This window comes from Papaver somniferum, chromosome 2, assembly GCF_003573695.1.
Source record: "Papaver somniferum cultivar HN1 chromosome 2, ASM357369v1, whole genome shotgun sequence".
NCBI classification, from domain to species: Eukaryota; Viridiplantae; Streptophyta; class Magnoliopsida; order Ranunculales; family Papaveraceae; genus Papaver; species Papaver somniferum.
This window is the reverse complement of record NC_039359.1, coordinates 64,931,038-64,995,422: the sequence shown is the minus strand read 5'-3', so window position 1 is coordinate 64,995,422 and position 64,385 is coordinate 64,931,038. Positions and strand designations below refer to the sequence as shown.

The following is a 64,385-nucleotide window of genomic DNA, read 5'->3' as shown; positions in this document are numbered from 1 at the left end:
TATGTGAATTCTTATCCTAGCTAATACACAAAAATAAATTTGTACGAGCATTAAACTCGTCATTAATAAAAGTCATCCTTGTTGTCGTTGACTGACTCTTCATCAATGCTCAATTTCTTGATTTCTTCTTCAACCTTCTCAAGGGATTCATTGTGAAAGATTTATTTATTAACTAGCTCATGCACTTGATCATTCATGATCACAAAATCAGCAATCACCTTTTCAAGCTCTTTCTTCAACTAGACTTGATTCCTTTTGGAAGTAACAAGTTGGTTCGTTTAAACCGCGAAATCTCTAAGAAGATCAAAAAATTGATCAACAACGATCATCCTATTTCTTTTATGTCTTCATCTTCATATACAAAATAATAAGTCACATTAGAAGATTCTTTTTCTTGACTTAAGTTTTCGAGTTGCTTTTCTGTTTGACAGTGATAATTTCCATCTTATCAATAAGAAAATCATGTGAAGAAACTCTGAATTTAGGTTGAGCAATTGATCACTAAGATACTTATATGTAAAAGGAATGCGTTTAACTTCTAAAATCCTTGAGATTTCATTACATATACTAGTCATTCCAAGTGATTACTAAAATATTTACCAACTGTATCAAGATTAATCTTCTGTTATGACTATGAAGAATATTAGTTTGAGATTTCAAGAAGAGAAGACAAATTATCATAAAGGCCCCACAAAAAAAAATCATTTTCACATGAAACATGTGATACCAAATTAGAAATTGAAATAACATTTATTCAGTTAAAATAGCTCTATATTATGTATTAGTTCACTAACCAATAAATAAATAACAGAATGCACATTAAAAAAAATATGACAAAAATGGACATCTTTGGCGTAGACCACGACCACAATAAACAAAAGAAAAGGTACCATGACCTTTATGTTACGTATTGGTTCACTAACCAAGAAATAAACCTAAGAACACACAATAAAAAGATATGGAAAAAATGGACAACCTTGTCGAACATTAGAAAAGTTACCATGTAGAATGCCATTTTAACAAGACAGAAAAAATAAGTTAAAGATATACATTGCATAACAGATATATGTTGAACCATTATAATACAAAAACAATTGGTGTTAAATCGTACGTTCTGATTTTGTAAATCAATAATAAGTGTTTTATTTTCACCAAATCTGATGCCTTTTACAGGGTATATTATAAATCAAACCTTGCTTGGATGTTCGATTCACAGCTTCCTGTTTGCCTCATCCATATTTGCTTTTCCCTCTTTAATATCCTTTTCCATTTTAATCGCTACATAAATTAAATTCTTCAGTGTATGACTTTTAATTTCATCCTTAACTTCTTAAACATAATTCATCACTGTATTACACATGTTTTCACCTAATTCATGTATCAAACTCTTCACACCATCTTCAACAGATCCTGTGACCGAATTTACTTGTTCATATATCCATCGTAAGATATTAAACACCGTGATAATAAGTGCGCTGTGAATATTATTATTATCAGTTCGGTAAACGCTATGAAGGAATGAAAGGGAATAAAGAAACATATTGTGGAGAAAACTTTTGTGATGATTAATGTGCTTAGAATTTTGTTTTGGCGAGTATTGACTTGATTATAAATCTCTCTGAGAAGGCAAACAAGTTTTCATAATTGTAGTTTTTGTTTCTCCATGAGTTCATCCCATTCTTTTCTTAATCTTTCACTGCGACTTTCCTCTACCTCCTTCAAAATCAATTTCAAAGAACATCTAGATATCTTAGAAGTAAAAATTCAACCTAAAATTTAATTGACAAACTATTAACGCATAGTAACTAGAGTTAGTATTATGTAAACCAATTGCAAGAAAAATAATAAATATATGTAAAAGACAAAGATGCAACAAGAATTCCATAATACAAAAGGAAGTATTGGTAGCATTGTTCAATATGCATAAGTTATGATATGCGAAAATCAAAAGAATTATCAGCAAAAAATCAAAAGTTAATTCAACATTCAAATATAATTAAATATTAACTGCCAATATGTGTTTTCTATGTGTATATTGTAATTTTTTCTATATATCTCACCGTAAATTTAAGTAGAATATAAAATTAGAAAAATATAGTTAAATTGCAAACGCATATTAAGAATATAGAAGATTTGTTATTGTTGGTGGCAAAAAAAAATTGATTTCAAAGCATTAGAGTTTGTTCATGTTTATAATTGAGTGTTTCGATTTTGTCTGCAATATATTGAATAATAACTGTGGTGTTATTGTGGCTTGGAGAAATGAGCTAAAGCTCGTTAGTCTTGAACCCTAGTTCCTCTAGATTCATGATTTAGATCCCCAACCATGTGAAATGCATAAATGGTGGGTTTGCAAAAAAATTCTGTGGACCTTTAGTTACTGGGCTAATATGATATGCAGAAATAGTGGGAAAGCTTAAAATGGGTCCAACCAACCACTTGTTGGGGTTCTGGATGCCTAACTTCATACATTAAATCCTTTTGTCTTGTCAGAAATTTCTTAGTTTTGTGAAATTGTATAAGAAACTGCATACGTTAATAGAACAGAACGAATCAGGAGGGCAGGGCTCCATCTGTATTAACAACGTTTCATCTTAGACCCAAGTGAAATTCCAACCTAAAACTACTAAATTAGATCGATTTGAGTCCCCAATTCGACATAATTAGGGAAAAAAATAAACACATGCTTCGTAGCATTTTCTTCCGCAAACTTTTAGTATACTCTGAACAAATCATGGCATGAAACTATATTAAGCTAAAAGCCAAACTTTTGGTATAGTTTGAATAAATCATGGCATGAAACTACAGTAATCTACCATTTGTAGCTGTAAAACACTTTGGATATCAACTGAGTTACCAATTTGGTTAAAATTATGACCTAAATTCTACCCAAGTGAAATTTCAACCTAAAATCACTAAATTAGATCGAGTTGAGTTCCCAATTCGAGATAAATAGGGCAAAAATTAGAGAAAAAATTCCGAGTATTAGGGTAAACAAAAATTCAAATGTCAGGGAAAACAAAAGATAACCTGTAGTGTCTTGAGTAGCGTTGAATGAAGCCTTTGCTTAATTTTTTTTAAACTGCAAATTGCAACCTAAAACAAACCACTAAATTAGATCAATTTGAGTCCCAAATTCAAACCAGGAAATGAGGTTTGAATCTGTGACTACATGGTTGAGATAATTAGAATAATTAGGTCACGATTTTGCAAAAAAAAAAAAATCAAATTAGAGGGGAAAAGATGATGTGCATCGGAGGTTTTCGTCGATACTGCTGCGCAGAGAGAAGGATGAGAGAAGAGATTAGAGAAGAATCTATAGGGAAAAAAAAGAAATAAATCCGAGTTACAGTTATACCCTTTTGTTTTAAGGGATTTACGCAATTTGTTAGAGATGGATGATTTAAGTAAGGGTTAGATGGTAATCTAGGGGGTCTCCTATCAAAAATCCCTCTTTTCATTATATAGTATATATAATATTTTGATTTTATTTTTCTTTGAAACTCAATATCTTTATAATCAAAACTCACATCCAATTGATGTTCAATGTGTTTATGTGTAAAATGCACTATTTCGAATTTCATTGTTTTGATTCAAACTAAAAATTGAAATTCAGTGTCTTTATGTCAGATAGGCGAGTTACTAGACCCATGCTTATGCATATGATGGTATGGTAATTTGTAGATCGTAATAATTGCATCCAAGACTCATCTTATAAATCAGCGAAACCCTAAAACAAATTAGAGAAAGATAATTTTATCTCTGTAGAAAGAAGAAAACCAAACACGGAGACTAAGAAAGAAGAATCCAATGAAGGCTAACAAGAAAATGATGCAATGAGACAATGGAGGCTAAAAACATAAAAAAACAAATAACAATCATGATAAAAATCGATCTAACTAGCAGAATGAAGGATTTCCAATTTCTTTGTTTTGGTTTACTTTTTTTTAATATACCAATGTCTTTATATTCAACACTTATATCCAATTGAAGTTCAATATCATCCAATTGAAGTTCAGTGTTTTTATGTTTATAACTAAGTATGTTAACTTTGTTTGTTTCAATTCATTTTTTTTTAGATTTTTAGTATCTAAAACATGTTTGGATCCATTATGCAAGGAAAGAAAGAGAAGTGATGATTTGTCAGAGATCGAATAACATTTACCTACTAAAGGAAGGGTAAATGTGTAGATACTTATGCATATACCCCGCGATAATTTTCTTGAATGTTCTATTCATTACTGGAAGTCAAGTCTGTTTAATAATATTTTTATGAAATTAATTTCCCCATATAATTTATACTTATAAATCCCATAACAACATTAGACTTTGTATTAGGTGCAACAGCATCATCATCGATGCAGCCTGACTTTTTTGGGAGTCCCTACTACATCAAGTAGGTGGGATATCAAATAATAAATCAGATAATAATATATATGAAACAACGTCTAATAAGTGATATAATTTATCGAACAAGTCTTAGACAAGAATATTTTCCATAAGATGCTTTCATATCTGTTAGATAACAATTTTTTTAGTACAATCCAACATATACCTTTTAAAAATTTAACCCCCGAACTACCAAGACTATCTATTTTTCCGCAGAGAAAGTTCCTTCCAGTGAATTTAAAGAATACTTTTTATTTCACGATCCTTCAAAAATACCTCTAATGATTTTAATTCTGTTGTTGGGGTCCAGTTTTCGGTTTTTGGTTTTGTGGTCTAGTTTTCGGTTCACATCCAATAATATATTAAGTTTCATGCTTCAAGAACATGCTAAATGCATGCATTTGTCTGGCTTGTGCCAGGTGCATCATCCAGGCTCATGCCATACTTGACTTGCATCGTTCCAGTGATGCAAATGTGCATGCAAGCTCCTCTAAGTTGCATAACGATTTAGCTTCCTTATTTGGCAATGCCCAATGTGCAATTAGTGCATGTATACGTCGAATTGTTCAATATAAATATGTCAACAATCATATTTCACATCGCACTACCGAGCCAGATGATATGAGTTACCATTATGTCGTAATCAGCTTACAAACAGATGATATGGGAAACAAGATGCTGAACCAAAACTGCTACAACTCATTGTGGTTTCCACCTTGAAGGAATCAAGCGCTGACCGTAGTTCATCCATTATCGTTAAAAGCAACTAAAGCCAACTAGTGTTGCAAGTCCAAATTCCAAGCATATCCTAGTTCACATATGACAAAGGGTCTTTTGTAAATGATGCGCAACAATGCGCATAATTGACCTTTCCTTTGTCTTGCACCATGATGGTGCATTCTTAGATTTGCAATGCGGCAACGTTGATGCCTAAGCATCATGAAGCTCTTTCGAGTAAGCAACTTGCCTTAATGATGCTTTCTATCATATATGCTTCACCTGCTGAGATATGAAGCTTAATGATGCATTACTTCCTAATGAACCTTCAATAAATAACATCTATATATATATGTCTGTCTTATTGATATTTTTACAACTTAAGGTTGGGAGCACTTTGACATGCCTGCTTCACTATTCATGGAGGATGTGTCATGCACGCTGAGTAATGCGGCATAGTGGTGCATTATGCAATTATGGCATGATAACCAACTTTATTATTGCGACATGATGGTGAAATACTGCTCTCGGCCAGCCACTCACTGACATGACGCGCATGATGGTGCAATATTGGCTCATGGCCAATATAACAAGCGTAACGCACCATGATGGTGCAATATTGTCTCTAGACCAATATTCCTTTTCGCACGCAACGTATGCTTGATATGAACCTTCATATCATGCCATGACACACCTTTGAGCATATGCCATGACACACCTTTGAGAAAATACGTAAGAACACAATTTCTACATCATTTTCACGTAAAAAGTTGTGCAAAGGTTATAAAATAAATAATTGTAAAACATATCGGATATTTTATGCATGTAAATAGATATCTCTTACATGCCTAAAACATCCAGCTAATTCAAAGGGTACATCTCATCAAAGAGATCCCAAGTGTTTCACACTTGTACTTTGATGATGATTGCCTCATATTTTTCAAAGCTTATTGTGAACAAGATGGCTTTGATTAAAGATTTTAGATATATCTCTGGTAAATGTTATCAATGTTAGAGCACTGCTCGGTCGAACTCGCAAGCGTTGTTATCTCAAGCTTGTTTGTCAAGTTTAGTTGCCAAAACTATAAGTCTTGATTTCTAGTCTACTTATAGCTAAGTCTCGGATTAGGATAGTAAGTGTAGTTGAGCTTTAGACTCCTCGGCGTTCATCGAATGAAGACGAAGAACTACTCAAGGGAACTTTTGGAACTTCATCAACAAAAGTTATGTGGAGACTTGAACTTATCTATCTTATGTAGATTTTATATAACCAAAATAAATGATTAAATGAAACCTAGTTTATCCGCAAGCGCACAGGTCAATTGTAATATAGATATCAAATGCGGTTCGTTCTCACAGGGAGTGTGAAACACTCTACCAACTAATACCAAGAATAACTAATTAACAAGATGATGTTTTAAAGAGTTTTCAGAAATTCAGAACAAAATGAAATAATAACAAGTCTAACAATGAATAAAATGGAAATGGGTGGTTAGGATTTTCGGTTTCCACCAATTAATTATGCAAGCTCTACTAATCGTTAAAAATATATTTCATGCTTTTTCAAATACTGTTTCTCCGCTGTAATTATCTTCGCTTCATGGATAGTGATTCTAAAGCATTATTTATCAATCCTAAAGCATATCACGTCAAGGGATTTAACCAAAGTACGAAATATCAATTGAAAATCATAAATAATCAACAAAATCACATAAACAATTAGATACCAATCTCTTGTGAAGATAAATTACTAATTATTCAATTCATTATTAAGCATATAAATGTAGAGTTTTCATAATAAAATTGGGTTCTACCTAAACCCTAACATGGAATTAGCTAGGCATGACTTTCTTAAAAACCATAAAAAAAATATGAATATAAAATCCTAGCTAATCAAAATGGAGAAAATAAGCCTCAAACCCTAATCTCCTCAGCGGCTCTCTTCAACTGCCTGTAGCCGCGCCTCCTCCTGTCCGTTTTTTTTTCTTCCCTTCTTTTTTTCTTTTCAGTTGATATATAATGATGCTACGAATAATTTTCATCCATACCTAGCGACAGCTGCCAAGGCCCAGCCCAATACTCCAGCGGACTTCAAATCTACCTTCTTTCCAAAATCGGCTACACCTCACCAGTTCCATTATGTCCGTTCACATCTCCAACTCCATCTTCTGTACGTCTGATCTTCTTTACATCTGCCAGCCTGTTGCTTCCAATTTTCAAGCTCTCTGTCGATCAAACCACAGCAAACTGACACCAACAAGTATTCGTTGCTGCAGACTCATCACGAATCTCCGAGCATCATCAGTTCACCTATTCATTTATCGTCCACCAGTCACAGCTTGACAACGAACTCCAATCACCATCATCATATCACGGCAGCAGCAGAGCTTGAGTAATTCCTTGCATATGTATTAAGTTCACTCGAACCAAGCCCTAGACTCCACAATTCAAGTTCAAACTCTTGGCAGTATGAACCACAGTACCACTTAGAATTAGTCTTCATTCACATCTCCATTCGACAGTAACTGCTTCGCCGAAATAAGCACAAACTCGGAACAACACCATCTTCTATCTCCGGACCATTGAGCAGTTGATAAACCCCGTATCCAAATGCTTTCGAATACATCCCACTGTGGGCAATCAATACACCTCCACTTACTCTCTATGTTCTTAGCTTCGGATCCTTCAAATTCTTATCAAACCCGTCGTTTACAGCCATGCAATGGCAGCAACATTAATAACAACACCTCCATTTCGATTCTCCGCAAAACCAACTCATCCATCTCAAACAATGCCACCATTACGGCCTTCAATTTCATGTCGAGAACCCCTAGAACTCCAGCCACTACGGACCTTCTCTTCCTGAACTTCAGTTCACACTCAAACTGCAAACCCAGCTTCGTTGCTGATCGATCACCACCACAGCTGCAACTCATCTCCTTGTTTCGCTGCCATCTCATACAACTCATCTCCCTCTCTCAATGAACTAACCACAGACCCACTCCTTTGACATTGTTGTTGCAGTTCGTGTCCAACCACAGCTCTGAACAAGCCATTTCATCTCCGTCTGACCAACCAACTTCCGTTCATCTCATAACCTAAACAGCAGCAGCAATTGTTCCTTCATTCACAATTCAATCTATACCCGATATTCTCATCACAGTCAACCTCCATTTCGACCAAATTTCAGTCCAAGTTCAGCCACCAGTTATCATGGCTTGTCGCTGCCGTATTCAGTCCTCAGCATCGTCCTCCACCGGCAAACCATCTCTGCCATACAGCCGCACAGACATGTGATGGATAAATGGATGCATCGTCCACAAAGTATTCACCCACTAGTGGGCTTCACCTTCTTGAACAAACAAAGACAGTTCTTTGTTTCCCCTTTCATGTGCAGGAGGTGAAGCGATTTAACGCTGCTGATATATGAAGGTACCAAGCCAGCCATATTTCGTTATTTTCGTCGTAAATACTTATTTCTCCAACAACACCTACAAAGATATAAAATATCAAAATAAACAAAATCGAGTACTAATATTACAGAGAATTGAGACTAATATAGACACATAAATGCGTCTATCAAATACCCACAAACTTATTACTTGCTAGTCCGGAGCAAATCGAATTTAGAAAATAAAATCCTAACTCACTGTCGCAGGCATCGTCGATTGCATTTAGCATATGCAATAAGCCTTTAAACCCCTAGGTAGCCCTAGTGGCCGAGTTATAGTCTCGGGAGGGCTTACCAGAGATATACCCACAAAATCTTTACTCCAGACCTTAGCTATCTACGCAGAACCTTGGAAGGCACTAAAGAATCTCCTTGGTTGGCATACATATTGACTACAGGAAGAAGTACCCTGATGCGAAATTCCAATTGTTGTACACGAGTTTGCACTCAAGCATACTAAAATTCATATAAAGTGACAGAGCTCTACTCAGATAGTTGCACTATGGATATCATATTCGGAGTCAAAACTAATCACATGGATAGATCAAGTAGATGGATATAGAAAAACATATATGGTTTTGATGTTTACTAAGTGAACGGCGTTTCCCATATCTGTCTGAAGGCCTCCGCCAAAATGAACCTATCCTAATGGATTGAGATACTAGTCTGACTAATATCAACATACTGGCATATACAAGGGAACCAGTGGTCAATACTCCTAACTCTAGGTCAACACAGCTGGCATATACAAGGGTACCAGTGGTCGACTTTATTGAATTTTATTCCATTTGGTCTAATAGTCTGGTCTCAATTTTTTTCATAACATTTTTTTTCTTTTTTTTTTTCTCTTTTTTTTCTTTTTTTCTTTTTTTTTTCATAACTTTTTTTTCATAACTTTTTTTTCATAACTTTTTTTTTCATGGGTATCTCAATCACTCTATTTCACCCTAGCAATGGTAACAACTTGAATCGTGATCCCCACCTAATCACTTAGAGAAACATAGTTTAAAATGAAAAAAAAAAACAGAAGTGAAAAGGACTCAACGAGATATGGTGAAACTATCATGTTATTTCTAACACCTGAGCTCTGTGCTTTTATGAATAGACTCTTTAGATGTTTCCATCTAGTCAGATTGGTTCCTCAACTCCTAAAACCAACATGCTTCCATCCACTTAGATTGGTTAGTGCAAACCTTAATAGGCATAAATTTCTAGGTTCTGGAGTTTATTTATAATGCAACTAAAAGTTTCTCCCATACCCCCAAACTTAAATCTAACATTGTCCTCAATGTTCTAAAGATAAAATTAAAAGCATGAACAAGGAGAAACTGTTACCATTCGAAGCAAAAGAGTTAAGGAAAGATATTACCGTGTTGCATGAGCATGGGATACCTCCCAAGAAGTAAAATGTATTTTTTTCTTGCTGTCAGTAGAATGTCCTCAAACAAGGTGGGGATGGTACCCAAAAGTAGACACCCAATCATATATATAGAGTCTGAAAAGTTGAGGATCATCCCAACTAGTCCGTCGGCTGAAAATATGAACCTGCAAACACTATAAAGCTCCAAATGGATGCGTAAGTTCATTCCCAATAGAAATGTAAGTAATATTCAAGTCATGCATGGACAGGATAAGTAAATCACTCCCGTAAGAAATAAGTTCAGATTGTTTGACAGTTTCTATTCGCGGGCACGCTCTAAATCAGGTTCCAAATCAGCGGAAATAACTTCCACGGCTGAAAGTTCAGTCGTGGAACAAGGGCTCAATAGAGCAATAATATCATGACTCATAGACCCACTATCATCTACAACGGTTTCATTATGAATATTATCAAGATGAGAAAAACCATAACTTGATAGGTCAGACAATGGTTTAAAGGTCAAGGTCGGACCTTTCTCGGCTGATGAAACTAGTCGAGACTCGGCCAATACTAGAGGTTCTATTATGGGCTTCCATTTATTAGTGTCTAGCAGTGGTGTGGAGTCTAATAAGGCATTGACTTCACAAATAACACTATCATCATCAAAATCATACCCAAAATGAGTTAAGCAAACCTCTAGTGGATCTTCCAATTGGATCTAGCAAAAGCTTTGTGAATCCATACTTTCTTTTCACCGCAGCACTTTCTAAGGTACCTAAAAAAAATCAAATAAACTGCGTAAAAAGGAACTAAAAAAAAAATCTAAAGAAAAACAAAATAAATTATATACAAAAAATAAAAAAAATAAAACAATTATGTACAAGAAAATTGATATCAATTAGAGAGTACTATACAACCACTCCCCGGCAGCGGCGCCAAAAACTTGATGTAGATTTTATATAACCAAAATAAATGATTAAATGAAACCTAGTTTATCCGCAAGCGCACAGGTCAATTGTAATATAGATAGCAAATGCGGTTCGTTCCCACAGGGAGTGTGAAACACTCTACCAACTAATACCAAGAATAATAATTAACAAGATGATGTTTTAAAGAGTTTTCAGAAATTCGGAACAAAATGAAATAATAACAAGTCTAACAATGAATAAAATGGAAATGGGTGGTTAGGATTTTCGGTTTCCACCAATTAATTATGCAAGCTCTACTAATCGTTAAAAATATATTTCATGCTTTTTCAAATACTGTTTCTCCGCTGTAATTATCTTCGCTTCATGGGTAGTGATTCTAAAGCATTATTTATCAATCCTAAAGCATATCACGTCAAGGGATTTAACCAAAGTACGAAATATCAATTGAAAAGCATAAATAATCAACAAAATCACATAAACAATTAGATACCAAGCTCTTGTGAAGATAAATTACTAATTATTCAATTCATTATTAAGCATATAAATGTAGAGTTTTCATAATAAAATTGGGTTCTACCTAAACCCTAACATGGAATTAGCTAGGCATGGCTTTCTTAAAAACCATAAACAAATATGAATATAAAATCCTAGCTAATCAAAATGGAGAAAATAAGCCTCAAACCCTAATCTCCTCAGCGGCTCTCTTCAACTGCCTGTAGCCGCGCTCCTCCTGTCCGTTTTTTTCTTCCTTCTTTTTTTCTTTTCAGTTGATATATAGTGATGCTACGAATAAGTTTCATCCATACCTAGCGACAGCTGCCAAGGCCCAGCCCAATACTCCAGCGGACTTCAAATCTACCTTCTTTCCAAAATCGGCTACACCTCACCAGTTCCATTATGTCCGTTCACATCTCCAACTCCATCTTCTGTACGTCTGATCTTCTTTACATCTGCCAGCCTGTTGCTTCCAATTTTCAAGCTCTCTGTCGATCAAACCACAGCAAACCGGCACCAACAAGTATTCGTTGCTGCAGACTCATCACGAATCTCCGAGCATCATCAGTTCACCTATTCATTTATCGTCCACCAGTCACAGCTTGACAACGAACTCCAATCACCATCATCATATCACGGCAGCAGCAGAGCTTGAGTAATTCCTTGCATATGTATTAACTTCACTCGAACCAAGCCCTAGACTCCACAATTCAAGTTCAAACTCTTGGCAGTATGAACCACAGTACCACTTAGAATTAGTCTTCATTCACATCTCCATTCGACAGTAACTGCTTCGCCGAAATAAGCACAAACTCGGAACAACACCATCTTCTATCTCCGGACCATTGAGCAGTTGATAAACCCCGTATCCAAATGCTTTCGAATACATCCCACTGTGGGCAATCGATACACCTCCACTTACTCTCTATGTTCTTAGCTTCGGAGCCTTCAAATTCTTATCAAACCCGTCGTTTACAGCCATGCAATGGCAGCAACATTAATAACAACACCTCCATTTCGATTCTCCGCAAAACCAACTCATCCATCTCAAACAATGCCACCATTCCGGCCTTCAATTTCATGTCGAGAACCCCTAGAACTCCAGCCATTACGGACCTTCTCTTCCTGAACTTCAGTTCACACTCAAACTGCAAACCCAGCTTCGCTGCTGATCGATCACCACCACAGCTGCAACTCAGCTCCTTGTTTCGCTGCCATCTCAGACAACTCATCTCCCTCTCTCAATGAACTAACCACAGACCCACTCCTTTGACATTGTTGTTGCAGTTCGTGTCCAACCACAGCTCTGAACAAGCCATTTCATCTCCGTCTGACCAACCAACTTCCGTTCATCTCATAACCTAAACAGCAGCAGCAATTGTTCCTTCATTCACAATTCAATCTATACCCGATATTCTCATCACAGTCAACCTCCATTTCGACCAAATTTCAGTCCAAGTTCAGCCACCAGTTATCATGGCTTGTCGCTGCCGTATTCAGTCCTCAGCATCGTCCTCCACCGGCAAACCATCTCTGCCATACAGCCGCACAGACATGTGATGGATAAATGGATGCATCGTCCACAAAGTATTCACCCACTAGTGGGCTTCACCTTAACAAACAAAGACAGTTCTTTGTTTCCCTTTCATGTGCAGGAGTGAAGCGATTTAACGCTGCTGATATATGAAGGTACCAGGCCAGCCATATTTCGTTATTTTCGTCGTAAATACTTATTTCTCCAACAACACCTACAAAGATATAAAATATCAAAATAAACAAAATCGAGTACTAATTTACAGAGAATTGAGACTAATATAGACACATAATGCGTCTATCAATACCCACAAACTTATTACTTGCTAGTCCGGAGCAAATCGAATTTAGAAAATAAAATCCTAACTCACTGTCGCAGGCATCGTCGATTGCATTTAGCGTATGCAATAAGCCTTTAAACCCCTAGGTGCCCTAGTGGCCGAGTTTAGTCTCGGGAGGGCTTACCAGAGATATACCCACAAAATCTTTACTCCAGACCTTAGCTATCTACGCAGAACCTTGGAAGGCACTAAAGAATCTCCTTGGTTGGCATACATATTGACTACAGGAAGAAGTACCCTGATGCGAAATTCCAATTGTGTACACGAGTTTGCACTCAAGCATACTAAAATTCATATAAAGTGACAGAGCTCTACTCAGATAGTTGCACTATGGACATCATATTCGGAGTCAAAACTAATCACATGGATAGATCAAGAAGATGGATATAGAAAAACATATATGGTTTTGATGTTTACTAAGTGAACGGCGTTTCCCATATCTGTCTGAAGGCCTCCGCCAAAATGAACCTATCCTAATGGATTGAGATACTAGTCTGACTAATATCAACATACTGGCATATACAAGGGAACCAGTGGTCAATAGTCCTAACTCTAGGTCAACACAGCTGGCATATACAAGGGTACCAGTGGTCGACTTTATTGAATTTTATTCCGTTTGGTCTAATGTCTGGTCTCAATTTTTTTCATAACATTTTTTTTTTTTTTTTTTTCTCTTTTTTTTCTTTTTTTTCATAACTTTTTTTTCATAACTTTTTTTTCATAACTTTTTTTTTCATGGGTATCTCAATCACTCTATTTCACCCTAGCAATGGTAACAACTTGAATCGTGAGCCCCACCTAATCACTTAGAGAAACATAGTTTAAAATGAAAAAAAAAAACAGAAGTGAAAAGGACTCAACGAGATATGGTGAAACTATCATGTTATTTCTAACACCTGAGCTCTGTGCTTTTATGAATAGACTCTTTAGATGTTTCCATCTAGTCAGATTGGTTCCTCAACTCCTAAAACCAACATGCTTCCATCCACTTAGATTGGTTAGTGCAAACCTTAATAGGCATAAATTTCTAGGTTCTGGAGTTTATTTATAATGCAACTAAAAAGTTTCTCCCATACCCCCAAACTTAAATCTAACATTGTCCTCAATGTTCTAAAGATAAAATTAAAAGCATGAACAAGGAGAAACTGTTACCATTTGAAGCAAAAGAGTTAAGGAAAGATATTACCGTGTTGCATGAGCATGGGATACCTCCCAAGAAGTAAAATGTATTTTTTTTCTTGCTGTCAGTAGAATGTCCTCAAACAAGGTGGGGATGGTACCCAAAAGTAGACACCCAATCATATATATAGAGTCTGAAAAGTTGAGGATCATCCCAACTAGTCCGGTCGGCTGAAAATATGAACCTGCAAACACTATAAAGCTCCAAATGGATGCGTAAGTTCATTCCCAATAGAAATACGTAAGTAATATTCAAGTCATGCATGGACAGGATAAGTAAATCACTCCCGTAAGAAATAAGTTCAGATTGTTTGACAGTTTCTATTCGCGAGGCACGCTCTAAATCAGGTTCCAAATCAGCGGAAATAACTTCCACGGCTGAAAGTTCAGTCGTGGAACAAGGGCTCAATAGAGCAATAATATCATGACTCATAGACCCACTATCATCTACAACGGTTTCATTATGAATATTATCAAGATGAGAAAAACCATAACTTGATAGGTCAGACAATGGTTTAAAGGTCAAGGTCGGACCTTTCTCGGCTGATGAAACTAGTCGAGACTCGGCCAATACTAGAGATTCTATTATGGGCTTCCATTTATTAGTGTCTAGCAGTGGTGTGGAGTCTAATAAGGCATTGACTTCACAAATAACACTATCATCATCAAAATCATACCCAAAATGAGTTAAGCAAACCTCTAGTGGATCTTCCAATTGGATCTTGCAAAAGCTTTGTGAATCCATACTTTCTTTTCACCCGCAGCACTTTCTAAGGTACCTAAAAAAAATCAAATAAACTGCGTAAAAAGGAACTAAAAAAAGAAAATCTAAAGAAAAACAAAATAAATTATATACAAAAATAAAAATAAAATAAAACAATTATGTACAAGAAAATTGATATCAATTAGAGAGTACTATACAACCACTCCCCGGCAGCGGCGCCAAAAACTTGATGTAGATTTTATATAACCAAAATAAATGATTAAATGAAACCTAGTTTATCCGCAAGCGCACAGGTCAATTGTAATATAGATAGCAAATGCGGTTCGTTCCCACAGGGAGTGTGAAACACTCTACCAACTAATACCAAGAATAATTAATTAACAAGATGATGTTTTAAAGAGTTTTCAGAAATTCGGAACAAAATGAAATAATAACAAGTCTAACAATGAATAAAATGGAAATGGGTGGTTAGGATTTTCGGTTTCCACCAATTAATTATGCAAGCTCTACTAATCGTTAAAAATATATTTCATGCTTTTTCAAATACTGTTTCTCCGTTGTAATTATCTTCGCTTCACGGGTAGTGATTCTAAAGCATTATTCATCAATCCTAAAGCATATCACGTCAAGGGATTTAACCAAAGTACGAAATATCAATTGAAAAGCATAAATAATCAACAAAATCACATAAACAATTAGATACCAAGCTCTTGTGAAGATAAATTACTAATTATTCAATTCATTATTAAGCATATAAATGTATAGTTTTCATAATAAAATTGGGTTCTACCTAAACCCTAACATGGAATTAGCTAGGCATGGCTTTCTTAAAAACCATAAACAAATATGAATATAAAATCCTAGCTAATCAAAATGGAGAAAATAAGCCTCAAACCCTAATCTCCTCAGCGGCTCTCTTCAACTACCTGTAGCCGCGCCTCCTCATGTCCGTTTTATTTTCTTCCCTTCTTTTTTTCTTTTCAGTTGATATATAATGATGCTACGAATAAGTTTCATCCATACCTAGCGACATCTGCCAAGGCCCAGCCCAATACTCCAGCGGACTTCAAATCTACCTTCTTTCCAAAATCGGCTACACCTCACCAGTTCCATTATGTCCGTTCACATCTCCAACTCCATCTTTTGTACGTCTGATCTTCTTTACATATGCCAGCCTGTTGCTTCCAATTTTCAAGATCTCTGTCGATCAAACCACAGCAAACCGGCACCAACAAGTATTCGTTGCTGCAGACTCATCACGAATCTCCGAGCATCATCAGTTCACCTATTCATTTATCGTCCACCAGTCACAGCTTGACAACGAACTCCAATCACCATCATCATATCACGGCAGCAACAGAGCTTGAGTAATTCCTTGCATATGTATTAACTTCACTCGAACCAAGCCATAGACTCCACAATTCAAGTTCAAACTCTTGGCAGTATGAACCACAGTACCACTTAGAATTAGTCTTCATTCACATCTCCATTCGACAGTAACTGCTTCGCCGAAATAAGCACAAACTCGGAACAACACCATCTTCTATCTTCGGACCATTGAGCAGTTGATAAACCCCGTATCCAAATGCTTTCGAATACATCCCACTGTGGGCAATCGATACACCTCCACTTACTCTCTATGTTCTTAGCTTCGGAGCCTTCAAATTCTTATCAAACCCGTCGTTTACAGCCATCCAATGGCAGCAACATTAATAACAACACCTCCATTTCGATTCTCCGCAAAACCAAATCATCCATATCAAACAATGCCACCATTCCGGCCTTCAATTTCATGTCGAGAACCCCTAGAACTCCAGCCATTACGGACCTTCTCTTCCTGAACTTCAGTTCACACTCAAACTGCAAACCCAGCTTCGCTGCTGATCGATCACCACCACAGCTGCAACTCAGCTCCTTGTTTCGCTTCCATCTCAGACAAATCATCTCCCTCTCTCCATGAACTAACCACAGACCCACTCCTTTGACATTGTTGTTGCAGTTCGTGTCCAACCACATCTCTGAACAAGCCATTTCATCTCCGTCTGACCAACCAACTTCCGTTATCTCATAACCTAAACAGCAGCAGCAATTGTTCATTCATAATTCAATCTATACCCGATATTCTCATCACAGTCAACCTCCATTTCGACCAAATTTCAGTCCAAGTTCAGCCACCAGTTATCATGGCTTGTCGCTGCCGTATTCAGTCCTCAACATCGTCCTCCACCGGCAAACCATCTCTGCCATACAGCCGCACAGACATGTGATGGATAAATGGATGTATCGTCCACAAAGTATTCACCCACTAGTGGGCTTCACCTTCTTGAACAAACAAAGACAGTTCTTTGTTTCCACTTTTATGTGCAGGCAGTGAAGCGATTTAACACTGCTGATATATGAAGGTACCAGGCCAGCCATATTTCGTTATTTTTGTTGCAAATACTTATTTCTCGAACAACATCTACAAAGATATAAAATATCAAAATAAACAAAATCGAGTACTAATATTACATAGAATTGAGACTAATATAGACACATAAATGTGTCTATCACTATCACTCAAAAGTCTATCTACTCTATCTCCTATTTGAGACAAAAGTCGTATTACTATATAGACTTCAATTATACACATTTGATATTTCCAACCGAGTTTATCTCGCTTATCTATTTCTCGAAATATGTGTTGGTAAGATTTCGCTTAACCAAAAGTTCATCTTTTATTCTTGACGAAATTCAAAAGATGATCATGTGAAAATTTTCTGGTAACATCTTACATTATTTGTATGAGACACTCATTTGATGTAGACCTGGAATGTTTTGTATTGATTATTTCAATAACTTAAAAATCTCTTTGATGTTAATAGTTAGTGAAACAACTGTTGTCGTCCTCTAGGAATGTTTCAATGATTGAAATGAGAGTTTAGAACATGTAACCATGATTGGATATAAACATAGTGTTTATTCACATTTGTGTAAAGTCCAAAACCGAGAACCATGGTATGCGTACCCGTACGCGTACTGGTTGGTTGTTGGAAGTCCGGGAACAAAGTATGCGTACCCGTACGCGTATTGGCGGAAGTTCAAGTCCGTGAATTTTTGCTGGAGTTTGGAAGTGTAATGGTATGCGTACCCGTATACGTACTGGAGAAACCAAACTCAGTCCGACTACTTAGGTATGCGTACCCGTTTGCATACTTAAGTAGGTTATGTTCTAAAATTGGATGTTCATGAACTAATAAATTTATATATTAAGGAATCCAATCTTTTGCAAACCGTGGCTATGATGTACATGAGGTGATTCGAGTGAATCAAAATCGATTTTGCTTCAATTGTGTCTATATACTTCTGTAATATTTTAGCAATTGAACAACTCTCTAACTAGTTTCATTTGAGTCATTTGAACTAGTTGTGATAAAGATGAATAAGGTTGATATGAAAGTGATCATATGGTTAACCATTGGTTAACTATTGTTGAACCAACTAAGTGTACACCTTTAGGTACGGTTACCTTTATCTAAATGATGGTACATTTCATTTGTGTACAACAATCTAACTTCGATCTAATGGTTGAAAGATATTATCTTGAATCTAATCAAGTTTTCATCTAACGGTGAATATTGAATGCTTTGTTACCAAGGTAACATTAATTGCAAACCCTGGTTTGGAGACTATATAAAGGAGAACTCTAGCAACTGGTAAACCTAATCCCGACACCTCCTGTGTGATATTAGGTGCGACTAGAGTCGATTCTTAACCTTAGGCTTTTCCCAAAACCCTGTAGGTTAAAGACTTAAAGACTTCATTGGGATTGTGAAGCCAGACCCAACTATTTCTATGTAGTTGCATGTTTTGATCTTGTTGTTTTCTATTGTGATTGAGTACTATCTTCTTTAAAATTTTCTCGAGATTTATTCTCCGATAGGCAAGATTGAAAAGTAGTCACAAACATCTTCGTCTCATCGTTTGTGATTCCGCAATATCTGGTTTCGTTATCGTTTGTGATTCCGCAATATAAGTCCGGTTTATCAATTGGATCCTGTTCACCTTGATTTATCAAAAGACGGAACAAAACTCGTAGGTTTATATATGGGAGACAGATTTATCCATTCAATATACTTTTCTGTGTGATACAAATTTGTTTATCAAGTCTTCGACTTTGGGTCGTAGCAACTCTTAGTTGTGGGTGAGATAAGCTATGGGAATCAAGTGCGCAGAATCCGGCGTGGTTCTAGAGGCGTAAGGAACACAACTGTACCTTGATCAGTGTGAGATTGGTTAGGGCTCAACTACATTCCGGTCTGAAGTTAACTTAGAGTAGGCTAGTGTCTGTAGTGGCTTAATACAGTGTGGTGTTCAATTTTGGACTAGGTCCCGAGGTTTTTCTGCATTTGTGGTTTCGTCGTTAACAAAACTTTTGGTGTTTGTGTTATTTATTTTCCGCATTATTATTTTGTTCTATAATTGAAATTTCACATGTTGTGCATTGAACCGATCAATTGGTAAATCGAACCTTTGGTTGTTGATTGAAATTGATTGATCCTTGAACATTGGTCTTTGGTACCGTTCAAGTTATTTCTCTTCGGGCTCGCAAATCCCTATTTGTTTGATTGCAGATTTAATTGAGAAATTGAAATATAACTATTTGATATACTTTTCTTAAGATTGAGTCTGACTGTGTAGTTGATTCTCTTGAAAGTATATTGGAGTTAGTCCATACAGATTGCTAAGTGAAATATTGGATGAGGTTGTTAGACCCCCGCATTTTCAATTGGTATCAGAGTAGGAAAACACTATAAACCTAATAAGTTTGTGTTTGACTGATCCGGAAAGTTTTTCCCTATGGGAAATCTATTTGGGAAACTTTCTCTAGGCATCTGTAACGCACGCCAGAATTTCTTGAAGACTTTTCAGATCCTATTATCCACAAGACCTTTGGTCTTTCAAGATAATCTTGTTCCATCTAAGACTTTGGAAAACTTAGATGATGTGGAACAGTCTAAAGGAAAAATTAAAAGTTCTTCTAAGAAAAATCGGTCGAGAAAACGTGGTCAAAGGTCAAAGATATGGAATATCACTAAATTAACTCTTAATCTTTTTGAGGAATACTATCATGATGGATCAAATGACAAAGATCTATTTAAAGCCATTGAAAGCGGTTTTAATTTCCTAAAAAAAACTTAATTCGATTGAGGAAAAGAATCTTTCTGATAAAAGTTCTGAACCTTTCAAATCATGTACTCATGATGTGCGAACTAAACTTACTACCAACTCAAGAGAAATTGATAAAAAGGTCTCCCGTGAGTTCGGTGTAAGTACTACTTGTCGGAAAACATCATTCCTTGGTCATAAGAAAAAGGATTTAAATTCCATTAACCATGAGTATCATCATTACTATGATTAAACCTCTGGTACGTTTCACAAATATCAACCGGAAAAATTGCATGAGGACCACTCTGCATTTTTAGCCTCTTGGTGACAAGCTTGACTCTACCCCATTTGTATATAGCTTGAAATGGGGCAAGTAATGGTTTGATTTTTTTTGTACCTGGGCTAATTTGTTTTTAAATTTTTTCCTTGAAAAAATGGCTTGACAATTTTTTTTCTCTATTCCTCTAACTAAGGTTATATAAAGTGATGGAGTCCTTTTTCTATCCTTTTACTGCTCTTACTGATTTCTCAGTATATAAACCTTAGTTATTTAACGTTGTTTAAATCTTGCAACGACAACAATCATCCTTCCAATTGAGGTTAGTGATATTTGACTTGAACTGTTTCATTCTCTAACGTATCTTTAAAGTCATATTGAAAACAAAACTGCGAAGCATATTTGAACTCTAGGTAGACATAGTATTAAGGAATACAATACGAGGTTTATTGCTTAACCATTAAACTTTATAGATAAGACATCGCCATAATCATTTGAATGCTATTGTGATTATGTATGGGTATGAGGTGAGGATTTCATCCTAGGGAATGTTTTAAGGAAGTAAGTTCATAAACTTGTTTGTCAACCGAAAAGGAAATCGCTAGGTGTTATTGGTTTTGCTATTCATTGCATATCTTATGAACAACCAATATGTGTGATTGAGTATAACCGTTCACTACTTGTTTGTGTTCTTGGTGGAACTATTCACAAAGGCCTGAGTTATGTATTGGTATGACTTTTATTAGTGAAACCGATCTTAGGTAATCACCTGAGATGGTATGATCGGGTTTGTGATTTTATGTCTGACCAAATGTGGGAAAGGGGAACCGATCCTAGTAAGAGGTGCACTACATCACAAAGGGAACCGATCCTTGTATGAGGTGCAACAAGGTTTTTAGCAGAAAGGGGAACCGATCCTATGAACATGTGCAACACATTTTTAGGAAAAGGGGAACCGATCCTATGGAAATGTGCACCACATATAAGTTAGATACCATATATATGTGGGGAACCGATCCTAGTACCTAGTCAACCGAATTTTAGAAAGCTAGTGTGACTATGAATAGTACTCACATGGAGCCGTTAAACCCATGATTGTGATTGAATGTTATTTGATCAATCGCATAGTTCTTGAAAGTCAGATGAACCAATTCTAAACTTGTTTGGAAGTGTGGAAAATCGGTTTCAAGGTTGTAAGTGTGAAAGAGAACTTACAAAGTAAGGATATCGACATACTTTGAACATGTGCTGTGAATGTTTATTTCTTTAATTGTTCAAAGTTATTCCTTAATAGCTAAGGGAAGAGAATCCCAGGATTGAAACATAAATAAGTTAAGAATTTTTTAATTAAGGTAATTAATTTTATTTTTGGAAAATAAGAATTAGTAATGTGCATTTACTAATTAGAGATTTTCTGAGAGATTTCGATCATTATTTTTGGACAGAGCATTTCCAGGAATTATGGAAACCGAATTTGTGCTTTAACGAATATCTTGAGAATATTTTCGGTTTTGGAAATTCCTTGGTGTCCAAACTTCCTTGTTTATAAATACTTGAAGTTTGCATTTCTAGCAAACTAATCCTTCGTAACAACAAGCTTAAAATCAAAACTCGTTACTAAGTATGACGAATGAAATTTGTGCCTTATAATCAAATACAGAATGTGTTATTAAGTATTACGGTTGTTGTATGTAATATACAATAATAGTGGATGTATGTCATAAAAAATGTTTTTTTTAAAAAAATAATTTTAAATTAATATTAATTTCAAAAAAAAAAACTATTTATTATAATAAACTAAATGTCCGCAATTTTCTCAGATTTCTTTTCCAGCACGACCCCGTATTCAGCTAAATTGGGATTTTGGTTCTAATTCAGCTAAGGAACTGAAACTAGATCAATTTATCTTAGTCATCTATATCTGGAGAAGAAAAAAAATCTAAAATGCAAATTCATTTGAAAGTTAATATACCTTAATTTTATTTCAAATATGGATTCAGGTTCACATTAACATCACAAACTCATATACACAAAAAAGGATAAACATCCAAAACATTAATACGGAATTCAATTTATTAAAATTATCACCTAATCCTGCCAGTCCAATTAGGTAGATTCTAGTATGATTTATCACAGTTTCTGGCCACCTACTAAATTATCTCCAAGTACTCCATCTGTATCGCATTTGCCATAGTTTCATCATCGCATTCTGGTTTTCCCTTTATAAAATCAATATAAACACTTGCAGCTGCTCAATTACTGAAGTTCATTCAAACAACAATAGCTATACGAAGGTATAGGGATCCCAATATCCTGTAGAACAAGATTCCAAGCTATTTTTAAATATTTCTTTATGTGAATCAATTACATAGACGAAATGATTAAAATCATCGTATTGCACAGATGAAATATAAATTAAATCAAAACTACTCATTGAGTTATGCAAGAAGACTGGAGGAATGAATTTAACCCTAGCAAGACCTAAGAATGGCACTACTTAATCATCAGAAACAATGTGTATATTCATGATGCATATATACCTGGAAGTCGCGCATCTTCAATTTAAGTTGTTGAAATCATGATTTGCCTCTGCTTTCTGCTAGCGCATTTGACTTGCAGCTTAGAAGACTGCAGAGTTAAAGTAAAACAACATACTTTCTATTAAAGATATAGTGGCTACAGAAGCATAGGCTGAAACAGGGGATCAAAGTACATGCATACAGCTTGAACTAAAGAATTACAAACCTTATATAGTGGAGGATGAACTAATTTCTTCTCAAGCACTAATAAATACACTTCCTAAGGCACAAACCTTGTCCAAGGAGGAGGATTCAGTGATGGTGGGACACCAGCAGTTATACTTGTCTTAGCAGCTACCTGAAGCCATTGACCTCCCATGCAACAACAGTAAATTGGTTGACAATTGGAACACCTTCCTAAGTTATGATTGCATCAACATCCAACAACCATTACTTGTTGTAAACCACTTTGATGTAGCACTATTTTGAGAAAGGGTCCACGAAGACCAGTGAAGTTGAACCGAGCCCGAGAAGAAAACATAACATGGGCAGAGGAAGTTTGGCCATCTAGCTGAAATTGTTGAAACCAAAAAAGGCTCAATTAGCAAGGATCCTTTAGGTGCAATTCAGATCTGGACTAAAACATAAACAACAAATATAAAGCAAGGCCAGATCAATAAACCTATGAATAACATGGCAATGAGAAGGTATTAAAGGATAGACTAACATGGCAATAAGTAGGTATTAAAGATAGACAATAACATTTCTACGTTACTGGTGAATTAGATTATCTATCTCAACTAAGCAAATCAAACTAACTTAATTAAGTTGTATTTAAATAAAATAAAAATCAAATAAGACATTATGTTTTGTTCGACTCACAGAATCGCCAAACAAACCATTTCAAAGGTCCATCATATCCTTGGCACTGGGATGGAAGAGTATAACCAACAAAAAATCTTAAAAGTCCCATAAAATAATAGTAAACCATACAATTAAGAAGATACAAGCCTATCTTGAATGAAAATTAAAGCCCATCTACTTGCTTTTTAAGTATGTGTACTAGGAAGTCGTCCCTGAAAATCTTCCATAGAGTAAAATACAAACAAAAGCTTATAAATTTTGCACCTCTGCTTTTCTTTTTTTCCCCAATCTCACTCTAAAAAATATGCACACAACTAGCAGCAACAAAACATGCAATGCCTACATCAACTACGACAGAAGGAGACCAAAACTCAGGGGTTTTGTAGGAAGCTAGTATTCAAACTCAACTGATCATTATCACCATAAAAGAAATGATGTCTAACTATCATCAGCGTCATCAAACCATCAGCAACATACATATAAGGATAATGGTTGTAGAATCAATACCTCCACCAACTTCAACTTTCATAGTACTACAAGTGATAGCTATCAGAAAGAAGGAGAAATAATCTTACAAAACCATATCTGAAGTACAATTTTCAACAACACACTACAATCTCAACTCAAACTCTAACACTACTGTGTACCATCACCATCATCAAGTTTCATAAACTCCAGGCTGATAATGATCAAGTAAAGCACATACCTCATTAATCACCCACATGTGTTGGAGCCTGCAAGCCAAAAGATTAACTCGGTTAACTTGAAACCCTCATAATTTCCGAAAACTGACTGAAACCCAATTTGAGTAATCAAAGTATATACCCTAACAAATAAAATTGAGATGGATCTTCCCTAACAATCTAAATGGAAATGGATCTTGCCACTAGAAACTGATGAATCGAAGTAAAAACCCGAATAATTTCTGAAATTGACTGATACTCTAATCAGTATTAGCTAGGGTTATTAACATTTAAAATATTCGTGAAGTCGTCTTCTTCTTAGTAATAATGTAATGCCTAACAACACCATTAAAAGAGAATAAAATCTTACAGAAACGAGATCGACATCGAGAGACAAACTGAATATCAATTCCAATTTAAAGATTAAAGATGAGGAAGGAATTGAAACTTACTCGATTACCTCCCTCGCCTTCTTCCGATGAGTTTAAGATGAAGGAACTGTGACTGGGAGAGAAAGATAGGTTTAGTATTATTATTATCGAGTTTTGGGGCTCTTCTTTTTGGGCCTTTTTTTTATTTAAACAAATGATACTTTTCTTTTTAACTCAGCTCTTTTGGGTTTTGGGTTTTCTTTCGATTTGGGGGTTCGTTAGATCTGAACCAATATGTATCTGTATGAAAGACGTACGGCAAGTACGCTGGTAGGTAACCATGCTAACCATTTCAGATGCATTTTGCTAAGCGGGTGGCTAACCATTTTGGCACATGATAAAATAATAATGATGGGCGTATAGAGACTAAAGTATATGAAGGATTTATTTTGTAATTTAATATTCTATCATTAAATCACACACCTACTAAATTACCACGTTTTAGAATGACAACTTTTTTACGTTAAATGGTGGACCCCATTATTTTCAGGTTATATGATGGTATTTATTCGTAATACCTTAATCACGTAAATAATCTTCCATTTAAAAACATCATTTACAGCCCTTTCTGGACGAGTGATTTATGTTAAGATAAACAGAAGAGCCTTTGTCCGACTCATATCACTTGGTTGAAGAGATTTGATACCAAACAGATTTGTTGTTCCTTTACTGTTTGGAATACGAACCAAAGGAATTGTTCCAAGTACGTGACTTATTTATAAGTTGGAGGCGTGGGAGTACAGAGGGAACTAGGTGAACTATAGGTTTAGTTGCTTGGTCTCAACTATATGAAGTTAGGTGTAATTTTGTGTAGCGGCTTAATTCTGAGAGTATCCAATTTTGGACAAGGTCCCGGGGTTTTTCTGCATTTGCAGTTTCCTCGTTAACAAAATATTGCTGTGTCATTTACTTTATATTTTCGTATTATAATTGTTTTATTATAATTAAAGTAAATTACACAAACGTTAATTCCTATTTACTTGATAAGTGAATCCTATTGTGTTTGGTTAAGTCCGAACCTTTTTATCAAGTAACATACTTCGTTGTTGTATTGTCTCGATCTCGTATCCATAGACGATCACACGAAGTGTGAATCGATCAGTTGTATTGTCTCGACTCAGTCCATAGACAATCACTTTCGGAGAAAGGACTTATAGGTAGGAAAATTTTTAGCTTGAGGTATATTTGGGTACCCTCGCCTTTTCACAGGTCCCCCTAAAAGTTTAACGCCGTTACTGGGCCTGCCAATATCAATATGGAATACGCCTTCATCACCTCTTCGTGGATCAATTGAGGGCCAAAAGACTTAAGTTTTCTTAATATTAAGATGTAGACCCCTACTCGGCCCTTCAGATTCTATAATGCTCAAATATTTGGGCACCTCAAGTGTATTGCCGATGATAGTTCCATCATCAAGGTACCAGGCGTGCAAATCAATCTTACAACGAGAGGAAATAGACTCCACAAGCGGATGAAGTGTCAGAGCAAACAAAAGGGTACCGAGAGGGTCACCTTGTATAACACCAAGTGATTTATTATAGTTTAACTATAAATTAGTGATTTATTATTGTTGCTGGTGGTTTTTAGATTATGGTTAAATTGTAAAACCTTGCATCTGACGTGACGTCACTCTGTAAAGAAACGGAGCCATGAGTGTTAACCTCTTCAATGGCATATTTATTGAGCCGTTCAATATATTTACATGAAATTTATCCAGACTGGCGCATGTAGCAACCATCCCAGATGTTATGTAAATTTCGGCGCCTTGCCTATATTCACCTAATATAAGTTTATTTGAATGTTTTCTATGCTATGTTCCCCCGGCCGAGCCCTTAATGTTGATATGGCATGAAAATTTGTGTTCACTCGCAGCAGAGTAGCACGAATTTCCAAATATCAAGGATAAGGTCTTTGCATAAGGTATTCAATCAGAAAGCATGTTGTTATCTGGCAATGAACTTAAAGAACTCTGTGTCAACACATAGAATTCAACCAATTACTTTTGCGCCTTGCGCAGTGTACCAAACCTTGCTTATCGAAAATAAGCCTAGGAAAACTAGGTAATTAATCCTCCATGGATCAGTAGGTGCAAAACCTTGCCCAGAATCGGAAACAGGGAGCCGCGACAACAAAGGGAGGCGTGGCCATGCCTTAGGCCAAACCGGCGCCACTTTGCATTGGCCATGCTCCATGCCTAACTGTACCTATTTCCCTCGACCAATCAGGTCGCATTAAACCCGCCACGGTGCAGTGGAAGTGTGGCCACGCCCTTGCTTGCCGGCCCCTGATAGACGCATTTATGTGTCTAATATGTCTCTATTGTATGTATTGTTAGTGCTCAATTTTGTATTTATTGTGTTCTTTTATGTCTTTGTAGGCACCTTTGGAAAATAAACATTTTTGGCGAAATCAGCTCGAAAAGCAGTGTTTTACACCCCTGAGAAAATTACGAAAGGCACCCCAGAAATGCACCGGAAACGTCCCAGAAATGTACCAGAGGATCCCAGAAAAATTACCATTTCCACCCCAAAATTACTATTTCCACCCAAATTATTATTCACACCCCAGCACTCTGGATAAGGGGCACCTTCTTCAACAATCTGAATTTGTGTTTTGGCGGGAAATGAAGTTTTCAACTGGCAGAATTGTGATCGTCAAAATGAATGGGTTAGAGTGCGATTCAATCGCTCAAACTTGGTAGGAAGTTATGATTTAGCCTAAGGAAGATAGTTTGGGTGTTGAATTTGATCGGAATTGGCTGGAAATATCGATTTGATTCTCGAGCTCAAAATAGAGCTACACGGACTGAACACACCATATACATGTTGTTGTGTGTGTTTCTGCTATGCATGGAAGTGATTAAGGGACGTTCGACGACTTACTAGGCGTGGGAGAGCTGAATTGGAGTGTGCAGAACCAATTCTAACGTGTGGCAGAGTTAATTTTGGAAATTATCGTTATTATTGGCAGCGGAAAATAATCGGATTAAATGGAGAATATACGCAAGTAATGTTGGGATTTTTGGTCCTAAAACACTATAAATAGGCTCTTTGGGTCTACTAGAGAGTTTGTCGAGAGTTGGGAGAAGAGAGGAGAGAGCAGGAAGCAGAAATCACGAGTTGAGTTTCTGCTGCTGCTGCCATTGATGAAAGCCAAGAACACGAAGAATGGACTTGCATAGACAGTCGTTCTCCAACAGTGTTTACGACGCAGAGCGGTGGGTCGTAGTTTGGGTTTTGCAACAACATAACATTTGTATCGTTCTTCTTGTAACAGTTGAACAGCGCCTTTGCAACAGTTATTCCTGTTGCAATTTTTCTGGTCAATTGTTTTACTCCCTTTAAATCAACTTTTGAGCTTTATACATGTATTTTGAGATTATGATTAATATGAGGAGCTAAACCCCAACACTGGGGCGATGGAGGAATCCTTAATTCATCTATGTGGTAATTTTATTTAATTCTATATTTACTTTTTGCACCAATTTTAATTGAATTAAGATTTTAATTAATTATTTGTGATTTCATTTGATGGTTTATGCTTAGTCCTAGGGATTCTTGATATGCCATGCTTAAGAAATACAAGTAATATTTTATAAAATCTACTTTGACAAAGAATAGAGTTAATATTCATTTTGTTTTGAATTATAATTGCCTAGAATTAATTTCTGAACCATTTAAGAAATGAATTTGGCCGAATCCTAAGCCCCAGTAACTCTCACCATTGTTAATATTTTATTGTATATTTTTTTTTTATTTTTTTTTATTAAGTCTAAAAAAACTATCCTTCACAAATCCGAGAGTTTGAACCTTCATTACTACAACCAGAGAAAATATTTAATCATTTTGGCGCCGCCGACGCGGATTTGTGCTTAGGTAGAATTTTTAGGTTTTTATTATTTTTTATTATTTTATTTGTTCCTTTTTACGTTTCTTTTTTTGTCTTTGATTTACAGGTTCGAAGTGGAATCCTAAGGACTTGGGAACAAAAAGCTTAAAGCTAAAAGCTAAAGGAGAAGAAAAAAAAGACATAATTTTTTTTTTAGGATTTAATTTTTTTTTTTTTTTTTTGTATATAGCTTTTATTTATTTTTTTTAGAATTTATAAACAGGCTTTATTTTTCATAAATTTTGTATTCTTTTGGACTTTTTATTTGGACTTTATTCTGGACAATTGAACTTTATTCTTTTTTTAACCCTACGGAAGGGTATTATTAAAAAAAAAAATTTTTATATAAACTGTGTGCAGGGAAGGACGACGATTACTATATCGTATCGGCCCCTCGGGTTCGTACACGGCATAGGAGTCGTGGCCCGAGTCGACGACAACGGTTCATCGCCCGTCTGGTACGGGAGGTAAGTCCAATCGAAACACCCGCGAATCTCCTGCAAGCGGGTTACTGTCTGCCTTAAGGTGATAATTGTTTGAGGACGAACCAGACTGTTTTTAAATTCCTAGTAAAGGGCAAGGCCTGGCGAATACAAGATAAGGGTTCGGATTTCATCACGCTCCCTTCTTGCCCGCCTTAGGAAAACGAAACCTAACGCGAACCCAAGCTTAAAACTTGACTAGAACGAGACCGATAGGGTAACGCGCTTATTAGGAAAAAATTTCGAAGGATATTGGTTACTTTCTTTAAGCACACTTCAAAGTTCATGATGGTTTCTGTGAGTTGAATGCGTAACTGCGCCGCCTTCTAATGCGGTGAGGCCTTGGGTATCAAAGCTCTACTAAGCTTCCCTCGTCTCTATTCAACTTACTTTGACTCGGATTGACTCCAGAGGGGTTTGCTCAAATTGCAACGAATTCCCTTTCGAAAGATAGAAGCTGGTCTAGAAACAATCTAAGTGGAGCCATCATGCTTTTTGTTTGCTAGAATTTATAGGTTTGATTTGGTCGAGTCAGCCTTTGTTGTGATTGTGTAGAATTCTTCTGTAGTTTGTGTTTCCTCGGTGATGAATCCTTTTCAGGAGACGCCACCTGAGATGACGTTACGAGAATATATGAGTAGAAATTCTCGTTATCAAGAGACGTCTTCGAAAATGACTCTTGGTGAATATATGTGTGGGCAGCGATGTATGGATACTCCAACTTTTATTGAGGAATCACCTCTAACGATCTATGAGAAATATTATAAACATAGACCATGTAGTTGGAAACAAAGCTTGAGAATTATTGAATTTCAAAAATTATATGATGATGATGAGGATGATGGTGATGATGATTATAATGATATTTCTAGTTCAAATCCAAATAATTTTAACAATTATTTACCTATTCAAAAGGACGAGGATTTGACTAGAAATACCCCCGTTTTAGACGATGATTACGAAACCGATGATGGTTTAGAGGAACCAGTTTATCTTGAGAGTACTGTTTTCGATTCAAACGATTTAGAAACAATAGTCTTAGATGAACTCGTAGAGATTAGCGAGGATGAACCTGACTTAGAAAAATCAATTGCCGACCTAGAAATTAGGGAGGTTATGACCAGTCTATCTAGAGACGCCGAAAACTCTAAGTTTGGGGGTAAGTATCATTCTCCATGTGCTTTAACTCTTAGTAAGGTCCCTCACTTGGGACTTGACATCAATGCCTCAACCATCTTACAAGATTATCTTCATAATCGTTTTCCAGAACCTAATGATATCCAACAAGAGTCTCAACTGTTAGAAACCCATCCTCTGGTTGATGTGGTTAACCCAGGCAATAATACCAAGATTGATTTTGTTTTCCCACCAAATAGTTTTCTTCCAAATGTGGGAACTTATAGATTTCAAATGTGTCGAATATTAAGTTGTGAGACTAAACCTAAATGCCTTAGGAAATTAGAATCGACACGTTTGCTTAAGAATGACCACTACTCTCATCGTGGTCAATTATGTAAGTCATATATGATTGACTTAGAGGATCCGCAATTATTTAGGTTATTACTTCGTGATTCTAAGTTCTTATTTGAGTTTTTCCAGACTCTAGGACCTAGTAATTTAGATCCAATCTATGAGGAAATGCATCCAAGAAAAATATTTTATTTAGACCCTTTCATAGAACCTGAACCTGAACCACAATTAGATATAAATATCTTAATCAGGAAACTAGGTAAGGGCACGCTAGTCTTGTTCATTTTCTTGGTTCACTGCAATTTCCTGTTGTCATCTCTTTTTGGTTTTAAAGACCCGCAGTTATTCCGGCTACTGTTATACGGTTCGAGTTGACTAAACCTTTTCTAAGTCTGCCTGAAGACTTTAAACTTAGCATTTTTTGGGAGGTAACCCAATCTCATGCAACACGGTAATATCCTTCCTTAACTATTTTGCTTCAAATAGTAACCGTTTCTCCTTGTTCATGCTTTTAATTTCATCTTTAGAACATTGAGGACAATGTTAGATTTAAGTTTGGGGGTATGGGAGAAACTTTTTAGTTGCAATAAATAAACTCCAGAGCCTAGAAATTCATGCGTATTTAGGATGGCACTAACTAATCTAAGTGGATGGAAGCATTTTGGTTGTAGGAGTTGAAGAACCAATCTGAATAGATGGAAACATCTAAAGAGTCTATTCATAAAAGCACAGAGCTCAGGTGTTAGAAATAACATGATAGTTTCACCATATCTCGTTGAGTCCTTTTCACTTCTATTTTTATTTTATTTTATTTTTAAACCATGTTTCTCTAAGTGATAGGTGGGGCCCACGATTCAAGTTGTTACCAATGCTAGGATGAATTAGAGTGATTGAGTTACAAAAAAAAAAAAAAAGTGAAAAAAAAAAAGTTGAAAAAAAAGGTTGAAAAAAAAAATTGAGACCAGACCATTCGACCAAAAGGAAAATTCAATAAAGTCGACCACTGGTACCCTTGTATATGCCAGTTGTGTTGACCTAGAGTTAGGTTATCGACCACTGGTACCCTTGTATATGCCAATGTGTTGATATTAGTCAGACTAGTATCTCAATCCATTAGGATAGGTTCATTTTGGCCGAGGCCTTCAGACAGATATGGGAAACGCCGTTCACTTAGTAAACATCAAAACCATTTATGTTTTTCTATATCCATCTCTTAATCTTTCCATGTGATTAGTTTGACTCCGAATATGATGTCCATAGTGCAACTATATGAGTAGAACTCTGTCACTTATATATGAATTTTAGTATGCTTGAGTGAAAACTCGTGTACATCAATTGGAATTTCGCATCAGGGTACTTCCTCTTGTAGTCAATAAGTATGCCAACCAAGGAGATTCTTTAGTTCCTTCCAAGGTTCGTTGTAGATATCTAGGGTCTGGAGTATTAAGGTTTTGTGGGTCACCTCTGGTAAACCCTCCGGAGACAACACTCCGCCACTAGGGCCACCTAGGGGTTCAAATGATTTTCCTTTCTAGAATAAATTTGCTCGAGGACTAGCAAATAATAAGTTTGGGGGTGTTTATAGACGCATTTATGTGTCTAATATGTCTCTATTGTATGTATTGTTAGTGCTCAATTTTGTATTTATTGTGTTCTTTTATGTCTTTGTAGGCACCTTTGGAAAATAAACATTTTTGGCGAAATCAGCTCGAAAAGCAGTGTTTTACACCCCGGAGAAAATTACGAAAGGCACCCCAGAAATGCACCGGAAACGTCCCAGAAATGTACCGGAGGATCCCAGAAAAATCACCATTTCCACCCCAAAATTACTATTTCCACCCAAATTACTATTCACACCCCAGCACTCTGGATAAGGGGTACCTTCTTCAACAATTTGAATTTGTGTTTTGGCGGGAAATGAAGTTTTCAACTGGCAGAATTGTGATCGTCAAAATGAATGGGTTAGAGTGCGATTCAATCGCTCAAACTTGGTAGGAAGTTATGATTTAGCCTAAGGAAGATAGTTTGGGTGTCGAATTTGATCGGAATTGGCTGGAAATATCGATTTGATTCTCGAGCTCAAAACAGAGCTACACGGACTGAATACACCCTGTACACGCTGTTGTGTGTGTTTCTGCTATGCATGGAAGTGATTAAGGGACATTCGACGACTTACTAAGCGTGGAAGAGCTGAATTGGAGTGTGCAAAACCAATTCTAACGTGTGACAGAGTTAATTTTGGAAATTATCGTTATTATTGGCAGCGGAGAATAATCGGATTAAATGGAGAATATACGCAAGTAATGTTGGGATTTTTGGTCCTAAAACACTATAAATAGGCTGTTTGGGGCTACTAGAGAGGCTGTCGAGAGTTGGGAGAAGAGAGGAGAGCGCAGGAAGCAGAAATCACGAGTTGAGTTTCTGCTGCTGCTGCCATTGATGAAGGCCAAGAACACGAAGAACGGACTTGCATAGACAGTCGTTCTCCAACAGTGTTTACGACGCAGAGCGGTGGGTCGTAGTGTGGGTCTTGCAACAGCATAACATTTGTATCGTTCTTCTTGTAACAGTTGAACAACGCCTTTGCAACAGTTATTCCTGTTGCAATTTTTCTGGTCAATTGTTTTACTCCCTTTAATCAACTTTTGAGCTTTATACATGTATTTTGAGATTATGATTAATATGAGGAGCTAAACCCCAACACTGGGGCGATGGAGGAAGCCTTAATTCATCTATGTGGTAATTTTATTTAATTCTATATTTACTTTTTGCACCAATTTTAATTGAATTAAGATTTTAATTAATTATTTGTGATTTCATTTGATGGTTTATGCTTAGTCCTAAGGATTTTTGATATGCCATGCTTAAGAAATACAAGTAATATTTTATAAAATCTACTTTGGCAAAGAATAGAGTTAATATTCATTTTGTTTTGAATTATAATTGCCTAGAATTAATTTTTGAACCATTAAAGAAATGAATTTGGCCGAATCCTAAGCCCCAGTAATTCTCACCATTGTTAATATTTTATTGTATATATTTATATATATATTTTTTATTAAGTCTAAAAAAAATTATCCTTCACAAATCCGAGAGTTTGAACCTTCATTACTACAACCACAGAAAATATTTAATCAGCCCCCTTTCCATCGACCAATCAGGTCGCTCTAAATGCGTCACATGCATTTAGAATGAGGCCAACCCCATGATGCTTGTCGGGCCCCCTTTCCATCGACCAATCAGGTCGCTCTAAACTTGCCACGCTCACATCAGAAGTGTGGCCACTCGTGTTTGGATGGCCCCTTTTCTTGACCAATCAAGTCGTTCTAAACTCGTCACCATACATGAAAGTCCAAACGCACCCTGTCACGCCACCATACTAACTGGCAAGCCAAACACGCCCTGCCACAACAACATATTAATCGGCATGCCAACATGCCACTCTGCCGCAGTAACATGCCAATGTGCCACAAATGACGCCACTACGTGCTAATCCACTTTCTGTTCGTGGACAATGCCATAACGGACTCCAATTAGGATTTCATGATAGAAACAAGACTTTTGCAAAAGAAGTCTATATCATTCAGTTATGAACTGTTGTATGACACCCATTTCCATACTAGCAGATCCTAGAATTCTCGAATGGAAGATAAAAAAGAATTTTGATTAAAGATACTCCCTCCGTTCTTTTTTAATAGGCCAGTTTTGTTTTTAGCGAAATTTAAGGAAATTAAGAGAACTAATCATTGAAAGTGGTCCTCATGACACTTGTCAATAAAAGAAGTGAAGTGAAATGGTCCCCATGATACTTGTTAGCAAAAGAAGTAAAGTGAAGTGGTCCACATGACACTTGTCATCAAAAGAAGTTAAGAGAAAAGTGGTCCCAAAAAATTAAAATAACATTTGACTTTCCCAATTAGGAAACTGGCCTATTTTTTTGAAACTTTTATTTATAGAAACTGGCCTATTAAAAAAGAACGGAGGGAGTACTTAATTTCACGCTCAATTTTAGTGGGACATTTTTCGATTGAATAATTCTAGGCACACCGCGGTTTTCAACCGCATTTTCTCCCGAGAGAGAATCTGATGGACAAACATAAAACTCTCTGATATTGGGATTGTAGCAGTGGAAAAGGCCCGCAAATTTTCTCATATGCAAGAGATTTTTGGGAATTTCTCTCGAGAGATCCATCATACCTGTTTTTGGTTCCGCCAATGACGTGCATTCATCTTTTTTATTAAATTTAATGCCACATAAGATAACACGTCACGACAAAGGAAATACGGAAGGGATTAGGAATCCGTATAGTTTGTTCATATATCATTTACTTTTTGATCTCTGTAATCAAAAACATAAAGAACTAGTTTGTATACAATTTCTAAACCACCTTTAAAGACAAAAAGTCTAATTTTTTGTAACCCAGGGGCTGAAGGAATCATCAGGGGGGCTGAATCATCATGGGGGCTGAATCATCATAGGGGCTGAATCACAATAATAATATCTATCTAGTTGGTTACGGGATGTTCAAATGGTATTGTAAATTATCTAAATTCCCCTCCCCATTTTTTAACCTAAATCAAACTAAATTAAAAATCTGTTTTCTTTACTCTTCTTTCATCTTCTCTTCTCCATGAGCCAAAGGAGCTCAACATTACTTCAATATGATTGTAGTGATATATTCAACCACATCCTCCAATAGTTGAAGAACAACAATTTCAAAGCCCTAATCCATCAGACAAATTAACGGTAGTGACTTATATGTTTTGAGAAATTCATTTAGGGTTTTGTTTATTTTGTGTTCGATTTAGGTTAGAAAATTTAAATTGCAAATTAGTGTTAGAGATGAAAACTGAAGTTCAAAATTAGGGTTCATGTGTGTTACGGTTTGTTATAGTTCAATTACCAACCGTAATTTTAGTTTTTGATGCGGTTACGGTTTGTAAGTGATGAACTACGAACCGCAGACGAGAAAATCTAAGAAAGAATGTTCAGTTGTGATTCATATTTGCAACCGTTGGTGTCGACACCACCATTACGAACCGTAAATTTTCTTGTATGTCTCACAGAAATTCTATGGCTAATACCTATTAACTGTAATTTAGTTACGGTTTATAGTTTTACCACCATTATCATCCGTAGAATTTTCCAGAACTTTGTTCTCAAAAAGCATTTTACGGTTCAAAATTTTAGTTGACATACCAACCGTAAACTAGTTACGATTGGTCCCGATACTCTATTTACAAACCGTAATTGGTTACAGTTGGAATGAAGATTACAGAAACATCAACTGTAACCAAATTACGGTTCATATAGAGCAGACTAACACCAACCATAACTTGTTTTATGATTGTACTTTCCCCAAATTTAACCAGTTACGGTTGGTAGTTCATCAATTACGAACCGTAACTCACAGTTACGGTTGGTTACGTGAAAAACACCAACCGTAAGTCTCTCCGAAAATCTAAAAGTTTTGAGCTTTTTATATATTTTAGATAATTTTGAGCAACAAAAATCTATCTGGATCTATGTTAGAGGTATACGTGGTCATATAAAGATTTACGCATCTCAAGTTTGTCGCTTGAATCACTCATTTTGGTTGAGTGAATCCAAACCTAGGGTTTCAAATATATCACAAAAGTTTTTCTTTTTTTCTTTGATTTTGTTTTAGAATAAATATAATAGAAACTTGATTATCAACACTAAACTATGTAAGGGTTAATTAGTTATTATCAAATGAATTGATAAACCGCTTTTGAAATTACCATCTAATGACCCTTTTTATCCTATTATGTCAGTCCCTCTAATGGTTTCTTCAACCCTATAACATGTTACAATTTTTTATCCAATGATTCTCTAAAGACCGAGAGAAAAAATCAGGCTAAAACCGCCTCTCACGGTTTGTTTTTTTTTGTGCGGGTCCCAATAGATCCTTCCTCTCAGAAGTCGTGCAAGTGGTGGTTTGTGAGTGGCGGTTTTCTTTGGGTGGTTTTTCTCGGGTCGTTTATACTTTGTGTTTTTTACCAAGCAATTTACTTTTTGCTTTTGACTTGAAGAAATGACTTTTGTTTTTGGCACCCGAACACCTTAGGTGTTAAGACCTGGCTACTGAATGTGGCACTGTTGCTATGTTTATCTTTTGTAACATTTGCTACTGCTAGTAACAACTAAATATACCATCGACTCTGAGAGTCTTGTTTTGTCCCATTCTTTTTTAACGAGTTTCATCCTTTTAATTTATTTTATTTGGAGTCTATATAATGGGAGACGAAAGTGGTAGTAGCAATCACTCTAATGCAAACACTCTTGCTGTTCATAAACTATGGATTAGATAAAATTCCACCTAATTAGTAATCTTATTAATTTAAAAATAAATAGAAAATTCAGTTTCTTCAATTGGATTGTATTAAATTCCACCTCACTAATGCACAGTAGGTCCTGCAAACTCCCACCTATTTATACTTCAAAACTTCGATTTTTTTCTTCAAACCAAAACCAAAGAAAACAAATGAAAACCCCTTTAAATCTCTTCTCTTTGTTGTGAAGAAATCAACATAAGCAGAGCAAAACAAAAGCATCATTTGAGAAACAAGGAGAAAACTAGTGCAGTACAGGAATGGCAAAACCAGTAATGTGGTGGAGCTTGTTATCACTAAGTTTCCTTCTATCATCTATTACAGAAGCCTCTATAACTTACGATAGTAAATCTATAATCATTAATGGACAAAGAAGAATTCTTCTTTCTGGTTCTATCCATTATCCTAGAAGCACACCTGAGGTATACACCTAATATTATACTTAATGGGGTTTGTCTAATCTCTATAAAAAAAAACTTGTTTCGTTTTCTTTCATTTATGTGGTTTTTACCAAATGATCATCTCTGGTCTCTATAATTAGTGATTTTTCTCCAAATTTCATGTAAACTTTGAAGCTTTTTCAAAAAACTCTGTTTCTCAATACTCTGTTTTCTCCCCTGTTTTTCTAAGCAGTGGATATATTAATTTATCTTGGGTGTTATTAATTTATTTTCTTCAATTGGGTATATTTGGTATTTTACTTTCTACAGTATGTCAGCTTTTACTCATTATTTTATTCATTTTTAGAAAAAAAATTCACTTTTTAATAAATTATTGTTTTTTGTTGGTGTGGTTTCAGATGTGGCCTGATCTTATTCAAAAAGCTAAAGATGGAGGTCTAGATGTAATCCAAACTTATGTTTTTTGGAATGGGCATGAACCCTCTCCTGGAGAGTATTACTTTGAAGGAAGATATGATTTGGTTAAGTTTCTCAAGTTGGCTCATCAAGCTGGTCTCTATGTTCATCTCAGAATTGGTCCTTATGTTTGTGCTGAATGGAACTTTGGGTAATCTCTCAAATCTATATCAATTTTTCAATTATTTTGAATCTAATGCAATGTTTGTGTGTTTTTGAATCCAGGGGTTTTCCTGTTTGGCTCAAATATGTCCCTGGCATGCAATTCAGAACAGATAATGAACCTTTCAAGGTTTGTATTTCTCTATTCAGATTACAAATTTTTCAGTTTTGGGGTTTATGAGTTACCAATATTGTAGTGTTGTTGATGAAGTTATGGATTTTTTGTAATGAAGGCTGCAATGCAAAATTTTACGACAAAAATCGTCGACATGATGAAATTTGAAAGATTGTTTGAAACTCAAGGAGGTCCTATTATTATGTCTCAGGTAAACAAATTGGTCAATTTGAGATTCTTGAAGTAGTTTATTGAGTTTGAGATGATTACTTACATGATTTGTAAATGGCATTTGAGACTTTTGTTGAATTGCAGATAGAGAATGAATATGGACCAGAAGAATGGGAAATTGGCGCCCCCGGTAAAGTGTACACGAAATGGGCAGCTGAAATGGCTGTAGGACTTGGCACTGGTGTCCCATGGGTTATGTGCAAGCAAGATGATGCTCCTGATCCAATTGTAAGTAACGTTGAACCTCTTGAACACTTTCCATAAAGTATCTTGTGTTATTGTCATGTTGAGCATATTTCGGTTAATATCTTGTGGGAGTATTTCTTGAAAAGCATCCATTTCTGTCGTCTCTAACTTAGCTTTGTCCACTTATGATAGATAAATGCTTGCAATGGTTTTTACTGTGATTGGTTCACTCCCAACAAGAAGTATAAGCCGAAGATGTGGACTGAAAATTGGACCGGCTGGTACACGACCCACCTATTACTCCTCAAGTTAGATTTCGTATTGTGTTTCTGTTCATGCACCTATTAAGAATTCAAAAGCTTATCATAACTTATAAAGATTTCTTCCGCTTACAGGTTTACAGGATTCGGTGGTGCAGTTCCTCATAGATCTGCTGAAGATATAGCGTACTCGGTTGCCAAATTTATACAAACTGGTGGATCATTCATGAATTATTACATGGTAAGGTTAAGCCGTAGTTGCATTTCTGATTTAAGTGTAGTTATAGTCCAAAAGGTGTTTATTTTTAATCTTTAACTTCTTCTTTTTGGCTTTATACTTCAGTTTCACGGAGGAACAAATTTCGGGAGGACAGCAGGTGGTCCTTTCATAGCAACTAGTTATGACTATGATGCCCCGATTGACGAATATGGTATGTTAATCAGAGGCTTTGCTTACCTTAATACCTGCTAAAAAATGATATAGCATTTGATAATACATTCATGTAACTAGACAAGAAACCTATCTACTTGTATGATGTTTTGGCTGTTTGCATAACATTGGTAGGAGTAGGAGTTGTAGGACTGACAATCCAAGTTATATTTTCTTTGGGACTCCGCATAAACTACTTTAGTATGAGGAAGAAGTCATAGGTTTGTTCCATACAGGGGAACCGAGACAACGGAAAAAAGGAGGGCTTTGTTTTTATCGATCCCAGTCAATTGTGACTTTCTGCATCCTCAAGTAAAGAGAGAAACTAAAACGGTTATAATGAAATGAAATTCCAATTTGAAAAATATTCGATGTTGTAGCTATTACATGGTGGTCTCTTATGTTAGTCTCATTCTCTGGACTATGACTGCTATATGTCAGCATGCCGCTTACAGTTAAGACAATGAGAATGACAGGGGACTTGCAATTTTTTTCGGTTCCTGACAGTTTAGATATCTTGCTTGCTAACAGAATTTTTTGGTTCTATATAATGGCAGGTTTGCTAATTTCTAATTACTATTTCTTCTCTCTTATGTAGGACTACCAAGGGAGCCCAAATATGGTCATTTGAGAGATCTTCATAAAGCAATCAAGCTTTGTGAACCAGCTTTAGTTTATTCCGAACCCATCAAAACAGTTCTTGGGAGCAAGCAAGAGGTTGTTTCATCGTTCTATAAACCTCGAGCAATACCACAGAGAAACAATATCTATACTTATATTTTCGCAAATGTTTCCTGTTCAGGCTTATGTCTTTAATTACCAGGCAGGAGGTTGTGCTGCATTCCTTGCAAACAATGATGCAAACTCCGATGTAACTGTTTCCTTCAGAGACTTAAATTACGACCTTCCTCCTTGGTCTATCAGCATCCTTCCAGACTGCAAAAACACCGTTTTCAACACTGCAAGGGTCAAAATCCAGCTATATCTCAGTTTGTTGCATGTCCCTGTTTCGTATTAAATGCCATGGTGATGTAGTCTTATGTATGCTACATTCTTTTGTTCTTAACACTGAATGTTTTAACAGGTTGGGGCGCAAAGTTCAGAGACAAAGATGACACCAGTGAGCAGGGGGTTTGCTTGGGAATCGTATAACGAAGAGACCACAGCCTACGATGACAAATCAGCTACAACAGGTGGATTAATGGAGCAGATAAATGTGACAAGAGATGCTTCGGATTATTTGTGGTACTCAACAGAGTAAGTAGTCATGACATTTAGACATTATGAACAATAAGTTAACAAATCAAAAAAATAAATAAATAAAGTATGGAGTATTTTGTTGTCTTTTTCTTCTTCTTCCTACTCCATCTTTACTAACCGATCTTCACATTTTTAGTGTCAAGATAGAGCCAAATGAAGCATTTTTGAACACTGGGAAGTATCCTGTGCTAACAGTGATGTCAGCTGGTCATGCTTTGCATGTTTTCATTAATGGCCAATTATCTGGTAAGCAAATATAATCCGACGAAAGTATATCACAAACAATACAATGTTTGAGATGCTTTGTTATCCACAAATTGATCTTTCCTCGAGTAATATTTTCTTTGATATTGCAGGAACTGCTTATGGGGGTTTGGATAACCCTAAACTGACATTTAGTAACAATGTGAAGTTGATTGTTGGCATTAACAAGATTGCCTTATTAAGTGTAGCTGTTGGCCTGCCGGTTAGTCTCTGTTCTGTTTCTCTTTCATTTCATGGCCCACCTTTTCATTTATTAGATAGTCGCAAGCAAATGGTACCATTCTAATGCTCTCTTGCGGGTAAGTTGACGCAGAGTGTTGGCAAACAATTTGAGACTTGGAATGCTGGGGTTCTTGGTCCAGTCACATTGACGGGTCTCAATGACAAACAAAGAGATTTAACAATGCAAAAATGGTCCTACAAGGTTTTTCTACTGTCTATTCCCTGCTTTGATTTCTGGACATGCCACAAAAATATTAAGATCTCCAAATTTGTTCCCTTGCAGGTTGGCTTGACTGGTGAAGCTTTAAATCTTAATTCGCTCAGTGGAAGTTCCTCAGTCGAGTGGATGAAAGGATCTTTGATAGCTCAAAATCAACCCCTAACATGGTACAAGGTGAGGTCCCTAGTTTCTTACAAGGAACAAACATCTACACAAGCCTTTTGTAATAATCTGGGCTAACTATGTCTCCTTTTTGTAGACTATTTTTGATGCACCAGGCGGAAATGATCCTTTGGCTTTAGATATGGGCAGCATGGGAAAAGGTCAAGTATGGATAAATGGGCAGAGCATTGGACGCCATTGGCCAGCCTATAAAGCATATGGAAAGTGTGGTGTTTGTAATTATGCTGGGGAATATAATGAGAAGAAATGCGCTAGTAACTGCGGAGAACCCTCACAAAGATGGTAAGATAATAAACCTTTTCATATTTTAGTTAACAGATACTTTTTTGTTTTGTTTTGGATAACTACGAGTTTTCTTTTGACTGATTTCCTGATGTTTATCTTTAGGTACCATGTTCCTCGTTCATGGTTGAACCCCACTGGAAACTTAATGGTTATTTTTGAAGAATTGGGTGGTAATCCAAGTGGAACTACTCTGGATGTAAAAGCTGTACAGATTGTTTGTGCTGATATTTATGAAGCACAACCATCACTGGCGAGTTATTTGGCGCTTGCCAATGGAAAATCTATAGTACCGTTGAAGCCAAAAGCCCATCTTTGGTGTACACCGGGGAAGAAAATTTCTACAATAAAGTTTGCAAGCTTTGGAACTCCCGAAGGAGTTTGTGGGAGCTTTAGGGAAGGAAGTTGTCATGCTCGCAAATCTTATGACGCTTTTCAGAAGGTATTCATAAGTTTTTGTTTTTCAACATTTGCGCAAATCTTTTTGCACCTAACCTCTGCTAGCATAAATTTTAACACACGAAATGTTATTGCAGAAATGTATTGGACAACAATCTTGTGCCGTAACTGTTAGTCCTGAGATTTTTGGAGGAGATCCTTGTCCAGGTACCAGGAAGAAGCTCTCTGTTGAAGCGATTTGCACTTAAAGAAGGTTATCAACATTACAAAGTGGATTCAAATAAATATTGCATACTAGTTTTTATTTCTCATACCAAATTACAGTTACTTCAGCAATATACATTCATGGTCATCAAGGACTATTGGTTTTGGTTATTGGCTTTAGCGGAAGGATGAAGTTGTTGCAGCATCATTTGGTGAGAAGCATATACACAGTGTGTCGAAAGATTGGAAAGAAGGTAAATGTATATAGAGTAGCTTTTGTTCATCAGACAAAGCCATTGAAGATTGAAAGCGAATAAAGGCATATTGCGACTGAAGATTTTTTTGCGTCCACATTCATGATCTGGTCTGTTAAAAGGAGAATGATTGGCAAGTTTTTAACTTGCAAGAATTGTGTTCTTATGCTGTTTAAACCTTCTTTAGTTGAAGCAAATTCTTTTCTTGCCTATTCTATAGAGTGATGTAAGAGTGATTTACATACAATAAGATTATTGAAGTTTATCATGGGTACTTTTGCTCTTCTTCATCTTCTTAATGTTTGATAATGCTACTTTTTTAGCATACAGGTTATGCCAAAACATATTGTCCAAGCCAAGGCATTCCAATTTGATTTTGGTCAGGTTTTAATCAGCGGAGACAAGAAATGTAGTTCACTTGAACCATTACTTTTTGTAGCACATAATCCATGTTAGAGTCGAAGTCTTGTAATATTTCATGGATCTTGGTCTAGTGTAACTTTCCTTTGCATGCTAAAACATGATTTCTGAGGCTAAAACATGATTTCTGAGGGAGGATACCAGTCTAGAGATCTAGCGGTCATGATTATTTTATTTTATTTGAAATGATTTGCCCTTTATAAATTATGCAGTGGACTAAAAAGACCATATGTTCTTATTTCTTTTCTTTCTTTCTTTGTACTCTCTAATATGGAAAAGATTCTTGTGAACTAGAAAATAGAGAAGGAGACACAAAATAGAGGAAAGAAAATGGAAGAAGTTGTATTCGTCAGTTTAGAATACAAAGGTTTAGGACTCTATTTATACAGTTTACGTTCTTGGTACCCAAGTAATAGGGTTCCACATTAGTGGGCATCTACATAATAAACTGCCGTTTATAACACTCCCCCTAGATGACCACTGTATCTAAGCTAATTGCCTCATTAAAACCTTATCAGGAAAATCCGAAGGGACAAAACCTGACTGAAGGGAAAAGACTACAATTATGAGAAAACTTAGAAATGAGTTGGACATGCATATGTTGGCTCGTTAAAACCTTGAAAAGGAAAATCCAGTAGGACAAAACCTTGATGAAGGAAAAAGAATACAACGTGATAGTCCAGTAAAATACCTTTTACTATGATGCTCCCCCTGATAAGTACTTCAGCTAAATCTTGGCTTGCAAATCTTCGAGTGGACACTTCCCAATTTCGATAAACGAATTTCTTGAATGCTGGAGACAGCAATGCTTTCGTGAGAAATCTTCCAGTTGATGAAGTCTTCTTTTGTGTTAGTCTTCGTAGTGTTCTCGAGTCCTCATGTTTCTTTAAATACATTCATGACTTGTGTATTGAATTGCAGCTTCTCGGAGATAATTTGCAGAAGTAGTTGATGTAATTTCTTCAACAAAGTGCCAAAATGTAGATACATTACCAGAAGTGAATAACATTGTAGTTGTGATCATGTCTTATGTGGATCAGAATGACATCCAAATTCCTAAGGGATGGTTATGTTGGTTTGGTCGTCAATGGTGGGAATCCACCAAATAACCGAAACTTGATACAACTCCCCCTTGGATGACCACCATGTTGAATTAATTTGGCTCACTAAAACCTTACCAGTAAAACCTAATGGGAAAAAAATTTGGAAAAAGGAAAAAGCGCACAATATCAACATTTTGAATCAAACGTCAGGGAGATGTTGCCTCGTTAAAACCTTGTCAGGAAAACCACATGGGAAAAAACCTGAACGAAGAAAAAATGGTACAACTTTTGATGTAAATATTGATGCTAACCCAACAATATGAGTTCTACAGAAGACAACAACTCTAGTCTATCTCAAAGACGAGTTTAAGCTAGCATAATTCTAACTGCAGATTTAAGAAAGTAAAAAAAAAATAGAAATTATGCTGCTAAAGCGTGGATTTTTTTTGTGTTTTTAAGGACTTCTCAAGAGACCTACAAAATTGATATCATCAACCAGTTAATTCGGATTTTTGGTTTTGTATACCAAATTTCTAAAAACACATAAAGGATTGTTAAACCTGATATAATTGAATCAGGTGTCTTCCTAAATATAATTTGAATCCTTAAAGGATTACAAATACAAATATGTTCTCTGGCTACATATGAGTCATTCAAAGATTACCACGCCAAATGCATCATATAAAGAGAACAACTATTGAACCAATCCTAGGGCCTGAGCAAATGTAAAACCCTTAAATCGTTCTTACAACAAATATATTTCTCGTATAACAACGCATATGACTACACCAACCTGTAATTAATAGACTTGACATTTTTAAGGTGTTAACTTTTCGATCCAAAGTTGCGTCAATCGAGAAATTAATCCAACCTAATTTGGATTACATGTCAACCAATCACACATGTCAATTTTTTCTGCAGAGGGGTTCAAAACCACCATCATTTATTTCAGTAGCTACTTTAAATGAATATTCGACAATACATAACTAGTTACGATCCCATATAATTCTCAAGTGTATACATATCTTGAAAAAAAACAATCATAGAATTACTGGTACCAGCGCCCATGGGAATTATAATCTCCTTCTCTTCAAATGAGGAGATAACAACTTTGAGAATGTGAATCGTGTTTTTGGCACACTCAATTGGAGCATTACCAATAGCCTATTATGGAACGCTACTTATTTCACTAGATGTGACCGGATTTTCCTCTTAAAGAGACAAACACTTATGTAAAAGCAAATGTGATATTTCACGCCTAGTCAATAACAACCTTTTTCAATTTGATCATGATGGGAAAGAAACTGATATAACATTCAAGTTAATTAACATCAGCTTTTGCTGGTAGTATATAGTCTCCCCCTGATTATGACGGAAATATTTTCATCTTATAAACAAGAAAATAAATTTTGTAAAGCATTATCCGATCAATTCGAGGACATATACTCATAATAATTTCTGAATGTTAAGAATACCAGTGTGGACATTAGATATTGACTCTAAGAGCCATAAAAAAATTGTCCCAAAATTGCATCAACCATGGATTTTATTGGTTACATCCATACAAATAAAATAAATCTCCAGAAAAATAAAAATCATGATATGGCCAGTGAGAGGAAATTATGGACACTTTCTTCATCAAAATTAAATTAAATTAAGATCAATGTAGTCATTAAAAAGACTAAAAATATTGGCTAACAAGCCGTCTGAGCACCCTATGATCTTTTTATGTCCTACCATATTCCAAAAATAAAGTGGAACGATTTAAAGAATTTGGAGATTATTGCAAAGAAAATGTAAATAAAAATTGCTTAATATCCCTCGGGAATGCAACAATTCTTTGTTCCATCAGTGTTTGTAATTTTGTCCATAATAACGATATTTCATCCTTTTAGGATCGATAGAGAATATCAAGCTTTTAATTGGCTTATTGATTTCTTTGAGAAAATATAGAAATCATTATCGTTATGATATTTAGAGAAAATCCACTTTGTGGTTGGTGAATAGTTTCTTATAAAAAAAATAAAAACTATATGAGTAAATCACATGATCTTTATATATAGGACAAAGACACCAACTTAATTGGTAGTATTGTTGAACCATGCATGTAATTATCACTGTAAAAGCAATCAAGCACAGAAAATACCAATTTTTTGTGATTATAATTTCATACGGTGAGATAGAAATTATAAACCATCCTGTTGATGGATTTTCTTTTCTTTCTCCATAAAAACTGGACAAAAAAAAGAAAGAACGGTCAAACTGGTATTATTAAAATCAAATAATATACAAAACAATATAGCAGCTGAAAAGAAAAAGGAAAAATCGAAAAAATCATTAAAAGATTATTGTATAGCGAGCCACAATATGTACTTTGGTCGGTACATCAACCCATGGCGGAGAACAATACGAGTCCCTTGCCAAAATACACTGCATAACATCAAAAATACAATATCGTTTATAAAGTAATTCCAGAAACTAACAAAATAACCTCGTTTAATTGAGGGCCCCTAAAAACATTTAGGGGTCCTGACCAGTATGTTCCCCATACCAAAAGTTATAGGGGTTTCAAAAGGTGGCGAAAATACTATTATGCCCTTCCTTAATAACTAACCTAAAAATCCTATCAGCTCTTAATCCAAGGCCCCCAGTTTCATTTTCTATCTAAACAAAAAACTTTTCTTCTCCTCCCCTATTCTTCTCTCTGCTCCCTCCTCCGCCATTAACGATCCGATTTTATTTTTTTTCTTTCAAACATGGCACGATTAGCTTTTAAAACAAAAATGACACGTATTAAGGCGGAATCGGAAAAACGTATGGCTCCAATCAAAAGGTATGTGAACTATCACCCCCTAAGCTAACTTGGGTTTGCGTTTGATTTTATGATTAAAAAATTAGGTTTTCAACTGGAAAATTGCAGTTTCAGTTCTAGGGTTGTTATAGTCGAAGTCCTTATTCCTTAACGATTTTTCATCTGCATTTTGATATTATGAAATCAACTGCAAAATTGCAGTTTCAGTTCTAGGATCGTCATAATATAAGTCCTTATTCCTTAACGATTTTTCATCTGCATGTTGATATTATGAAAAATCGTTAATGTTTATGCTGAGGGAGATAACGACCCTAGGTTAGAGAGTAGGATGTTTTAAGTACCCCGATGATGATTCATGTTGACGACCTATTTTATTGCCAAACGACTCTATATTATACAAAACTACCTCTCTGTCCAAAATAATGAAATGGTCGTTAGTTTTAATATATAAACCATTAACTTCCTTATGACGACCCATTTTTAGAACCTAACGACTATGTATTATAAATAACTTGTTTACTTTCCAAATAATCAGAAGGGTCGTTATCTAAAAGAAATAGAGTCGTCATTATGTATTTGAGAATCGTCATGATCTAATTTGGAGTCGTCATTTATGTTGAAGGGTCGTTTGTGATGATGATGATGATGATGATCATGCTGGTAACAGTTGTTCTGGTCGAGGTGATGGTGGTGGTGGTAGAGAGGATTTGGATATTGAGGAGGAGGAGGATGAACACAATGATGATGATGAAGAGGATGATGGAAATGGTGGTTGTAGTGGTGATAAGGATGATGATGGTAATGATGCTGGTGATAAGGAGGATGAAGAGGATGATTCTACCATTCTTAAGCTTGTGGTGAGTATTTATTTTTGTAATTTTAATTGTCATCGTCATCTACATACAAATATAAGTTTGTTAATGTGAATTTGTATTTGAATGCAAATAGAGGGAACATATGAATCTTTTTGCAAACGCACTGTGTTGCTCGGCCGACAAAGGGGAAGTGTTGATCCTGACAAACAATGTCGGTACGCTGATTAATGCAGACACGTTGAAAACCCCAATGCAAAGAAAATGTTTGCTGAGCTGGCTAAGGAAGGTAAGAGGACCAAGAAAACACGTAGCCAACTAGGAGAAGAACGTGTTGAACAGGGACAAGGTAGCCATCATCCTCTTGATGAACAAGGAATTAGAGAAGATGGTGGTTCCCCAGGGGGCTGTGCAACTCAGTATCCTAATAGAAGATGGAAAGTTAGCCGATCAAGGAGGTACTAGGAGTTGCTGTGGAAATGAACTTATGTTTTATGTTACTTTTGACTAGAACTTATGTTTCTTAACTTTTCTTAGATGCAACTATTTTGTCCATTAGATACTTGGGGTTTGGTTTGGATGGTTTATTGAAATTATTTTGCTTTCCTAAGATTCTAGAACGTTGTTTCGAAGTTCTTTGTTTAAATGTTGGCTAGAATGAATAAGGACTCTGAAGCTGATAAGATTTTATACTGTGGCAGCTTAAGGGTCGTCAACAATATATATAGCAGAATAACGACTCCTTCATAGTCGTTAGTGTTATAGATGTCGGGAATGACGACTCTAAGCTATCTACGAAATGGTTGGTTAGTGTCGTTATTGAATATCATTACACAAATGACGAATGTAAGAGTTACATTTACAAAGTGTTTTTGGTTTAGAGTCGTCTTGGTATAAAAAAAACAAAGTAACGACGCTAAGTGACCTAGCTAGCTAGCTGAAGTCGTCAATTTTTATCAGACCACCCTAACGATTTTTCATAACCTGGAAAAGTTGCAGGTTTGAGTCGTCAATGTTTATCAGACCAACCTAACAATTTTCATAACCTGAAAAAGTTGCAGGTTTGAGTCGTTATTGGTAGTGCCAATAAAGTGACGACACTAGAGAGTCGTTCGGGTATACACCCCCCCGACTATGACGACCCTTACACTGAGTTGTTCCATAGTGTGGATGATTCGACCACTTGGAGCAACAAACAAACAAATCGAAGGGTATAAGATGTTTACCTGATTGTTTTGGGCTTCGGGTTCCTCATTTTGAGGGTTGGTTCCTTCATTTTGAGCAATGGGATCTTCATTTGCACCAAAAACACAAAAACTCCTCTTCTTCTTCTTAACACACAAAAACACTACTTTTTTGCCCCCCAAATTTTAACTTCTAAATCTGATTTTAATTTAAACAAACTAATTAGCTTAACTTAACAACTTAATTAACACTAATTATTTAGAGATAGTTTGGACATTTAAAAATAAGGGTTAACCACAAATTGTTATTTCATGACCTTTTTTTGCCTTGTATTGTGAGGCCCCTAATGGCTTTTAAGGGCCCCTAATTAAACGGAGCAAAATAAGCCCCGTATAGCACTAAGAATTAAAGTGGGGTCTCTTTTGCTAACTGTTTGCGAACAAAGACCAAAAACTCGTTATGTAAAAGAAGTTGTTTTAGACGATGAATATAGTCAAACGAACAATTAATCTAGTCAGATCGACGAAAATAATCTGATTGCAAAGTCAAACGAACAATATACATAATACATAAGTATATGTCACCGTTTGATCCAGAGTGAACCAAGATGGAAAAAGAAAAGTCAAACGAACAATTAATTTAGCACTAAGATTTAAGTTCTATAAAAAACAAAAAACAATCGATTATGTTTTGAAAAACATAAAAGATCGATTAAAGTAATTTTTCAACGTGTCGTGAGAAAGAGAAGGAAAAAAAATAGATCCATTTAAAAGAACGCGCAATTGGGATATGAAAACTAATTGGGGATATAAATTACTTCTCCCAGCTAAAGGTATCTGCTAAGAGGTGTTTTTTGGGCTGAAAATACCAAAACATTCTTTGATTAATTAAAAAATATTATGAAAAGACTGTTATCCCATTCCCACAAAATAAAAAACTTAAAATCAAAACCAAAAAACCAAAATCAGTATCCCCCATTTGAGTACCGGCATACTCGTGTGTTAGGGTTAGGTTTTGAAAAAAAAAATTCTTTCATCTTCCTCTCCTCTTCTTCATCGTTCTTCATACTCTATGATTAATCGTTAAATCAAAAATTTCTTCGTCGATTAAAACCAACCCATAAGAATGCCTCCACGAAAGAAACCAGATGCCCAATCGAAATCAAAATCTATTGCTCAACAGAAATTAGAGAAAAAGCTTGCTTTGATTGCTCAAGAGCAAGAACACGAAGAACAAGAGTTATCGGACGATCAACTACTCAGAAATATGGCTTCTGTGAGAAGGTAAGTCATTTAAAACTGTTTAATTAGTGTTTCAATCAATTTGTAGCTATGGGTTTAGGTCAAAATCGCGAAATCCTAACTGAAACAGTTGAGTTTCAGTAGTTCCGGCACTCAGTTTGTATGAATACCACACCGGAAATCAGTACCGGCATTCAATCTAGGATGAAGACCACACCTGTAGTCAGTTCTGGCATCTAATTTAGGTTGAAGACCGCACAAGAACTTAGTTTCAGCATTGTATTTAGGATGAACACCAATTCTGAACCTAGTACCGGCATTGATTTGAACTTTTACGAGTACGCCTGTTAGAGCATTGCTCGGCCGAACTCGCATGCGTTGCTATCTCAAGCATGCTTGTCAATGTTAGTGATCAAAACTATAAGTCTTGATTTCTAGTCTACTATAGCTAAATCTCGGACTAGGATGGAAAGTGTAGTTGAGCTCAAGGACTTCATGGCGATTCATCATACAAGAAGAAGAACTACTCAAGGAACCAGTGGAACTTCTCGACAAAAAGGTATATGAAGACTTGAACTTATCTGTCACTCAAAAGTCTATCTACTCTATCTCCTACTTATTGAGACAAAAAGTCGTATGTTATATATATATACTTAGATTATACACATTTGGCATTTCGAGCCGAGTATACCTCGCCTATCTGTATCTCGAAATATGTGTTGGTAAGCGTTTCCCTTCGATCGTGTTTATCTTTACCTAATGACGAAAGTCACGATATGTTTCAATCACTTTGAAAATTTCTTTGACGAGAAATGGTGTAACAACTATATAACGTCCTCTAAGAATGTTTCAATGGTTGGAATGAGAGTTTAGATTACATAACCAATTATGGACATAAGTATTGTTGTGGAAACACATATGTGCATAAGTCCTATCCCTTGAACCAAAGTTTGCGAACTTTGTTGATCAAGAGAAACCGTAAGAATGGCTTGTTGCCAAGTCCGCCAACTCAGTCCGTGAACTGCCGAACTTCTTATCCCGAGAAATTCTGTTGGAGTTCACAAACTAGTTGCATGAGTACCAGTCCGCGAACCGGCGGAAAGTCTTTGCCGAGATTTTCTGCTGGAGTTTGTAAACTTTGCCCGGTTGCTTAAGTCCGCGAACCTAGTGTGCGAACTTAAGAAGGTTATATATCTGAAGATGATTTCTGAACTTAAACTTATAAAGACTAAGGAATGCAATTTGAAAACCGTGTCTATAAATTTCATGAACCGATTCGATTGAATCAAATCATCTTTGCTTCAATTGTGTCTTGTGTAGTACATAAGATTTCCTTGCAATTGAACAACTCTCTAACTAGTTCATTTGAGTCATTTGAACTAGTTATGGTGAAGAAGAATATGGTTGGTATGAAATGCTCATATGGCTAACCTTTTGGTTAACTATTGTTGAACCAACAATGTAAACATTTGGGTACGGTTAACAAACCTAGAAGCGTGCATTTCATTTGTGTATAACAAACTAAGTTTTCGATCTAACGGTTGAGAAATATTAGCTTGAATCTAAATCAGGTTTTCATCTAACGGTGGATATTGTTTGCTTTGTGACCAAGGCGAAACCCTGATTTTGAAAGACTATATAAGGGGACATCTAGCAACTCTGCAAAACTAATCCCCACACCTCACGTGTGATACTAGTTTGCGTGCTAGAGTCTGATAGGGTGTAGAATACATCCTATTTATTATCTATTGTTTATGCTTTCTCTGCTATTTTTCTTGTAAATTATGTATTTTACGCATGTTTTTGAGTTATTAGGTATTTTGGAGTCGCACGGAGGAAAAGAAGAAGAAATCACCCAATTTGTGCGAAATGGGCAATATTGTCATTTCATAGGCGACTCATTTAATGAAGAATTTTCTAGACTCATCTAGACTCATGGGTTTGAATAATTGGGCTTGGATTTGGAAAGAGAAGATGGAAGATTTGAGAAAGACTTGGATTTGGAAGTTGAGATACAAAGGGAAAGTGGTGTTATTATGGAATGAGGATTCTATTCCTAAGAGGATTGCTAGGAAATTGAAGCCTATAAATAGAGAAGTTCTCTACACAATTTTTACACACCTTTTACACATACAACACTTCTCTTTTCTTTATTCTTTGTGTGAACTCCTTAGCATGAATAGCTAATTTTATTGATTGAGGATGAATTCCTAGTTCTTAACATGTTTTGAGTTTTGTTTTTAAATTTACTTTGAAGTTTTTCACATGATTATCGTTTGTTTTTACTAATAGGAATGTTTATACATTCATGGTTGATTGATAGGTCGTTTAGGATGCATACTAAATTGATTTTTTAATTGATCTAAAGCTAGTTAAAGTTAGGGGATAAGTAATCGTTTCTTGACTCTTTACATAAGTGGCAAACACGAGACCTTGCGGAGGGATTCCGTGGAGCAATTGTGTGTGAAAACAACGTTAGCAAGTAGACCTTGAGCTAAGAGTCTAACTACTAATATCAACCTAATAAATTCATAAATTTTAATGCGTTTAACTAAATTACATCTTGAGTGAGCTACTACTAGGTGGTTTGGTGAATAGAATCCGGTAGTCGAGAACTTCCGTATCCGGTGATACTAGGGATTTAGGGGTTTAGCACTGAGCTAGCTGATTTACCTACGGATGGTGATAATTTGTGACTAATAAAAAGTGGAAAAGAACATAACTTGAATCATTGTTTTGCAACGAAGAAGGATTCCCTGATCTAATCTCTCTTATTGATTTCAACTTTATCTTTTTAATTGCTTTGTTTATTCTTTTACTTTATAAAATCTAAAACCCCCCTTTTTTGTGACATTATAAGACAACTAAAACCTCTTGCTCCTCGTGGGAACGATCCTTACTATCGCTATATTACTTGTTAATTAGTGAGAAAAATATTAATTAATTTGTTGTGGTTACGACACGCATCAGAATCGTTTCTCCTTTAACCTTTGGTTTTCTTCTTCTAAAACCAGGTTAACGACTTAAAGACTTCATTGGGATTGTGAAGCCATACCGATACTAATTTTATCGTAGTTGTGTGATCTGATCTTGCATCTTCTATCGTACGAGTACAATCAGATTGATTGGCTTGAGATTAATATCTCCGATAGGCAAGATATAAAAAGTAGTCACAAACATCTTCGTCTGATTGTTTGTGATTCCGAAACATCTTGTTTCTCTACCATACGATTAAGATTGTTGTGAGGTGACTGATCTATCTAGGTTGTTTTTCGGGAATATAAGACCGGATTATCAATTGGTTCTTGTTCACCTTGATTATTATCAAAAGACGGAACAAAAACTTTAGGATTTTTCTGTGCGAGACAGATTGATCCTTTGATAGACTTGTCTGTGTGAGACAGATTTGTTTATTTTCAAAGCCTGCGATTTTTGGTCGTAGCAACTCTTAGTTGTGGGTGAGATCAGCTAAGAGAATCAAGTGCGCAGTATCCTGCTGGGATCAGAGGCGTAGGGAGTATACAACTGTACCTTGGATCAGTGGGAGACTGATTGGGGTTCAACTACAGTCTAGTTCGAAATTAGCTTGGATTAGGCTAGTGTCTGTAGCGGCTTAATAAAGTGTGTGTTCAATCTGGACTAGGTCCCGGGTTTTTCTGCGTTTGCGGTTTCCTCGTTAACAAAATTCTGATGTCTGTGTTATTTCTATTTCCGCATTATATTTGTTATAATTGAAATAATACAGGTTGTGCGTTAGTTCAATCAATTGGAGAATCCGACCTAATGGTTGTTGATTGATATTGATTGACACTTGGATATTGGTATTTGGTACCATCCAAGTTATTCCTTGTATTTGATTAGTACTCGCAGTTTCAGTTTGAGGAAATCAAATCAAGAGAGAGATATAAACTCGTTGATGTACTTTTAATTGATTGAGTCTTGTTGATTCTCTTAAAAGTATATTCGAGTTTGTCCATACAGATTGCTAAGCGAAATATTGGGTGGTGTTGTTAGACCCACGCTTTTTCAATTGGTATCAAAGCAGGAAAACACGTTCAAGACCTTACAAGTTTGTGTTTGTAGCGATCTGACTCTATGGACAGAGGTGCTATCTCTATTAACGTACCACCAGTCTTCGATGACTCAAATTACTTATGGTGGAAAATTGCTATGCGAGCTTTTCTTCAAACGCGTGATTTTCAATCATGGGTATATGTTGTTAATGACTATGATGATCCCGTTGTGCAAGTTGGAGATGTAAACGTTCCCAAGAATATTGGTGAATATAATCCTGCCGAGATACTTGCTGCAAACTAAAATTCCGATGGTTTGAATGCCATCATACATGCCATTACCCCAAATCTTCAGCACCATATGTCAAATTGCACTAGGTCTAAATATGACTGGGATATCTTAGAAACCGTATTTGAAGGAAACTCCAGTGAAAAGGAAGCTAGGCTTCAAAACCTTAATTCCGATTGGGAGAACCTTCGTATGACAGATGAAGATACATTTGATGAGTTTAATCATAGAGTGTCTGAAATTGTTAATGCATCTTTTGCATTGGGTAAGACTATTCCTGAAAAGGGCATAGTGATGAAAATTCTCAGATCGCTGCCATCTAGATACGAGTCTAAGAAGCACGCCATCGTTGAGGGAAATAACCTTGATAATCTTTCTAGAAATACATTGGTTGGAAAGCTAAAGATATTTGATCATGATCATACATCCAAAATCGGAAAGGATGTTGCCATTAAAGCACAGAAAAACACTAAGTTAGTTGATAAAAATATAAGTGTTTATGTCTCTGAGGATGATCAGTCTGAGGGTGATTTTTCGGATGAAGATCTTGGCAAATCAGTCTCTTTGATCACAAGACAGTTTAGGGATCTTCCATTGAAGAGAAGTAAACGGTTTTCAAGAGAAAAACCTAGGTCGTCAGATAAACCTCACAATCGTGTTCCTCCAAAAAACAGGGATGCTGACGAGGCTGATGACGAGAATATGCCACAATGATTTAAGTGTAAAGGTTTTGGTCATTTTGCAAATGAGTGCCCAAATCGTAGAAAATACACTATGAACAAAGGTCTTGCTGTAACACTTGATGAGATGTCTGAGATCTATGATTCTGATGAAGATATGAAATCAAGTATTGGTCTTCTATGTGAAAACATTGAATTTGATAATTGTAGCAATACATATATCAACCTTGATGGTTTAGGTGAAGAAGAGAATCCAATCAAGATGGAAGAATCAATCGACCCATCCTTTGTAAACTCTGGTTGTAATGTTTCAGGATCTACTATGTGGATGGCTGCTTTCACACCACAGATGCCTGAATACTATCCAAGTTTGATGTGCTCGTTTTGTTCTCATAAGGGTCATGAAATATCAAGATGTTACAAGTACAAACATCAAGTGAGGCACGCCAATAAACTTCAACGAAGATCAAATCGATTGGTAAGGAAGCTTAAACTTGCTCAGAAGACTGCTGAGGTATGTAGGATTTTATTTTCGTCTAAGAAGTTGGTTTCCAAAGACAAAATAAGACCATTATACAAGAAGGTATGTTCAAATCGCTTTGATAGACAGAAGTCTGAGGATTCCTATCAAGAGGAAAATGGTGGAAAAATTGTTGTTCACCACAGTATAAATTAATTGTGTTATTTGGTAAATCTTGTCTCATGTGCCTGATCAAAAAGAGATAAGATTGTGTACCGCTCAGGCTTTAGGAAAAGTTTTTTTCTTAGGTTTGTTTTTCCTGTCTATCAAATAAAGTAAAGGGTTATTATCGACAGTTCTACTCTTTATAGGGTTTTGAATTGCGCGTCCACGAACCTGTTTAAAGGTTGCAAACCCTACGTTCCTTTTTCCTCTCTGATATCTTTTATATCTTAAGACTGCTTGATGAGATTGTGAATTCCACTCACAAAAACCATTTTTTTATAACTATTCTCTAAGCATCATGTCTTTGGATGGAAAAGATGTCAATATGATTGTTAAGCCATCAATCAAGGAAAAAGAGAAATCTCTAGTAACTCGTAACTCCTTCCTTGAAAAGAAAGAAGAGGAATACGTCGATATTCGGATCTGTTAGAGTATTGCTCGGTCAACCTCGCATGCGTTGCTATCTCAAGCATGTTTGTCAATGTTAGTGATCAAAACTATAAATCTTGATTTCTAGTCAATTATAGCTAAGTCTCGGACTAGGATAGAAAGTGTAGTTGAGCTCAAGGACTTCATGGAGATTCATCGTACAGGTATAAGAACTACTCAAGGAACCGGTGGAACTTCTCGACAAAAAGGTATGTGAAGACTTGAACTTATCTATCACTCAAAAGTCTATCTACTCTATCTCCTACACTTTGAGGCAAGAAGTCGTATGCTATATATATATATACTTGGATTATACACACTTGGTATTTCGAGCCGAGTATACCTCGCCTATCTATATCTCGAAATATGTGTTGGTAAGCTTTTCGCTTCGATCAAGTTTATCTTTACCTAGTGACGAAAGTCATGATATGTTTTAATCACTTTGAAAATTGCTTTGACGAGAAATGGTGTAACAACTGTATAACGTCCCCTAAGAATGTTTCAATGATTGAAATGAGAGTTTAGATTACATAATCAATGAGGACATAAGCATTGTTGTGAAAACACATTTATGTATAAGTCCTATTCCTTGAACAAAAGTTTGCGAACTTTGTTGATCAAGAGAAACCGGAAGAATGGCTTTGCCAAGTCCGCGAACTTCCGAACTTCTCATCCCGAGAAATTCTGCCGGAGTTGACGAACTAGTTGCGTCCGCGAACCCAGTCCGCGAACCGACAGAAGGTCTTTTGCCGATATTTTCTGCTGGAGTTTGTAAACTCTGCCCGGTTGCTTAAGTCCGCGAACCTAGTCTTCGAACTTAAGAAGGTTATATATCTGAAGATGATTTCTGAACTTAAACTTAAAAGACTAAGGAATGTAGTTTGCAAACCGTGGCTATAAAAGTTCATGAACCGATTCAAGTGAATCAAATCATCTTTGCTTCAATTGTGTCTTGTGTAGTACATAAGATTTCCATGCAATTGAAAAACTCTCTAACTAGTTCATTTGAACTAGTTATGGTGAAGAAGAACATGGTTGGTATGAAATGCTCATATGGATAACCTTTTGGTTAACTATTATTGAACCAACAAGTGCATACGTTTGGGTACGGTTAACAAACCTAGAAGCGTCCATTGTCAAGTGTGTGTAACAAGCTAAGTTTTCGATCTAACGATTGAGAAATATTAACTTGAATCTAAATAAGGTTTTCATCTAACGGTGGATATTGTTTGCTTTTTGACCAAGGCAAAACCTTGATTTGAAAGACTATATAAAGGAGACATCTAGTATTGTGCAAACCTAATCCCCACACATTATGTGTGATACTAGTTTTCATATTAGAGTCGATTCTCCTTTAACCCTCTGGTTTTCTTTTGTTAAACCGGGTTAACGACTTAAAGACTTCATTGGGATTGTGAAGCCAGACCGATACTACTTTTATCGTAGTTGTGTGATCTGATCTTGCATCTTCTATCGTACGAGTACAATCATATTTATTGGCTTGAGATTGATATCTATGATAGGCAAGATATAAAAAGTATTCACAAACATCTTCGTCTCATTGTTTGTGATTCCATGACATCTTGTTTCGCTACCATACGATTAAGATTGTTGTGAGGTGATTGATAACTATAAGTTGTTCTTCGGGAATATAAGACCGGATTATCAATTGGTTCCTGTTCACCTTGATTATTATCAAAAGACGAAACAAAAGCTTTAGGGTTTATCTGTGGGAGACAGATTGATCCTTTGATAGACTTGTTTATGTGAGACAGATTTGTTTATTGTCAAAGCCTGCGATTTTGGGTCGTAGCAACTCTTAGTTGTGGGTGAGATCAGCTAAGGGAATCAAGTGCGTAGTATCTTGCTGGGATCAGAGGCGTAGGGAGTACAACTGTACCTTGGATTAGTGGGAGACTGATTGGGGTTCAACTACAGTCCAGTCCGAAGTTAGCTTGGAGTAGGGTAGTGTTTATAGCGGCTTAATACAGTGTGTGTTCAATCTGGACTAGGTCCGGGGTTTTTCTGCATTTGCGGTTTCCTCGTTAACAAAATTTCTGGTGTCTGTGTTATTTCTATTTCCGCATTATATTTGTTTATATAATTGAAATAATACAGGTTGTGTGTTTGAATCAATCAATTGGAGAATCCGACCTAACGGTTTTTGATTGATATTGATTGACACTTGGATATTGGCCTTTGGTACCATCCAAGTTATTTCTTGTATTTGATTAGTACTCGCAGTTTCAGTTTGAGGAAATCAAATCAAGAGAGAGATGTAAACTCGTTGATGTACTTTTAATTGATTGAATCTTGTTGATTCTCTTAAAGTTATATTCGAGTTTGTCCATATACAGATTGCTAAGCGAAATATTGGGTGGTGTTGTTAGACCCCTGCTTTTTCACATCTGAAGAGTGAAATTAGTACTCGCTTTTCAGATCTTATTTTTTTGTCTAACACTAAAGATATTTATCATAAAATGAAAGCAATTCAGAGGGAATTCTCTTATTTTAACTTTTGGATATAAAGTTCCATAGGGTTAGATGGAGGGTTATATATTTTGTGGAAAGATGGCTTTTACATAGAGTTAAAGCATGAAAGTAAAAAAATTGTTTTTTTTTTGTTACAAACAGATGCTTCGGTAGGCAACTGCAAGTCTTAAAAAGGAAAAACCTTTTAGAGTATTTGAATATTGGCTTGGCCATGCTGAAATTAGGAGTGATATTGCTAATGCTTGGAATGTTTTCTATTAACTGTGATGAAATAGATGTTTTACAGAAGAAACTTGTTGTAACTCAACTTTGTACAATTGGAGAAGTAATATTTTTGGTAGTATTCAAAAGAAAATCAAAGGTTTAGAATCTCAACTTAAGTATATGTTATGTCACAATGCACAAGCTGAATTGCTACCTGAATTTAAGAATGTTAAGATAGAGTTGTCTAATGTTGTTAGAACATTGCTCGGTCGAACTCACAAGTGTTGCTATATCAAGTATCTTGTCAAATTTAGTTGATCAAAACTATATCTTGATTTCTAGTCTACAATTAGTTAAGTCTTGGATTAGGATAGAACGTAGTTGAAAATCGGACATCACTGCATTCTAGCGTTTGAAGTCGAATATTAATCGAAGATTTTGGAGAACTTCTTCAACAAAAAGTAAATGAATACTGAACCTCTTATTTCTCAAGTTATATTCATATTTCTATCTATGAGACGTTGTCGCATAACTAATTAGACTATTGCAAGCATATCAAGAATTTTGAGTCAAGTTTATCTTGTTAATTCATTCTCATGACTAAGCTTAATGAAAATTTGTTCATACTTGATGAATTTTGGTTAAGAGAAATTTATTTTTCATAATCTAAATCGTGATTGAAGATTATCATTCGAAAATAGCTTGGAACCGTGATATGTGTCATTGATGTTATTTGGGAATGTTTCGAATTGATTTAGAGAGAAATATGAAACTACTATAAATCTGGATACAGGACAGTATACGTACCAGTTTCACAAACTAGGAAAACTATTATAGGTCCGCAACCGCAGCAGATGTACTCAGTACGCGTATCGGCATAGCGATATATCGACAGTGACTTAGTGGTACGCATACTCAGTATCCATACCACAAAAAGTATGTGAACTCATGAACCTGGAATGTTATGCATGCCAAAAAATAATTGTTAGGTGTGTGGAAGCGGCTGCAAGAAATCCTATTTGTAATCTGGCATTGATGGTTGGTACTCTGATATTCCCGATTGGTGTTTTATGGAAGCATATGGTGGTAGATAGGGAAAATATTACTTTACAGAGGCACCTTCACTTGATCATCTACATGTGTTGTATAATAAGTCTCATATTTCATACCTCTCGAAGGTACTTTTATATTGTAACTAAAGTTTGAGGTTAATCTATCGAGTCAGTTTGGCCTTGATTTTATGTTACAGAAAGAAATATAGATCTTTTTCATATGTTTTTCCAAAAGCACAACATTTGGTGTTTCAGCTCTGTGCTTCTTGTTTCTTCAGGTTGAAACACCAATCCTCTTGCTTCTAGGCGCACAGGATCTGTGTGTTCCAATTTCAAATAGACTGCAAGTAAGATTTTACAAGTAGTCTGTTAGTCTATCACATAAAATGGGAAGGAATTCATTATTACATGATTCCAAAAGTCTAGCATCATTGGTTGAAAAATTATGTAGTATGCACGAGCATTCAAGGAGAATGGAGTTGAGGTTAAGGTGATCATGTTTCCAAAGGACACCCACGGAATTGATAGGCTCACTTTAGTCATCGTTTTATGTTAATTATTACATAACATTGGTCTCTTAAAACTCTTCACATGGATACTTGTTTTGTTGTTGCAAGCCGCAATCTAACTTTGAAAGCTTTCTCAATATTGGTGTTTGGTTCAACAAGCATTTTCAATAAGCAAGGGTTTTGATCCTTTGAAACACTTGTTTTCTTTAAATTCGAAAAATAAGATTTGTCAAACAGAATGTGAATGAAGTTATTGGTTATGTTTCTCCGAATCCATAGAGGGCATTTATTTCTATTTCGGTCAATAGGATGATAAAAGCGACTGATCATTATGCGATGATTGTAGAGGGTGAACATAAGGTTCACGAGGGAAGTGTGATATTACCTGCGAAGAGATGTTTGACTTATTAATATCCGTGCGATGGTATGAGACAACATCGCTTAAAGATAACCGAGAAAATAGGCGAAAAGTAGACTTTGTTAGCTGTTACCCATTATGTAAAATTAGATGTCCTCCACTATGTAAATGCCTATATAAGGGGCAAGAGGGTATTGTAAATTGGGATGAGATATTTTGTAGTCTAAATGTTATCTTGAGAAGAAAGTCTTAAGTGTTATAGATTAGGTTTATGGTGAACTTGGTCTGTAACAATATTTTTTTCCATTATCAAAAAAGAAAAAGGTTCGTGTTCATTATATCTTGAATAGTTGAGTAGATTATCATTTGGGTATGGTTGTAGGGTTTCATGCAACTACTGATACAATGCTGTCAACACCTAAGTCATAAACTTCAAGAATGGCAGAGATTATAACATGTTTGGTAAAATCCTGAGATAAAATAAAATGTAAATGTTTTTTTTTGGAGGATTTGAAACAATATGCGGACGAATCAATATTATAGAATCGAATTTTGATAGCGTGAACTTCTCGAATAGTGTTCTTATGGCTTGGTAGATTCTCACGGAATTTAAAAGCATCGGTTAAACTTGCATACCTACTTATACTTACTAACTCGTTGAGTGATTGGTATACATACAACAATTACCACTTATACCGGCCCGTGAAAACGTTTTATTGTGTCCAAATTTTAAATTATTGTGTAATAAACGTTAAAGGGTAAATCATACAATTATAAAATCATTACAATTATAAAGTCTTGTTAGCCTATAAATGGTATCTTATAATCTTTATTCTCCCAATTTAATTTAATTCATTTCATATTAATAATTTATCTTAGTTAAAGGGCAAACTCATTTATCAAAAAAATTGATTTCCTAACAAATTCTTGCCTATTGTTTTTTAAATGGAGAGTAAACAACCCTCGAGTGTGTCTGCTAGTGGGAGCCCTGGACTCATTGAAATTAATGTAATATGAGAGAAAGGTTTTATAAATAGATTGATATCGAGTTTTGATCCGAGCTATATGGCAATGTCAAGCTTCCAGTTGTTGATCCAAATATGATGAATTTATGCGCAGCAGTGAAGAAATTATGTAATAGGAGAGCAAGATTTTAAAAATATATTTTACACAAGGATGTTACCAAAGATTTATCTTTAGGAAAATACGACATTATTTTAAAGGATGTTACATTAAAAGCATTCAGTTGAATGACTCGGAACATTGCATATACGAGAAGACCATAAAAAGTTGTCAAAGGACTGCAATATCCCCTGTTTTTCTTCCTTATATAAGTCATAGCTTATTACATCAAAAGACCAGTAATCATGATTAGAGACACGAAAGAAACTAGTAGAGAGATAGAATTCTTGCTGGCAGCAGATTTGTGATGGGGGTGATATTTTGTGTTTGCGGGATAAATTTTTTGAATGCCGAGGACGTCATCTGAAGTTAACTCCCTCTTCTTTGTCTTACGAGGTAAGCTCCAGAACATCACCGCATCTGGATATGATGAATGATTTAGGCCAAGAAGATTTCCTATCTTATGAGTAGATACTGACTCCAGATCAAATGCATCCTTTATTCTCTCCAGATCGAAATCTATGGCCCAAGTTACCGCTCAATTGAAGTGAAGCTTACCGATCTCCGAGGCAAAAGCATTTGTTAAAATTCCCTCTGTGAATGGAGCACCATCACCATGGTATCCAAAGTAAAATCCTATGATGATGTCCATGTTATCGTACTCTTGTGTTTCGATGAAGTTCAATTGCACTACGGAAGACCATCTGGTGAAGGAAGATTGAAGAACTGAAAGAATGCCGTTTGCGTTGATGCAGTCGGTAATGAAAATGAGAGAGATGGCGCAAGTTAGTCTTGATTTCCTCCAGGTAGGATGACTTTGAATAGTGAGTAGTGACGAGTGTGCAGCTCTAGAGAGTTCAAGTCAAATGTTATTGGAATGGTCACATTGACAGATATGGGCCACCGATTTTCATTTGCAACAATCATTGGTTTAGTTTCATAATTAGCTAGAAGTTCTGAAATTAAATAACGATAATAACTTCATGGTTTTGTGAATACCAAATTTTATATGTTTCCAATTGTATATCAATCAGATATCCTCTTAAAAATTGTTGTTATGTTAACAAATCTATCCAAAATCTCTTTAAATTACATATAGACGTGAGTTATACTATATGTATATTATATGTGATAAATGTGATATTTCACATAAAATACAAAATAAATTTATGCGTCATTGATATTATATTACGTATTGTTGATAACACATATTGCCAATCAGTTACGTATAATTATTTTATTATAATAAAGTAAATTACACTAGTACGTTAATCCTAATCACTTGATATTGATCCTATAACAAATCGGTTTCAGACCGTAACTATTATCAAGTGAATATAAAGTTGTCATTGTTAGAGCAGTGCCGGTAGAACTCGCAAGCGTTGCTATGTCAAGCTTATTTGTCAAGTTTAGTTGATCAAAACTGTATCTTGATTTCTAGTCTACTTATAGCTATGTCTCGGATTATGGTAGAAGTGTGTAGTTGAGCTTTAGACTTCACGGCGTTCACCAATTGAAGAAGAAGATCTATTGAAGAGATTGACGTAACTTCAACGACAAAAGGTATGTGGAGACTAAAATTTATCTATCACTCAGAAGTCTATTCAATTCTATCAACTAATGAGACTAAGTCGTATAGATATATAGACTTTGTGTTATACACATTGGAAATTTCGAGTCGAGCTTATCTCGTTTTTATAATTATCGACATACAAATTTAAAACTTAGAATGTTTCATCATCTACTTGAAAACTTTAGTGGTAAACAATTCATTTGTTGGAAACTAAATATTAATTCAAGATGATCATGTGAAAATTACCTTGAACATCTTACATGATTTGTGTGAGACAATCATCCGATGTTAACTCGGGATGTTTCGTATTGATCAAATAATCATCTGAAAATTACTTGAAGCTAGTGGTATGTGTAAGATTACCATTGTCGTCTTCAAAGGATGTTTCAAACTGATTGAATGAGTTTTTTAGAACTACTACCAATGTATGGATACAACACAATATGCGTAGTCATTATGCGAATTGTGAAGTGATAGTTTGGGTCCGGAATTCTTGTTTGCGAATTGTTTTTGCGAACGAGTTTATCTGTGATAGGCCCGGAACGGTGGTTTGCAAACAATGTTTGCGAAAGGCAAGACTAGGCAAGGTCCGAAACGGTAGCTCGCGAACTCGGTTTGCGAACTCAGTGGTTAGGTTCTAAAATCGGTAAGTATGACAACTTGTTCACATACTCTGTATGCTAACTAGTCCCTCCGTTTCTA

General features: G+C 35.8%; 1 protein-coding gene and 1 long non-coding RNA gene across 6 annotated transcripts; one reads left to right on the top strand and one right to left on the bottom strand.

Moving 5' to 3' along the window:
• Window positions 1-22,505: 22,505 nt before the first annotated feature.
• On the bottom strand, window positions 22,506-25,136 carry LOC113353429. 2 transcript variants are annotated; one of them, XR_003361281.1, is made up of 5 exons: window positions 25,062-25,136; window positions 24,633-24,660; window positions 23,289-23,633; window positions 23,084-23,171; window positions 22,506-22,856 (listed from the first exon to the last, which is right to left on the bottom strand). It is a non-coding gene; the product is annotated as an uncharacterized LOC113353429 (long non-coding RNA). The 2 variants fall into 2 exon arrangements; XR_003361282.1 differs by having other exon boundaries at window positions 23,356-23,633.
• Window positions 25,137-37,381: 12,245 nt separating this feature from the next.
• On the top strand, window positions 37,382-43,037 carry LOC113347869 (beta-galactosidase-like). Of its 4 annotated transcripts, none has more exons than XM_026591549.1 (18): window positions 37,382-37,656; window positions 38,034-38,242; window positions 38,317-38,383; window positions 38,487-38,579; window positions 38,684-38,827; window positions 38,978-39,066; window positions 39,181-39,286; window positions 39,389-39,476; window positions 40,074-40,192; window positions 40,278-40,442; window positions 40,560-40,732; window positions 40,872-40,981; window positions 41,092-41,201; window positions 41,313-41,423; window positions 41,505-41,615; window positions 41,701-41,906; window positions 42,012-42,348; window positions 42,443-43,037. In XM_026591549.1, the coding sequence occupies exons 1-18, from the start codon at window positions 37,495-37,497 to the stop codon at window positions 42,551-42,553; spliced, it is 2,511 nt and encodes an 836-aa protein (XP_026447334.1). In that variant the 5' UTR covers window positions 37,382-37,494; the 3' UTR covers window positions 42,554-43,037. The 4 variants fall into 4 exon arrangements, with proteins under 4 accessions (XP_026447334.1, XP_026447333.1, XP_026447332.1 ...); XM_026591548.1 differs by having other exon boundaries at window positions 41,304-41,423; XM_026591547.1 differs by having other exon boundaries at window positions 38,666-38,827.
• Window positions 43,038-64,385: the final 21,348 nt, after the last annotated feature.

Excerpts from the sequence above, each read along its gene's own strand:
- LOC113347869 (XM_026591546.1), top strand. The coding sequence starts at position 37,495 with ATGGCAAAACCAGTAATGTGGTGGAGCTTGTTATCACTAAGTTTCCTT. Across the intron at positions 37,657-38,033 it reads ATCCTAGAAGCACACCTGAG|ATGTGGCCTGATCTTATTCA; the intron begins GTATACACCTAA and ends GTGTGGTTTCAG. Across the intron at positions 41,616-41,700 it reads AACCCCTAACATGGTACAAG|ACTATTTTTGATGCACCAGG; the intron begins GTGAGGTCCCTA and ends TCCTTTTTGTAG.